Source organism: Lolium perenne, chromosome 5, assembly GCF_019359855.2.
Source record: "Lolium perenne isolate Kyuss_39 chromosome 5, Kyuss_2.0, whole genome shotgun sequence".
Lineage (NCBI taxonomy): Eukaryota > Viridiplantae > Streptophyta > Magnoliopsida > Poales > Poaceae > Lolium > Lolium perenne.
In genome coordinates this window covers 8,565,026-8,635,350 of record NC_067248.2, presented here as the reverse complement: position 1 = coordinate 8,635,350, position 70,325 = coordinate 8,565,026, and the positions used below count along the sequence as shown (strand labels likewise).

The following is a 70,325-nucleotide window of genomic DNA, read 5'->3' as shown; positions in this document are numbered from 1 at the left end:
TCAAGTACCCTGCACAACCATTCTCTCTCGGGGCCGTTTTCTGAAACTCAGATTATGCACAACATACCATATATGTTCGGGATGGGACAATGGGAATAAATAGATCACACTGTATATGTATAGGTGACAGCACCCAGGTAACTATAGACCGATTTCACTTTGAATTATTATATTAAGTGGATTACAATGGTATTGGCTGATTGTGGATGAGGGCCAATTCATTTACGCAACTGGATTCTTCCAACTTTGTTTAGAAAGTAATAGTTCTAAAGTGGACTTTAGTAATGTTTTGGACAGTGTTATAGGATGGTTTAATCGCAATAATGAAAATAAGGGAGTTCAGTGACAAATAGTGTTGGGTGAAAGGTTTCCTCCCTAGCAACGCACAGGCATTTGTCCTATCTATACCTATATTAATAAAGTGAAAAGAGATTCCGTCGTCCGTCGGCGGTTTTGCAATTTAGCCCCTCGCAAAGTTTGCCGCGAGAGACACGGGCTAGAGATTCAACGAGATCAATGACCCTTGGAAAGAAAAGAGAAGTCGATGGCACTAGCAGATAGCTAGGCAGGCGGCCATGGATGCACTGGTTGAGGTTGCGCGGGTGTTCAAAGTATCCGGCGTCAAGAATCATACCTCCTCTCCACGTGCAGGTCGTCTTGTCATGTACTATTTGTGCATTCTGCGTAGGGATGAAAATGGAGCGAAAAGTTCATGACTTTTTGTGAAAAAATGGACTGAAAAGACAGAAACGAAAACAAAAAAAAATTGGTGGAAATGGAAACAGAAACGGAACAACATTTTCCGCTAGAACAGAGACCTACGTCTAGGTTTAGCGTGCATGTCCCAGTCTAATAAATCTCACAGTATAATGACCCAATCCGTAAAAAACCGCCCGTTTAAGATTTTTGGTCAAAAAAAGTGCCAGAACAGGCTTCGTAAATTTGACCCAACCGTAAAAAAATTGTGGGGTCTGTAAACGCGGCCCCCCAGCCCGTAGAAAAACGGTTTCGATGGCCGAATTAGGGCGATACTCATCCCCGTGAAGCGTTGGCGCGAAAGCCACTTTAGCCGCACGGTGACATTTCAGCTCGCGCCCGCCCGCCCTTCCTCCTCCGTTGCAGTCGCGCACCACCTCATATCCTGGCCAAGTCTTTGCTCTCCATTCTGATTTTAGCTGGTAGAAACCCGCCTGCTGCGCCCCCGTACTGTTCCCCCACTCGCGGGAGGCCGTCGGCTTCCCAGTCGACCGAATCCTAGCCGCGGTCGTTGCCGCCATGGATTCCGGTCAGAGCTCAAGCGCGTCGGTGTGGTAGTCTCTCCACTGTGTCGCTCCATCACGAGAAGCCCGGTGCGCCGCCGTGAATCCTTGTGCCACACCGAATCAGCCCACCCCAAAACATTTTGACCGTGCCCAAGCCACCCCCGCAAATCTGCCTCCACCGCGAAGGTATGCATATCTCCTCCCTTTCGACCCATTTGACCGCAGTCGCGGCCCTAGATGCCATTGATCCCATGCGAGTTGTTTTTGATGGAGGATTCATCGGACTCCGATGACTCTAATTTGGATGAGCTACTCGACGGCGACATGGAGCAGATGGTTGTGCTGCTTGCAGCGAAGGAGCTCGAGGATAGAAAGAACAAGAGGCAGCAAGTGGGCAACATTTATGAAGACCATCAGGAATCCGGAAAACAAAGCTGAATCTGAATTTGCGAAGACACAAGAGGCACCCCGAAAAGATATCAAGAGAGCTTTCGATGTTTTGCAAGCTAGGTTTGCAATAGTTCGGGGTCCCTATCAGTTTTGGGACAACGAAATCCTCAATGACATCATGACCACTTGTGTGATTCTTCACAATATGATCATCGACGATGAGAGGGGTTTAAACTTGGTTCTTTTTTGACAATGTCGGTACTCGGGTGAAGCCAACAAGAAACTTGGACAATATCCAAGCAGTTCTTGAGACATACCACAACATTGGGAACGCCGAGTCACGCAAGAGCTTCAACTTGATCTCGATCAACACCATTGGCTCAGGCATGGCAGTCGATAGTGTGGCACTTCTATTCGTTGATGTGTGATTTGAACCATTATTTGTGATCCAAATTATTTGTTTAATTATTTGGATTTGAACTACTGTTGTGATTAATAAGGATTCTTGTTGTATTGTGTGAGGTTTACAACTATCAAATTTTATTTTATATTGCGATCATGTTTGCATTTTTGCAAAAATATGTCACACATATGGTGAAACAACGCAAAACCCTGCTATGTCGTTCAGTCTGCAGATTTAGGCAAGCGGCATAACCACGTATTCGGGAATATGCGGTTATGCCGTTTGCCTACGAGGGGTCTGGTTCGCGGTGGCATATTTTGGCCCGTAAATCGCAAATCATGCGGCCGTAAACGCCCTTCATACATTCTAGTAGGCTTTCATGGTTCGGCCTTCCCCTTTTTCCTCGTATTAGGGAACAAGTTTGTTGATTCACTTAAATGCTTGATATTTTTCATGATTCACTTAAATGCTTGATATTTTCATGATCCAATGGTTTTCTTGATTTTGGAGAACATCTGCATTGCTCCGTTCCCGCATCGTATTCAGTTTGTATATGTTTTCGACAATACCTAGTTCCCTTTTTGTTTCAAGTGTTTCTGTATTTGTTTTTGTTTCCGCAACATAATATGAAAACAAATATAGCACCACTCAGTTCCGTCCATATCCGAGCTCTATTTTCATCCCTAATTCTTCCATGACTTTAGCTTTGCTACTATTTTCAGGCCACACCGGGAGATGAACTATTTTGAAGTCATACTGCAATTAAATTGTTCGGCAACTGCAAAAGAAGAATTTTCTTCGCTTCAAGATGCTTGTCAGCTCACTTCACCCAGCAAACTTGCTGGATCTATACACAAAACTATAGCAAGCCAACATGTTCAGACAAGGGCTATGGTCCTGGAACGAAATTTGTCAACCCCAGAATTTTGAACAGTGAGCCAACAGAACTAGTGTAGTCCAACAGAACTCATGGTTGTAACACACATGTCATAACATGTTACTAATAACTATACTAGCATCATATTCACTGCAAACAAAACTGTCCAGTGGAATCATTCTCGGCACATCTAAATTGTTGCAAAAGAATGCTCACCCAAAAAAATTGTACTTTGTATGCATTGATGCTTTTGAGTAGCATGCCGCTAGTTCTGAAGAAAGGTTAATCAGCTAGAATTTGGTTTTAAAATTATTTGTCCTTGTCCAGATATGCTCTGTAGTCCTGATGATCCTCACCGATGGACCGGAATTTGAGTATCTTTTGAACGCTCGAGAGATGTTTCACTGCCTTGGATCGTGCTGGTGCTTCCTTGCTATTGCTGGCTTGCTTTCCCTTATTTTCTTTGGGAGGGGCCATCCCGTCGTGAATGGATTTTGGTGGAGCATCTGGCAAAGGAAATGAACACATATAAACAGAAATGAATCCCATTGTAAATTCATGTCAGGTGGCTGCAAGGAGTAACAAGCCTTACTGACAAGTTCGAATAAAACATATTTCTAGTTCAAACATAGCCTCAATGAAGGTTCATGAAAAACATCCGCAGGGTATCAAATCAATATATCAATATAGTAAACCAAACCAGTGTACGACAACTAACATGCTGAGAAAAAAAATGTTTCGTTGAAGCATTTACCACTTTCTGAAAATACATAGCACGTGCCAACCGTTTCTTTGTACTCACCAATCTGTCAATAAACGAGACGTCGGTTACCAGCTCAGTCACTAAGCAAGTCCACAGTTGATAGCTTAAACTACATATTCCAAAATTTAAGCAGCTGATGGTTATCACGTAGAAGGACAACGGATTAAGCTTAATGGGTACATGTGACATCAGAAAATCAGCAAATGCAATGGATGCTAGTGCTAAAGCTGGCTGAAATAGTATATGTTATTCAAATGCTCCTCCGTTCCATGTTGTCCTCTTAGAAAATACTTTTGGAGTAGTACCCTTAGAAATTATAAAGTTATAAAAATGTTCTCAATATTCTCCACGCATTGATGTGATAAATGGACATATCTGCATGTTGTTCTCACCTTTGATCTGATAAATGGATATGTCCACATATTGTTCTAACATTAGACCATGTAAAGTTGAAACAGTGAAACATTAGCTGTATATTTTTATCTTTATGAACATCCCGAGCAGTGTATGCAGCTAGTGCACAAAAATATCTACATCAGTATCAACAAATCGACACTCCACAACTCTGAAATATGGTTAAGACCATATTGCATCAAACATCAAAAGTACAAATTCAATAAGAAAAACTTGAACAACCATAGAACAGTGCCCCTTAAGCTGGCAAGTAAGCATTTTTAAAAGCAACATAACATGTACAAGACATACCATCTTCAGGCCATCACCAACTATCAAGGTAGGAGTCAATGTATCCAAACCCTGAAAAACATGATTACAAACAACTTAGAGATGTACACATACATAGTGATAGAGCATGTGAGCCAATCACTGATCATCTAACACTGACTTCTTCCCATGCATAGATCGTGTGGCATCAAAAAGCCAATAAGTAGAATACGCGATGAACAATTACCATGTTTTACATGGTGAAATACAGATTTCTTAGTGAACCATAAAGGCCTATACACACACCGACTATGATTTTGTATTTGACAACTGTATCAATTAACCATATAACAACCAAAAGAACTGAAGGGAAGTTGGTCAAAATACCAGAATAAACATATCTTATATTCCTTTCATGTGTTCTACTAGTAGGCCATAGTGCATACTATTTGCAGGAGAACTTTTAAATAATTAACAAGTAGGCTAGTCTACTTCTTCATCTTCATGTAAAATAATAAAAAACACTCTGGGGCCATTTAAACATCTCTGGAATAGTCAAATCTCAAGCAAGCTATTTCAATAATAAAGCGATAGCAAAAGTGCGTAAGGAAAATCCAGAGGTACATCATCTTGTCCTTATATCTACAACAGAGCCTCATATCCATCAGTACTAGTAAGCTGCAGACACATAGGAGGGCCAACTTACAGAGAGTATATATGGAGAATTTGGTTGGACGTTGGAATAAAAGCAATCATCCAACTCTAGCAACACATACTCTTCTTCTTCATTATCGTCATCACCACCTATTTGTTCGTATGTCTCTTGTCCATTTGCCATCTTGAACAAGAATTTGGTCTTATACAGGCGTAAATGCTAGCACAATTTACGAACCAGATCGCTTGGACAGATCAGAAGCAGGAAATCAATGCAGAGGCGATACATCATTTACGTCCCCTTGAGCTAAATGGCTACAGGAAATCTTCAGCCGTTGGTGAACACAGAACTTAGGATTCAATCAATTGCTAAAAAGTGTGCCATTTATGCCCCCTTAAACTTAGCATTCAATCATTTTTTTCAAACAATGGTTGAAGGGGGTGTATGTATTTATTTGGAGCAACGAGTACATCGTATAGAATTAGAACTAGAACTATATAGAATATGAGAAGGCAGCAAAATACATGTCAAATCTAGGTTTGTGTATTCAGAGTTACCAAGATTCATAATTGTTTCATCGTCACTTTTGTAAAGGAGAGGGGTATAAGGAATTTAAGGAACTCCCGCCGGGCGTAGCTCCCTCCTCTGGCCGCGTAACCCTAGACCCACTACAGTCGCTCTACAGTGTATAGAGATATGGTGACACAAGTACCTGGGGAGACCCTTATAAACCGGCGGAAATCCCTCCGAATTCCGAATGTGATACTAAACGGTTTGAGGTTGGATGCAGCTTACCGGTAATAAGTAGCAGCCGGCCGGCGTAATTCTTGGAATTTCACGGCGGCGCAGCAGCCGCACTCCGGCGTGGTGGGGAGAATATGCCGACTGACGAGAAGGGCTGGCTGGACAGTGGCGGTTATTACAGAGTCCATCGTGGGGTGGCCCAAACGGCCCTCTCAAAGCCGGCCCAGGTTATAGATATCGCGGACCAGAAAGCGTAAAACCGTGCACCTTCGCATCAGGGATTTACAGCTTACACTTTCAACATTTCTTTCCCCAGGGCTCCATTTGTATTTTTTCCTTTCCTAAATTGTATTATGTACTATCTTTTACATAAGCTTGTTGTATCCCAGCACAGTGCTTCACGGTTGAAACTCTCTTATGTATGAAACCGTCTCATCTACTTTTGTGTTTCTAAGACTTAAGCAGTATATCCATATCCCTGTCATTTTGATTAATTATGCATTTCCTTCTTGGATTCATGCAGCTGGCATGTTTGATGAAATGTTGGCACCAGCCTCCATTCACAGTGCTTCCAAGAGTGCGCTAGAAAACAGCAATGGTGTCGACAGGCTCAGCAGCCTGCCTGATGAGCTGCTGCACCATGTGATGTCCTTCTTACCAATGCCAGAGGTCGTGCGCACGAGTCTTCTCTCAGTCAGGTGGCGCAGTCTCTGGGCCTCTACACCATTCGTCCATATTGATTACCAGGACTTCAAGGATGAAAACAAGCCGAGGGGTGTGGATGACGAAAAACTGAAGGAGTTTGGAGACCACTTGCTGCTCTTGCGTGATGACGCTGTTTGCTTGGATGAGGCACGAATCTTTGTCACTCATGGCAGTAGTTGGAATAATTTTGCATGGGTTCGTCATGCCATCAAGCACAAAGTTCGTCTCCTCCAGGTTTCTGGATCGGTCCACTCTCCCTATTTGGATAGCACATCAATGTTTCCTTCTCAGCACCTCAAAATAATCAGGCTCCAATCTCTGTTTTTGTGTCACCGATTCTTTGCGATGCTGAACAATGAATGGTCTGTGGTTGAATATTTAGAGCTGGAGGAATGCAGTTTGATTCGCGTGAAAGAGATCTCATCGAGGTCACTCAAGGTTCTGCATATGATTCGCTGCTTTAACGGCGAGGGTCTCCTGATTTGTGCTAGAAGCCTTACCGATCTCTCTATCCTTGACCCCACCTGTCTTGGTGCTATAGTAACTAGGGATTTGTCTTCTCTAAGTTCCGAGAGTTTAAATTTTCCTATCGACACAATGGTGTATGGTCATCGTCTACTTCATGGTCTTTCACATGCCACAACACTGGAGTTGCACGCACCATTACACGAGGTACAAATGGGTTCCTTTTATTTTCTGTACCATTACAGGTTTAGGTGAATATATTTTCTTGGCTTGTTTGTATTATTGTAACAAGCTATGACGAGAACATCATATCATCAACTATCCAACTTTCTTTGTTCAAAATGAAGCTCGCATTTGAGAGAGGTATGCAAACATGCCCAATGTTCAATAACCTCACAAGCCTGCTGCTGGGGAATTGGTGCATGGTTGCCGACTTCTACCCACTTCTTCGCATTCTCCAGGGCTCGAGCAAGCTGAAGGAACTAAATGTGAAGCTCAAAATGGTATGCCCATTCCTCCTAGACATGACTATTATTTGTATTTGCCTGCCTAGAGAGGTTCTGCTGCATTATGTAAAAATAGGAATATCATTTAATGAAGAAGGTAAAGAAAAATATTTGTATGCCTGAACTAATCCTCTAAGTATTATGTTACCCTAATTTTGACACTACAGGAGGAATGTAGTATATGCAAGAAATCTGAATCTGCCTTGTCTTCATCAAGGGCCACATTGTCAGGCAGAGGAAACTATCCTTCCATTGAGAGGATCAAAATATGTTGTCTTGAAGAAGATCCAAGGGTCTATGCACTGGTTAATGCGTTGCAACCTACCATCAATCCAGATGGCAAGATCAGTATTGAGCGTTGCTAATCTATGTTAATTAAGATCTGACCTTGCTGTTTATGTTAAGACTTGTCACCTTTTGGAAATACTAAGTCTGTAGTCCTTCCAAATGATGCATGTTTGAGATTTTTCGGGTATGAGGCATTTCAACACGCAGTTCTGAATAGCATTGAGTGATCATCCGCCACGGATAGTTATTGCTAAGATTTTGCATGATGTTTGAGCATGCTTACTAAGTACTAATTGATCCACAAATACTTATGTTATGACCGGTTTATCTTATAGCAGGAGGAAGCCCATTAGTGGGCCTAAATTAGAGGCTTAGCCCATTTATCTTTAGGTCATTAGCCTATATATATCTCTGTAATAGCTACGTGAAAGGATAAGCAATAATCAATCTATTATTGCCAACTCCTCAGTTGGCGTTCCAAACCCTAGCCGCCACCTCTCCTCTGTGCGCCGCCCTCCCTCTCCCTCACGACGGAGGCTGGCGCCTTCATCCCCCGCGATCCTTGCACTTCCATCCCTATAACCTACGTCCCCGGCCTGGTAGACCCCGAGTCTCTACCAATTTGGTATCAGATTCCTCGGTTGCGATCATTTATTCGGGCCAACCCGCCGCCACCATTACGGCCACCTCTGAGACGCCACCGGCCTCCAACGCCGCCGCGCACGTGCCGCCGGGCGCCGAGCCGCCTCCCGTCCTCTCCCCGGTGGAGTTGTCTGCAGCCGTCCGCGACCTCACCATGGCGGTCGCCAACCTGCGGACGTACCTCCAGGGCCCCACCGCCCCACCACCGCAACCATCGGCCGCCGCCATCGCGACCGCTGCCACCCTCCCGACACCACCGCCGGCCTCCACCGGCTACCCGCAGGGGGTGCCGATAACTCAAACTCGGTTCCCACCCTCGTCGTCGCAGCGCCCGGCGTGGCTCGACGCGCCCGTCTTCACCACGGCGCCCACCCAACCCACGGTGCTGCAGCCGCCGGCGTCACCATCGACGACTTCCCTCGGGGGATTCACCGGCTACGCCAACCCCTACGCGGGGGTCCCTGATGCAGCACTACACCGCCGGGCCGCCCGCTGCACAGCCGCCTCATTTCTCCAAACTGGAGTTCGCCACATACGACGGCACCGTCGACCCCCTAAACTGGCTAAACCAGTGCGACCAGTTTTTCCGAGGCCAGCGGACACAGGCGTCCGACTGCACCTGGATCGCCTCCTACCACCTCCGCGGAGCCGCACAGACGTGGTACTACGCCCCCGAGCAGGACGCGGGCGGGATTCCTCCGTGGGAGCGCTTCCACGACCTCTGCCTCCTCCGTTTCGGTCCACCGATCCGCGGGAGCCGGCTGGCCGAGCTCGGCCGCCTCCCCTTCACCTCCTCGGTGCAGGACTTCGCCGACCACTTCCAGACATTGGCATGCCATGCGCCCGGCGTCACGGCTCGCCAACGCGCCAACCTATTCGTCAGCGGCCTGCCAGACCACATCCGCGTCGACGTGGAGATGTGTGAGCCACCGGACTTGCAGACGGCCATGTACTATGCGCGCGCTTACGAGCAGCGCGCCCTCGCCATGCAGCAGGTGTTCCAAGGACGGGGCGCGCGACCACCACCATGCGCCGCCCCGGCCCCGGCAGTCCCCGCTCAGCCACGCCCGACCCTGCCGGCCGCTCCTCCCGGAGCGCCTACTGCCCCGACACGCCCCTTCCGCCACTTGACGTCGGCCGAGCAGCTCGAGCGGCGCCGCAAGGGCTTGTGCTTCAATTGCGACGACATATACGCGCCGGGCCACGTGTGCGCCCGCCTCTTCTACTCGGAAACCGTCGACGATGGGGAAGTGGAGGCCCTCACCGCCGAGATCGCTGCTTCGACGCTCTCCGAGGCCGGTGTCACGACCTACGGGCCGGTCGACGCTACCTCCTTAGTCGTCTCCCTCCACGCGCTGGCAGGCATCAAGACGCCGAAGACCATGCTGCTCCCGGTGACTATCAACGGGGAGTGCCTCACCGCGCTCGTCGACACGGGCTCGACGCATAACTTCCTGTCCGGGGCCGCCATGCGTCGCCTCGCCTTACATCCCTCGGGCGCCGACACTCTCAACGTCACCGTCGCCAACGGGGACCGCCTAGCCTGCCAGGGTGTGGCACGCAGGTTCCCATCCTCATAGGCGAAGAGCACTTCTCCATCGACTGCGTCGGCATTGACTTGGGCTGCTACAATTTCATCCTCGGCGTCGACTTCATGTCCACACTCGGTCCTATACTTTGGGACTTCGACATGCTGATACGTCTCCAACGTATCTATAATTTCTGATGTTCCATGCTAGTTTTATGACAATACCTACACGTTTTGCTCACACTTTATAATGATTTTATGCATTTTCCGGAACTAACCTATTAACAAGATGTCAAGGTGTCAGTTCCTGTTTTCTGCTGTTTTTGGTTCCAGAAAGGCTGTTCGGGCAATATTCTCAGAATTCGACGAAACAAAAGCCAAACATCTTATTTTACCGGGACGGACCAGAACACCGAAGGAGAGACGGAGAGGAGGCCCTGGGCTTCCAGACCACAGGGCGGCGCGGCCTAGGAGGGGGGCACGCCCAGGTGTGGTGTGGGCCCCCAGGCACCCCTTGCGCCGCCTCTTCGCCTATAAAATCCCTCGCGACCTAAAAACCCGACATCAATCGACGAAACTCCAGAAAGACTCCAGGGGCGCCGCCGCCATCGCGAAACTCCGTTTCGGGGGACAGAAGTCTTTGTTCCGGCACGCCACCGGGACGGGGAATTGCCCCCGGGGTCATCTCCATCGACACCACCGCCATCTTCATCGCCGTTGCTGTCTCCCATGATGAGGAGGGAGTAGTTCTCCCCCGAGGCTAAGGGCTCTACCGGTAGCTATGTGGTTCATCTCTCTCTCCCATGGTGTGATCTTTATGTGATCATGAGCTTTGTCGTAAATCAGATGTTGCCGCCACCCTCATCGCCTTCTTCGCCTATGTCTCCACTCAGTTCGGTCGCCCCATCCACGCTTTACAAACTGACAACGGCAAGGAGTTCGACAACATCACCATTCGCTCACTTCTCGCCACCCACGATGTCGTCTACCGCCTCACGTGTCCATACACTTCCTCATAGAACGGCCATGCCGAACGGATGCTTCGTACCCTCAACGACTGCGTCCGCACCCTTCTGTTCCACGCCTCCATGCCCCCACGATTCTGGCCGGATGCCCTTGCCACGGCGACTCTCCTCGTCAACATCCGCCCGTGTCATGTGCGTTGGTCCTACACACCGCATCATCTCCTCTACGGTGTGCCGCCCGCCTATGATGACCTTCGCATCTTCGGTTGCCGGTGTTATCCTAACACTGCTGCCACCGCCGCGCATAAGCTTGCGCCGCGCTCTCTCCCTTGTGTGTTTCTCGGCTACCCCGCCAACACCAAGGGCTACCGTTGTTACGATCCGGTCTCCCATCGTGTCCTCACTTCCCGGCACGTATACTTTGACGAGTTGGTTTTTCCGTTTCAGCAGGGACTCATGGCAACACCTTCGACGACGCCCCCGGCGCCCGCTGGCCCTCTTGCGGCTGCGCGCCGACGACTGACCGCGCCGGCCCCCTCTACGCTGGCCCCGCCTGGTCCCTCGGTGTCCCCGTCGCCCGCGGCGCCCACGGGGCCCCGTCGCCCGCACCCGCGACGCCCGAGGCGCCATCGCCCGCAGCGTCCCCTCCGGCCGCGTCTTCGTCGTCTGCCTCATCGCCCGCCTCGCCACCCGTCGCTGCGGCTCCTGAGCCCATGCTCACCCGCGCCCGTGCGGGCGTGCGGCGGCCGTCTACACGCTACCCCGCCGACCAGATGCGTGCACGCGGCATCTCCGTCTACCGCGTCGCGCCACGGGCCAGCGGCAACGACATCTTGCCGCACGACGGCGACGCACCTTCCACCAGCCGACCCGGCCCAGCACCTGGTCCGACCGGCCCCCCGGCCGGCCAACCCGGCCTGCCGCCCGGCCCGCCGCCCGGTAAGACCGGGCCCCAGCCGGCCGGCCCGGCCTGCCACCTAGTCAGATCGGCCCACCGGCCGGCCGACCCGACCTGCTGCCCAGCCTGCCGCCCGGTCAGATGCAAACGCAAACGGGACGTATATTTGGGCCGGGTTTGCCTTTGGGTGGTCGCTGCACGGTCGTTGCGTTGGACCACTGGGCTTGGGTACAGACACATATATCGTGGACGTCCATTTGCGTGGCCCAGCTGGAGATGCCCTTACACGCTGACGGGTGAGCACCGGTGCCTGGATGATATCGTGGACGAGAGGTCAGGTGACGTGGAGGTGGTGGAGGCTACCGAAGCCGTCCTGTTGTACATCGTGGCGATGTCTACGCACGACATCCCATCGATGAGTTCCTCTAGGGTACTGCCGAGTACGAAACGACACCAGCCCATGAAAAAACATGCAAGAGCCAATAAAATACGTCAGCATTAATTTAGAATAGAGATATAAATGTAGTGCCGATATCTACAAGATTTTAATGTAGCTCTATCCAGCATCATCAATGTTAAACACCGTGCCATAACGATGGAATACATATATAATTTATTTGAAAAACAGATGCTATGGGGTTTGTGTAAAACTACTAGCAAGATATGCTAATATTTGTTGGGAGAGATGCATATAAATATGTTATTATGGTTCTATATACAATCACCTGTATTACACACCGAGCCATTGATGATATAAATGATATGGTGTTTATGTAGAAAGATATGTTCATATTAATTGGGAAACGTACATGTATAAATGCACTGCCAATATCTAGAGATTTTATTACGACTCTATGTATAATCAGCAATATTGTACACTGGGCCATAATAATGAGATACATAATTTCACTGCAAAATAAAAGCTCTGGTGTTTATGAAAAACTAGCAGGATATCCTAATATTAGACTACCCACAATAGGAGTATCATAGGTAGTATCATGCATCACATGCATGCAAAAAACTGATGTGGCAGTGTGATTAAAGATGAGAGAGATGATAGTAGTATCATAGGTAGATACCGTATCATAGCACGTAGTACTAGAAAATTTAATGCCAAACAAATCTTGTACATATATTTGCATTGAGATTCTACAAATTAATTAATATAGAAAAATTATGATACTAGCATATGATACCATGCATTGTGGACATAATAACATGTAGTAGTATCATACACATAATACTTCTATATGATACTATGCATTGTGACTAGTCTTAATTGGGAGATATACATATATAAATGCAGTACTGATATCTAAAGATTTTATTATGGCTCCATGTAATCACCAATATTGAACACCAGGCCATAATGAATTAATGATGAGATATATAATTTCATTGCAAAATAAAAGCTTTAGCCTTTATGCAAAACTCGCTTGATATCCTTATATTAATGTATCTAATACTGCAACGTGCCTATATATATAAACGCAGAACAATACAACGAGCAAAACTCATCTATTTTCCCATGGAGCTCATCAAAACCAAACCAAAATTGCTCAATATGGCTTTTATTTCTTTCATGCTCATGGCTATCGTGTGTCCAACATTTCCGTCCTGCCAAGCACGTAGGCATCAATGTTTTCTATTTCACAAATCTGTTTTCTTCTTCTTTGAACTATATTACTAAATTGTTTTTTCTGTGATATCTTGATTGTAGTTCCTCAAAAGTGGTGCAGAAATTTAGCGCACTGTGCTTCCAAGTCGTGCTTGCAAGACTGCATACAAAGAGGCTATAAATCACCTATAACAATATCATGTGAACCGATTAGTCGTCGTCATCATCTCCTTACGTGTTGTTGTAAACACTACCTCGCACCACCACCTTATATGCTAAAATAGCGAGAGCGGCGGAGATTCTCAGCATACAGAATTCAATAATTATGATGAACGATGTTCCGAGCATGTAATGTATCAGTATATTCATGCCATTAACTGAATAAAATTATATTTTCTATTTTCTGATAAACATACTATTAAAGGCATGAATGTCATCGGGTTAACATAGGAGATATAGACGGAGGAAGACTGGCCATGGAGGATGTGTTTTTACACCTATACACGTAGAATAGGGTGTATGCATATATCCATTTTTTATTTGGCGGGTCGAAAATATCCATGTGGAGTCTTAAAGCACTCTAGAACTGGTATGGCAAATCCATCAAAATGAGGGACGCCACCTCAATAGGTTTCCTTCCCTCAAGCCGAGGCGCGATCCAAAAAGGAGTCTTCCGCCCATTCCCAAGAGTTATTATTGTCCCAAGAGTTATTATTGTGGCAGCGTAGAAAATCTCCATATCCTCGTGGGTGCAAGGGTTCCCAGATCCCACCCAAATATTAGAGGGGCCTTTCCACTCTAACCATGGACAGCGGAGGCTCAATGCCCTGGAAAATTTATCCAAGTTGAGAACCCCAGGTCCCACAAGCTTCTTCTGGCGGCAAACCGTTTTCCAATTTACTTTGCATTTAGTTCCCGTGGTCGTATCCTTAGCGGACCAAAGAAAAGCATGCTCAAGCTTCTTGATGAAATTGAGGGTGTCCGAGGGATGGTGAGAGGAGTGAGGTATTAGATGGCTTGGGACTAGGGAGGCAATTACTGATTTGACCAAAGCGGTGCGGCCTGCCACGGTGACATATTTCCCGTTCCAGGTAGGCATTTTCCCCGCACACTTGACCTCAAGATGCTGGAAATCGACCCTCTTAGAGCACATCCAGCCGTTGGAGGCTCCCTAGGGGAATTCCGAACAAAATTAGTTCCGGATTGGATCAATTTTTGTCCTAGGGGGCAACAAACATCCAACCATGTGCACCCCACGCCGAGTTGCTCAGAACAGGTTCGACCTTTGACCATGCCAGCCACCACCTTGCCCGCGCCGGTCTCGCTCCGCCTCGACTTCTTGCGCCTCGCCTCCGCCGGCCAGGCTCGACCTTGCCCAGCCACGCCTCGCCCGTGTCCGCCTCGACCTACAGCGCCCCCGCGGGCTCGAGGGCGCCACGGTCTCGCCTCGCTCAGGACGTGGGTATGTGGATGCGCGCTCGCCAGTCCTCCCGCCCTACCTAGTCCACGATGCGTGGGCCATCGTCGCCGGACTGCGCGATGGTGAGCGAGACCGAGGAGAGCGGCGTCGACCGAGCGTGCGGCGGCTGGGGGCGCGGTGGCTTGCTGCGTGGCTTTCGGTTCGGATGACTGGCTTCGACACCTTGCAAGGGGTGCATACGTGTGGGGACTGGGCGTCCACCGCCGACGCTGATGGCGTGGACGGAGGCGGAGCGGCGGCGTGCCGGAAGGTCGGCGGGGTTGGCGTGGCCTGTGGCCAAAGTGGTAGCGCGCCCCTGTCGTGGTCAAGTTGGTTGCGTCGGGGAGATAGAAACGGTGGGAGAGAGAAGGTGGGTGGGGGCCGGCAATTATTTTGCTACTAGCCTCTGACGAGCCGGCCAGTCAACTCGTTTTCGTCCATCCGGAGTGCCGGGGAGACCCCGGAAACCTGGGGTTGCCGTGGGCAGTCCGGATGGTAATAAGCACGAGTCAGGGCCAAAAACGAGAATCTGGGGACGTGACTGGGCAGTTTAACGCCGTCCGGATGAAAAAAAAGCATGCTAGGGACCTTCTCAGGGGGAGGGCTTGAGGTGCTCTTAAGGCACCTAACCGAGAGCGGAAGCACTAGGTAACGCCACGGGAAGGAGGTGCGGGACGCCGGGATGCCCTGAAGGAAGTCATCAAGGCACAACTGAGAACATTTAATAGGAACAACGGAGCTTTTCTGAAAGTTTGTGTGCAGCCTGGTTGTTGAGTAACATATTGTATAGGTATAGGTCCCCGTGTTTTCTCAGGGTTGTACCTGTAATTATACATGTGTCCACCTATATATACATGAGCAGCCGGCCCTATTGGTGCCGTGCAATCTCCAATAACCCTTCTACATGGTATCAGAGACTCTTCGGGTCCTGACCTAGCCGCCGCCCTCCTCTCCCCTTGGGGCGCCGCCGGCCACCTCCTCCCAACCCTAGCCGCAACCCCCTCCTCCCTAGGGCGCCGCCGGCCACCACCTCCACCAACCCTAGCCGCCGCCCCCTCCTCTCTAGGGCGCCGCCAGCCTACACCTCCCCCAACCCTAGCCGCTGCCCTTCTCATCTAGGGCGCCGCCGGCCTTCACCACCACCACCACCGCTTCCGCCATGGCCGGTTTCTCCTCCTCCGGCTCCGACCCCTTCAACTCCTCCCGCTCTGGCAGCAGCAACCCCTTCGCCGGCCCCTCCATCACCGTCATCCGCGACATCCCCATCGCCGAGCGCGTGCCGGTGAAGCTCCCCACCACCGCTGCCAAGTTCTTCCTGTGAAGACGTACTTCGGGCTACTCTTCCGCGAGTATGATCTCCTCGATCACGTCGACGGCACCATCGACCTCCTCTCCATGCCGCACGACCCCGAGTGGCTCGCCATCGACGCCACCATCATCCGCTGGTTCTACCAGACCGACTCCAACGACATCTTCCGCACCGTCGTCCGCGACGGCGACTCTGCCCACACGGTCTGGGCCAAGATCCCCAGCCTCTTCACCGACAACAAAATCCAGCGGGTCACCTTCCTCCAGCAGGAGTTCTTTGGCACCCACCAGAACGACCTGTCTCTCGATGACTACGCCCTCAAGCTGAAGATCCTCTCCGACGAGCTCCGTGACTTGGAGTTCCCGATCGATGACAAGACCATGCTCTCCACCTATCGGCGGGTCTCGGCGAGGATCTCAGCAACGCCGCCACCAACCTCACGCTCCTCACCACGCCCACCTTCGAGCAGGCTGTGGCCTACCTACGCCTCGAGGAGCGCCGCCTCAAGCACCTTCGGGCTCGGGCGGCCCACACTGCCTTCGTCGCCGGCTTCTCCCGTGGTGCCCAGGCCCCCGCGCCCCTGCACCTCGTCCCACGGGTGATGTGGGCATAACCCTTCGGGTACTCAACATTGCCATACCCGATGCAAACTATGAAGCTGGACCAGCACAAGGACTCGATGAGCTGGACCTGCACGCGCCTCAACTTGGACTACAAGGAAAGAAGACTCCAACACGAATCCTACTAGGACTCTTGTAAACCCTAGCTTGACTGATATATAAAGCCAGGAAGGGGCACCCCTTAGGGACACATGCATATTCAGAAACATAATCATAGAGGCGACACGCCTAGAAACCGCAACCCGCGGATTAGAACTAGACTAGATCCAACAACTCCGCCTATGGCGGCCCCCTGTACACATATATTCATATACTGGATTGCTAGCAGGACGTAGCGATCCTCCACCGCGGGGACGTGAACCTGGGTACGTCGTGTACCGCCTCGCTCCCGGAACTTCCATCGTCGCCTTTCTCTAAAACCCAAGCCCCTCATGGTGGGCATTGCCGAGGTACCGCCTCGTCAATTGGTGCCGTCTGTGGGAATCGAACCCACCACCACCGGGCTTCTCCGCCACCGGGCTTCCCCGCCGCCGGCCAGCAGCCCGGTCCGACCGGGCCATGGACCGGCCAGCCCGGTCACCAGGCTGGTCCGACCGGACCATGGACCGGCCATGCCGGCGCCCAGGCCGGCCAGACCGGGCCCTGGACCGGCCAGACGGCGCCTTCCGGCAGTGGTCGCCGCGGCTGTTGTCGCCATGGCGGTGGTGGCAACGGCGGTGGCAATGCTGGTGCCAACGCCTCTGCACCTCGTCCACCTCAGCACACCCCCCCTCCGCCATGGACCGCCGGTCACAATCCGTGGACCGGGGTCGTTGATACGTCTCCGACGTATCGATAATTTCTTATGTTCCATGCCACATTATTGATGTTATCTACATGTTTTATGCACACTTTATGTCATATTCGTGCATTTTCTGGAACTAACCTATTAACAAGATGCCGAAGTGCCAGTTCCTGTTTTCTGCTGTTTTTGGTTTCAGAAATCCTAGTAACGAAATATTCTCGGAATCGGACGAAATCAACGCCCAGGTTCCTATTTTACCCGGAAGCATCCAGAACACACGAGAACCGCCAGAGAGGGGGCACAGGCCCACCAAACCCTAGGCCGGCGCGGCCAGGGGGGCCGCGCCACCCTATGGTGTGGGCACCCCTTCGACCCTCCTGCGCCGCCTCTTCGCCTATTTAAAGCCTCCGTCGCGAAAACCCTGATACGTTCGACGAAACCCACAGAAACCTTCCAGAGCCGCCGCCATCGCGAAGCCAAGATCTGGGGGACAGGAGTCTCTGTTCTGGCACGCCGCCGGAATGGGGAAGTGCCCCCGGAAGGCTTCTCCATCGACACCGCTGCCATCTCCACCGCCATCTTCATCACCGCTGCTGCTCCCATGAGGAGGGAGTAGTTCTCCATCGAGGCTCGGGGCTGTACCGGTAGCTATGTGGTTCATCTCTCTCCTATGTACTTCAATACAATAATCTCATGAGCTGCCTTACATGATTGAGATTCGTATGATGATGCTTGTAATCTAGATGTCATTATGCTAGTCAAGTGAGTTTTACTTATGTGATCTCCGGAGACTCCTTGTCCCACGTGTGTAAAGGTGACAGTGTGTGCACCGTGTGGGTCTCTTAGGCTATATTTCACAGAATACTTATTCACTGTTGAATGGCATAGTGAGGTGCTTATTTATATCTCTTTATGATTGCAATGTGTTTGTATCACAATTTATCTATGTGCTACTCTAGCAATGTTATTAAAGTAGTTTTATTCCTCCTACACGATGTAATGGTGACAGTGTGTGCATCCGTGTTAGTACTTGGTTTATGCTATGATTATGATCTCTTGTAGATTATGAAGTTAACTATTGCTATGATAGTATTGATGTGTACTATTCCTCCTACATAAGCATGAAGGTGACAGTGTGCATGCTATGCTAGTACTTGGTTTAGTCGAATTGATCTTTCATGCACTCTAAGGTTATTTAAATATGGACATTGAATTGTGGAGCTTGTTAACTCCGGCATTGAGGGTTCGTGTAATCCTACGCAATGTGTTCATCATCCAACAAGAGTGTAGAGTATGCATTTATCTATTCTGTTATGTGATCAATGTTGAGAGTGTCCACTAGTGAAAGTCTAATCCCTAGGCCTTGTTCCTAAATACTGCTATTACTGCTTGTTTACTGTTTTACTGTGTTACTACTGCTGCAATACTACCACCATCAACTACACGCCAGCAAGCTATTTTCTGGCACCGTTGCTACTGCTCATATATATTTATACCACCTGTATTTCACTATCTCTTCGCCGAACTAGTGCACCTATTTGGTGTGTTGGGGACACAAGAGACTTCTTGCTTTGTGGTTGCAGGGTTGCATGAGAGGGATATCTTTGATCTCTTCCTCCCTGAGTTCGATAAACCTTGGGTGATCCACTTAAGGGAAAACTTGCTGCTGTTCTACAAACCTCTGCTCTTGGAGGCCCAACAACTGTCTACAGGAAAAGGAGGGGGAAGTAGACATCAAGCTATTTTCTGGCGCCGTTGCCGGGGAGGAAAGGTAAAAGGTACTCACACTATGGATCTCGGCTACTAAGCTATTTTCCGGCGTCGTAAGTACTCAAAGCTATTTCCTTTAGATCCTGCAATTGCATCTTTTTGTTTCTTGTTTACACTAGTTTGGCATAATGGACAAGAATGATCTTCTTATTCTATTTCCTGATTTAAAACATGGATTGTTTGATGCGAAAATTAAAAAACCTATGGAATCTTATTTGCATGCTGGTAGTAATATTAGTATGAACGCTTTGAACACCATTGTTGATAATAATATAGAAAGTTCTAAGCTTGGGGAAGCTGGTTTGCATGATATTTTTAGTCCCCCAAGCATTGAGGAGAAAATTTTCTTTGATGATACTTTGCCTCCTATTTATGATAATGATATTGGTCTTTTAGTACCACCTGTTATGGAGGATAAATTTGATTATGATTACAATATGCCTCCTATATTTGATGATGAGAATAATAATGATAGCTACTTTGTTGAATTTGCTCCCGCTACAACTAATAAAATTGATTATGCTTATGTGGAGAGTAATAATTTTATGCATGAGACTCATGATAAGAATGCTTTGTGTGATAGTTATATTGTTGAGTTTGCTCATGTTGCTACTGAAAGTTATTATGAGAGAGGAAAATATGGTTGTAGAAATTTTCATGTTACTAAAACACCTCTCTATGTGCTGAAATTTTTGAAGCTATACTTGTTTTATCTTTCTATGCTTGTCACTTTGCTCTTCATGAACTTGTTTCTTTACAAGATTCCCTTTCATAGGAAGCATGTTAGGCTTAAATGTGTTTTGAACTTGCCTCTTGATGCTCTCTTTTGCTTCAAATACTATTTCTTGCGAGTGCATCATTAAAACTGCTGAGCCCATCTTAATGGCTATAAAGAAAGAACTTCTTGGGAGATAACACATGTGTTATTTTGGTACAGTACTTTGTTTTATATTTGTGTCTTGAAAGTTGTTTACTACTGTAGCAACCTCTCCTTATCTTAGTTTTGTGTTTTGTTGTGCCAAGTAAAGTCTTTGATAGCAAGGTTGATACTAGATTTGGATTACTGCGCAGTTTCAGATTTCTTTGCTGTCACGAATTCCGACCTACCTCCCTGTAGGTAGCTCAGAAAAATATGCCAATTTACGTGCTTGATCCTCAGATATGTACGCAACTTTCATTCAATTTGGGCATTTTCATTTGAGCAAGTCTGGTGCCATTTTAAAATTCGTCAATACGAACTGTTCTGTTTTGACAGATTCTGCCTTTTATTTCGCATTGCCTCTTTTGCTATGTTGGATGAATTTCTTTGATCCATTAATGTCCAGTAGCTTTATGCAATGTCCAGAAGTGTTAAGAATGATTGTGTCACCTCTGAACATGTTAATTTTTATTGTGCACTAACCCTCTAATGAGTTGTTTCGAGTTTGGTGTGGAGGAAGTTTTCAAGGGTCAAGAGAGGAGGATGATATACTATGATCAAGAAGAGTGAAGAGTCTAAGCTTGGGGATGCCCAGGTGGTTCATCCCTGCATATTTCAAGAAGACTCAAGCATCTAAGCTTGGGGATGCCCAAGGCATCCCCTTCTTCATCGACAACTTATCAGGTTTCTTCTCTTGAAACTATATTTTTATTCAGTCACATCTTATGTACTTTTCTTGGAGCGTCTGTGTGCTTTTGTTTTTGTTGGTGTTTGAATAAATTGGATTACATCATGCTTGTGTGGGAGAGAGACACGCTCCGCTGGTTCGTATGAACACATGTGTTCTTAGCTCATAATATTCATGGCGAAGTTTCTTCTTCGTTAAATTGTTATATGGTTGGAATTGCAAAATGATACATGTAGTAATTTGCTATAATGTCTTGGGTAATGTGATACTTGGCAATTGTTGTGCTCATTTTTTAAGCTCTTGCATCATATGCTTTGCACCCATTAATGAAGAAATACATAGAGCATGCTAAAATTTGGTTTGCATATTTGGTTTCTCTAAGGTCTAGATAATTTCTAGTATTGAGTTTGAACAACAAGGAAGACGGTGTAGAGTCTTATAATGTTTTCAATATGTCTTTTATGTGAGTTTTGCTGCACCGGTTCATCCTTGTATTTGTTTCAAATAAGCCTTGCTAGCCTAAACCTTGTATCGAGAGGGAATACTTCTCATGCATCCAAAATACTTGAGCCAACCACTATGCCATTTGTGTCCACCATACCTACCTACTACATGGTATTTCCTGCCATTCCAAAGTAAATTGCTTGAGTGCTACCTTTAAATTTCCATCATTCGCCTTTACAATATATAGCTCATGGGACAAATAGCTTAAAAACTATTGTGGTATTGAATATGTACTTATGCACTTTATCTCTTATTAAGTTGCTTGTTGTGCGATAACCATGTTCCTGGGGACGCCATCAACTATTCTTTGTTGAATATCATGTGAGTTGCTATGCATGTCCGTCTTGTCTGAAGTAAGAGAGATCTACCACCTTATGGTTAAGCATGCATATTGTTAGAGAAGAACGTTGGGCCGCTAACTAAAGCCATGATCCATGGTGGAAGTTTCAGTTTTGGACATATATCCTCAATCTCATATGAGAAAATTATTAATTGTTGTTACATGCTTATGCATAAAAGAGGAGTCCATTATCTGTTGTCTATGTTGTCCCGGTATGGATGTCTAAGTTGAGAATAATCAATAGCGAGAAATCCAATGCGAGCTTTCTCCTTAGACCTTTGTACAGGCGGCATAGAGGTACCCCATTGTGACACTTGGTTAAAACATGTGCATTGTGATGATCCGGTAGTCCAAGCTAATTAGGACAAGGTGCGGGCACTATTAGTATACTATGCATGAGGCTTGCAACTTGTAAGATATAATTTACATGATACATATGCTTTATTACTACCGTTGACAAAATTGTTTCATGTTTTCAAAATCAAAGCTCTAGCACAAATATAGCAATCGATGCTTTTCCTCTATGAGGACCATTCTTTTACCTTTATGTTGAGTCAGTTCACCTATTTCTCTCCACCTCAAGAAGCAAACACTTGTGTGAACTGTGCATTGATTCCTACATACTTGCTTATTGCACTTATTATATTACTCTATGTTGACAATATCCATGAGATATACATGTTATAAGTTGAAAGCAACCGCTGAAACTTAATCTTCTTTTGTGTTGCTTCAATGCCTTTACTTTGAATTATTGCTTTATGAGTTAACTCTTATGCAAGACTTATTGATGTTTGTCTTGAAGTACTATTTATGAAAAGTCTTTGCTTTATGATTCACTTGTTTACTCATGTCATATACATTGTTTTGATCGCTGCATTCACTACATATGCTTTACAAATAGTATGATCAAGGTTATGATGGCATGTCACTCCAGAAATTATCTGTGTTATCGTTTTACCTGCTCGGGACGAGCATAACTAAGCTTGGGGATGCTGATACGTCTCCGACGTATCGATAATTTCTTATGTTCCATGCCACATTATTGATGTTATCTACATGTTTTATGCACACTTTATGTCATATTCGTGCATTTTCTGGAACTAACCTATTAACAAGATGCCGAAGTGCCAGTTCCTGTTTTCTGCTGTTTTTGGTTTCAGAAATCCTAGTAACGAAATATTCTCGGAATCGGACGAAATCAACGCCCAGGTTCCTATTTTACCCGGAAGCATCCAGAACACACGAGAACCGCCAGAGAGGGGGCACAGGCCCACCAAACCCTAGGCCGGCGCGGCCAGGGGGGGCCCGCGCCACCCTATGGTGTGGGCACCCCTTCGACCCTCCTGCGCCGCCTCTTCGCCTATTTAAAGCCTCCGTCGCGAAAACCCTGATACGTTCGACGAAACCCACAGAAACCTTCCAGAGCCGCCGCCATCGCGAAGCCAAGATCTGGGGGACAGGAGTCTCTGTTCCGGCACGCCGCCGGAACGGGGAAGTGCCCCCGGAAGGCTTCTCCATCGACACCGCTGCCATCTCCACCGCCATCTTCATCACCGCTGCTGCTCCCATGAGGAGGGAGTAGTTCTCCATCGAGGCTCGGGGCTGTACCGGTAGCTATGTGGTTCATCTCTCTCCTATGTACTTCAATACAATAATCTCTTGAGCTGCCTTACATGATTGAGATTCATATGATGATGCTTGTAATCTAGATGTCATTATGCTAGTCAAGTGAGTTTTACTTATGTGATCTCCGGAGACTCCTTGTCCCACGTGTGTAAAGGTGACAGTGTGTGCACCGTGTGGGTCTCTTAGGCTATATTTCACAGAATACTTATTCACTGTTGAATGGCATAGTGAGGTGCTTATTTATATCTCTTTATGATTGCAATGTGTTTGTATCACAATTTATCTATGTGCTACTCTAGCAATGTTATTAAAGTAGTTTTATTCCTCCTACACGATGTAATGGTGACAGTGTGTGCATCCGTGTTAGTACTTGGTTTATGCTATGATTATGATCTCTTGTAGATTATGAAGTTAACTATTGCTATGATAGTATTGATGTGTACTATTCCTCCTACATAAGCATGAAGGTGACAGTGTGCATGCTATGCTAGTACTTGGTTTAGTCGAATTGATCTTTCATGCACTCTAAGGTTATTTAAATATGGACATTGAATTGTGGAGCTTGTTAACTCCGGCATTGAGGGTTCGTGTAATCCTACGCAATGTGTTCATCATCCAACAAGAGTGTAGAGTATGCATTTATCTATTCTGTTATGTGATCAATGTTGAGAGTGTCCACTAGTGAAAGTCTAATCCCTAGGCCTTGTTCCTAAATACTGCTATTACTGCTTGTTTACTGTTTTACTGTGTTACTACTGCTGCAATACTACCACCATCAACTACACGCCAGCAAGCTATTTTCTGGCACCGTTGCTACTGCTCATATATATTTATACCACCTGTATTTCACTATCTCTTCGCCGAACTAGTGCACCTATTTGGTGTGTTGGGGACACAAGAGACTTCTTGCTTTGTGGTTGTAGGGTTGCATGAGAGGGATATCTTTGATCTCTTCCTCCCTGAGTTCGATAAACCTTGGGTGATCCACTTAAGGGAAAACTTGCTGCTGTTCTACAAACCTCTGCTCTTGGAGGCCCAACACTGTCTACAGGAAAAGGAGGGGGAAGTAGACATCAGTCGTTCACGCCTACTCCATGCCCGTGTCGGGCGCCCCCTACCCGGGCATCATGGGGCCGCGCCCAGCCACTCACCAGGCGTTCTACGCGGCGCCCCAGCCCGCCCCGGCCTACGCCGCCCCACCGGGCGCGACCCCGTGGGATCCGGCGCTCTTGACCGCCCTCCAGAGCGCCCCCTCCGCCGGGGCATATGGTGGCAGTGGCGACTGGTTCATGGACACCGGTGCTTTCGCGCATATGGCTGCGCACCCCGGTAACCTCTCATTTTCTACACCCGCTTCCACTTCCTCTCGCATCATCGTTGGCAACGGTCATGCTCTTCCCATTACTTACACTGGTTGTGTCTCTTTTCCTTCCACTTCAACTCCTCTCTCTCTCTCTCCATAATGTTCTTGTTTCTCCTGACTTGATTAAAAATCTTGTTTCCGTTAAGTCTTTCTGTCGTGAAAACCCTGTGACTGTGGAATTTGACGCTTTTGGTTTCTTTGTCAAGGATGGTCGTACCCGGATGCTCCTCCACCGATGTGATAGCCCCGGCGATCTCTACCCTGTTGGCGCGGCCTCCACCACCACCGGCCGTCCACTCGCCCTCTCCGCCGGTGTCGACCTTTGGCACGCCCGTCTTGGCCATCCTAGCTCCGCCACTCTGCGTCAAATAATGCAAGGCTTCTCCTTTACTTGTAATAAAACGGATGCCCACTCTTGTGAAGCATGTCGTCTAGGCAAACTTGTTCGCCTTCCTTTTAGTTCCTCCTCCACAGTCGCGTCTTTTCCTTTTCAACTTATTCATAGTGATGTTTGGACCTTGCCGGTTCTGAGTAATTCTGGTTATAACTATTATCTTGTTATTCTTGATGATTAATCGGATTTTGTATGGACTTTTCCACTTTGCCGTAAATCAGATGTTGCCGCCACCCTCATCGCCTTCTTCGCCTATGTCTCCACTCAGTTCGGTCGCCCCATCCACGCCTTACAAACTGACAACGGCAAGGAGTTCGACAACATCACCATTCGCTCACTTCTCGCCACCCACGGTGTCGTCTTCCGCCTCACGTGTCCATACACTTCCTCACAGAACGGTCGTGCCGAACGGATGCTTCGTACCCTCAACGACTGCGTCTGCACCCTTCTGTTCCACGCCTCCATGCCCCCACGATTCTGGCCGGATGCCCTTGCCACGGCGACTCTCCTCGTCAACATCCGCCCGTGTTGTGTGCGTTGGTCCTACACACCGCATCATCTCCTCTATGGTGCGCCGCCCGCCTATGATGACCTTCGCATCTTCGGCTGCCGGTGTTATCCTAACACTGCTGCCACCGCCGCGCATAAGCTTGCTCCGCACTCTTTCCCTTGTGTGTTTCTCGGCTACCCCGCCAACACCAAGGGCTACCGCTGTTACGACCCGGTCTCCCATCGTGTCCTCTCTTCCCGGCACGTATACTTTGACGAGTTGGTTTTTCCGTTTCAGCAGGGACTCATGGCGACACCTCCGACGACGCCCCCGGCGCCCGCTGGCCCTCTTGCGGTTGCGCGCCGACGACTGACCGCGGCGGCCCCCTCTGCGCCGGCCCCACCTGGTCCCTCGGTGTCCCCGTCGCCCGCGGCGCCCACGATGCCCCCGGCGCCCCCGTCGCCCGCGACGCCCGAGGCGCCATCGCCCGCAGCGTCCCCTTCGGTCGCGTCTTCGTCGTCTGCCTCGTCGCCCGCCTCGCCACCCGTCGCTGCGGCTCCTGAGCCCATGCTCACCCGCGCCCGTGCGGGCGTGCAGGCGGCCATCGACACGCTACCCCGCCGACCAGTACGTCTGCGCGGCATCTCCGTCTACCGCGTCTGCCTTCTGGGCCAGCGGCAACAACATCTTGCCGCACGACAGCGGCGCACCTTCCACCAGCCGTCCCGGCCCAGCACCTGGTCCGACCGGCCCCTCGGCCGGCCAACCCGGCCTGCCGCCCGGCGCGCCGCCGGTTCTCCGCCCGGCCCGCCGCCCGGTAAGACCGGCCCTGCCGCCCGGTCAGACCAGCTCAGCGACCGGCCCGGAGACCGCTCCTTCGTCGGTGCCCACTTCGGCTCGCGCTGCCTTGCGCGACCCGCACTGGCGCGCCGCCATGCAGGAGAAGTACGACGCGCTGCAGCGCAATAGGACCTAGGAGCTCGTTCCCCGGCCCCCTCGCGCCAACGTCATCACCGGCAAATGGGTCTTCAAGCACAAGCTCGGCTCCGACGGTACTCTCGAGCGCTACAAGGCGCGCTGGGTTGTGCGCGGTTTTCGGCAGCGCGCTGGCGTCGACTTCACGGATACGTTTGCCCCGGTTGTCAAACCGGGCACGATCCGCACGGTGTTGCACCTCGCCGCGTCTCGCGCGTGGCCGGTGCATCAGATGGCGTCTCCAGCGCCTTCCTTCATGGCCATCTGCAGGAGGAGGTGTACTGTAAGCAGCCCATCGGCTTACCTAATAATAAAATCAAAAGTGTTTCCGTGGTTTTGTTTGGTTTGGTACGTCGCGAAATTGTATCCGTTCGTTCGTAAGTGGTCAAGAAATTGTGTCCGTCCGTTGGTAAGTGGTCAAGGGTGGCTCACGTCGTTTGGTTTCTTTCTCTATGGTCCGGTCCAGTCAAGGGCTAGCATCCCGCATGCGAGGCAACCGTGTCCAACTCGACCTATACAGGCTATACTTTGAATAAACACTTCTGAAACATGACGTGCAAAAACACTTAACCTTGCTCAAGCAGAGTTCCTGCCGGACCAAAACACGTACCCTTACCTGTATCATGTCTCTATATATGATCTTGATCGTCTCTGGTCAGCTTGTCGCGTTGCATCCATACTTCCAGAGGGTCGATTAATTAGGTCTCCAGGCAAGACAGCTCTCGGTCTGGTGACAATGGACACAACGGAGAAACAAACACAACGACGGTAGAGGCGACGATGGTGGCTCCCGTCGGCAGTCGCGCGCCCATGACTGCTCCTGGCTTGAGCTCCGCGTCAATGCGCCAGAAAGTGGGAGAGAACGTCTAGGCCATGGGTTCAGCGATCTTATCGTACTAAGGCGGTGTTGCCCTCAACCCTAGCACGATCTCACACACACGCACGGGACAGAGGAAGACGATGAACGCACGGTAGTTTTTTTTTTGTGCAGTGTTCTACTTCTGCTTTTCTCTTTCTCATTCCTTTTATTCTCAGGACTTACAAATCGTGCCGTGACTCTCGCCACAACCCCTACAGAGCCGCGCCATCCCACGACTCGGGCTGAGCGCACGACGATCCTACATGCGTGGAGGTGATCGCACTAAACACGAACCAAGCCCTCCTAAAGCTACGGACAGACCGTTACAAGCAACGACGCTGTCCACCTAAACCTAAAACACTGACGAAACTGTCAAGTGTCAAACTGAAGAATGTAAAACCTAAACACATCTAGTTCATTTTCCAACAGACTCCCCCTAAGCTAGATGTGATCTTTACTTGACGTTCACCATGCCAAGGCGAGTGCGAAGCTCCTGGAAACGAACACGCGCGAGGGGCTTGGTGAAAATGACAGCGAGTTGGTCGCCGGTGCTGATGTGCTCTGCACAGATCTTCCCAGCTTCAACACACTCACGGATGAAATGGTATCGCACCTCAATGTGTTTGCTCCGATCGTGAAACACTGGATTCTTGCACAGTTGGATGGCCGATTTGTTGTTGATGAAGATTGTCGTTGGCCCGCCTCCCTTGCCAGTCATGTCTGCAAGAAGACGGTGAAGCCAGACAGCTTGGCATGCCGCCGTGGCAGCGGCGATGTACTCCGCCTCGCACGTCGAGAGAGCGACGACCCTCTGCTTCGACGATTGCCAGGTGATCGGACTGTCCCCCAGCCTGAAGAAGACACCTGAGGTGCTTTTGCGGTCGTCGACATCGCCCGCCCAGTCAGAGTCGCTGAACCCAGTCAGGTGACGATCCCCACCACGCGTGTACCTGCAGCCAAGGTTGCGCGTGCCTGCGATGTAGCGCAGTAGGTGCTTGACGGCAGCCAGATGCTCCATTGTTGGGGACTCCATAAACCGGCTCACGTAGCCTACGGCGAAGGAGATGTCCGGGCGGGTGTGCACTAGATAGCGCAAACACCCGACGATGCTGCGGTAGAATGTCGCGTCGGCGTGCGGAGACTTGCTGTCCTTGCTCAATTTGAGCCGTGGTTCCATGGGCTCAAGTGCAGGATTGCACTCCGCCATGCCTGCGCGCTCCAGCAGCTTGGCAGCATACGCAGATTGAGAGAGCATGATGCCGTTCTCGTTCTGAAGCACTTCGATGCCGAGGTAGAAGTGCAGCAGTCTGAGGTCGCTCATCCGGAACTGCTCCATGATCTCCTTCTTGAATCTCCCGATCTCCTCCACACTGGCGCCGGTGACGATCAGATCGTCAACGTACACGCCAACCAGGAGTCGTGCACGCCCTTGTCCACGCGCGTACATGGCATGCTCTGAAGGTGAGTTGGTGAAGCCAAGTTGCTGCAGTGTCGCATTCAGCTTCGCGTTCCAGGCACGCGGTGCCTGGCGCAGGCCGTACAGGGCCTTGTGGAGGCGGAACACCTTTCCCTCCTCGCCGCTCCGCGCGAAGCTGGGCGGCTATGCCACGTACACTTCCTCCTGCAGGTCACCGTTGAGGAATGCTGACTTGACGTCGAGGTGATGTACTTGCCACCCTTCGTGTGCCGCGACGGCGACGAGCACACGGACAGAGTCCAGGCGAGCGACAGGTGCGAACACCTCGTCGAAGTCCACGCCTTCCTTCTGCACGTAACCCTTCGCGACCAACCGGGCCTTGTGCTTGACAACAGCGCCGGCGGCGTCGCGCTTTGTCTTGAACACCCACTTTACACCAATTGCACGATGTCCTGCAGGTAAGTTCGTGAGTGTCCAAGTGGCATTGTCCTCGATGGAGGCCAGCTCCTCCATCATCGCCTTGCGCCAGTACACATGTGGTTCGGCTTCGGCGAAGGTGTTCGGCTCGTCGGCGAAGAGGAGCTCCTCCTCCTCTTCCTCGTGTTCCCCTGCAGCCTCGTCCAGAAGATCGGAGACGAGGCGGAAACGATGCGGCAGTGCTGGGTCGTCTCCAGCATCCAGCGTGGCCGATGCAGAGCTTGGTGGCGTGACGAACTTGACGATGTCCGGGCCTGTCGAACCCGTCGTGACATGGTCCTGAGGAACAGCAGATCGCTCCCCAAGGCCCGCCGTCGGAACGGAGGCGGGCGTGCTTTCTGCTTCCCCCGTGTGCGCCGTCCGTGCGCAGCTGTGGTACTCCCCCGTACTGCATGTACTCAACGATGAGGGGATCGATGTTGCCACCGCCGTGCTCGCCGCTCCAGTCCCATGCCGCAGCCTCGTCGAAGGCCACGTCGCGGGAGATGATCACGCGATCGCCTACTGGATCGTATAGCATGTAGGCTTTGGATCCAGCTTCGTATCCGATGAAAACTGTTTTCACGCTGCGATCGTCGAGTTTCTTCAACCCTGGCTTGGTGATCTTGGCGTACGCGATGCAGCCGAAGGTCCGGAGGTGTTCGACGGCCGGCTTGCGACCGTACCACGCCTCGAACGGTGTCCTGCCCTCCAGCGCACGTGTGAGGGAGCGATTGAGGATGTACACAGCAGTGAGCACGGCCTCTCCCCAGAAGCGGTTCGGCATGCCCTTCGCCTTGAGCATGCTCCTGGCCATGCCGACGACGGCCTGATTCCGTCGCTCGACTACCCCGTTCTGCTGCGGGGAGTAGGGGGCCGTCAGATGGCGATGTACGCCGTGGTCCTGAAAGAACTTACCGAGCGCCGTGGACGTAAATTCTCCCCCTCGATCCGTGCGGAAGGTGCGGAGCGAGCGCTTCGACTCCAGTTCGGCCATGGCTTTGAAGCGCTTGATGGCGTCCGCGGCTACGTCCTTTGAGAGGAGCAGGACTGCTCACATGAACCTGCTTGCGTCATCGACGAGCAGCAGAAAGTGCCGCTTCCCGCCCGGTGTGGGCGGCGAGATGGGGCCGCACAGATCGGCATGCACCAGATCAAGCACCTCCGGGGCGCGATGCTTCGCTGCCTGAGGAAACGCTGATCGTCGCTGCTTGCCTGCGAGGCACGCCTCGCAGAGCTGTTCGACGTGCCCGATCGTGGGCAGGCCATGGACCATGCCCGTGCGCGCCATTTTCTGCAGCGCGCTGAAGTTCTGGTGGCCCATCCGCTCGTGCCACGTCCACGCAGTGTCGGTGCGGCACGCTGCCAGGCAGATTGGCTGCGCGATCTTGAGCACCACCTTGTACAGGCGGTTTCTGGTTCTGGGCACCTTGACGAGGAGACGTTCGTCGCGATCCCAGACAGACATGAACCCGCCACGTATGGCGGAGGGACAGCCGTTCTCGTCAAGCTGCCCCATGCTCACGATGCTTGTCTTCAATTTGGGGATGAAGTACACCTCCGTCAGTTCGCGGTGCTCGCCGCCGCGCACCAGCATCAGGACGACGCCTCTGCCCTTGATCTGCACGATGGAGTTGTCCCCGAATCGCACAGAGCCGGTCACCGACGTGTCGAGCTTGGCGAAGACAGCGCGATTCCCCATCATGTGATTGGAGGCCCCCGTGTCCAGGTACCAGGCCTCCTCCGCCGGCTCGGCCTCCTCACCGAGCCTGACGTGTGCGCGCTCCTCATTGAGGAACACACTCCCGCCAACGTGCTCAGGTTCGTCGTCAGCGGTGCAGATCTGCGCCATGTGAAGCGCGGGCTTCTCGTCGCCGTCCTCGCCCTCCTTGACGAGGTGGGCTTCCTCCCGCTTTTTCTTGCGACAATCTCGAGCCCAGTGGCCCAGCTTGCCGCAGTAGCGACATTCGTCGTCACGCGAGGCGCCGCCGGAGGTCTTGCCCTTGTCGCGGCTGTCCTTGCCGCGGCCCTTGTTTCGGCCGTTCTTGCCGGAGCCGCTTCCCCCGCTGCTACCGGAGGAGCCATCGCCCTTCATGCAGGCCCGCCACTGCTCCTCAGTGAGCAGCAGCTTGCCGCCGCCGGCCTCGCCAGCAGCGTCATCATCGCTGTCGTCCTCCTCGCACACCTTCAGGCGCCCGGTGAGTTCCTCGATCGACATGTTCTTGGTGTCGAGGAGACTCTCGATGGATCTCGCCATCTGCTTGTACATCTTTGGGACGGAGCGAAGGTATTTGTGAATTACTGTGGCGTCGTCGATCGGATCCCCCAGCACCTCCAGCTGGTGAATGATCTCCTGCAGGCGCATGGCGAACTCGTCGACGGTCTCCCCCGCCTTCAATCGGAGCGCCTCGTACTCCTTCCTGAGGTTCTGCGCCTTGGAGACGCGCACCCGAGCGGCCCCGACGCGGATCGTTGCGATCGCGTCCCAGGCCTCCTTCGCCGTCTTCTTGATGGCGAGCGAGGGAATCATCTCCGGTGGCACCGACCGGAGAATTCCCTCCATTGCAGAACGATCATCGCCGTACTCTCCTTCTCATGTCTCGATCACGTCCCACAGGTACCGAGCCTGCAGGATCACGCGCATGAGCAATGACCAAGAGTTGTAATTGGAACGGGTTAGCATCGGCCAGGCCGTGCCCGACCCACCACCCCCCTCACGCCCGGAGCGCGGGATGGCGAGCGCCCGCTCCTTCGACGCCGATTGCGGCGACCCGAGTTTGAGCTTCTCCGCGTCCGCATCCGACTGATCGCCGGCGCTCTTGGACGGGTCACCTCCATCTCTCGGCGTCCCTCCTTTCGGCATCGAGGATCACGAGGCTCTGATACCACGTGTTGCCCTCAACCCTAGCACGATCTCACACACACGCACGGGACAGAGGAAGACGATGAACGCACGGTAGTTTTTTTTTGTGCAGTGTTCTACTTCTGCTTTTCTCTTTCTCATTCCTTTTATTCTCAGGACTTACAAATCGTGCCGTGACTCTCGCCACAACCCCTACAGAGCCGCGCCATCCCACGACTCGGGCTGAACGCACGACGATCCTACATGCGTGGAGGTGATCGCACTAAACACGAACCAAGCCCTCCTAAAGCTACGGACAGACCGTTACAAGCAACGACGCTGTCCACCTAAACCTAAAACACTGACGAAACTGTCAAGTGTCAAACCGAAGAATGTAAAACCTAAACACATCTAGTTTATTTTCCAACAGGCGGTACTGGTATGGTCATCGCCGGCCTGCTGCAGAACCTTCCACGCTGTTGCCGAATCGCTAGACCTTGGTCAGCATGAGCAGAGTTCAGAGAAGTCTGTCGCATCGATGACCAGATGGCGATCGGCGCAACCGTTCAGGACTAAACCTGCGTGGCCGGTGCGGCGACGCTGACAGGGTCAGTGCTGATGACGTCGAACGCGACCGCCCGCGCGCTGCCACCTCCGTCTTGGACGACAGTTGCTGCCTTGCTGGAACTTCTCGGCGAGATTGCGTGGCAAGCAGTTCATGGAGGAGTCATGCAGCGACCGAGCGACGAGATGACAAAATCGTCGGGAGCCTACGGTAGCGAGACGAGACGCCATTGGTTCTTGGATGACCTGGTCCCGACGAGTGCAAAGACGGTGTTGCAGTAGGAGGAAGCTCCCCGCAGATGAGACACGCGGTTCGATAAACACTGCGTTTGTTGCGCCCATATAGAGAAGAAGGGAAAAAGGTGAGGGAACGCAACGCAAGAGCTAGGGAGTTGAGGAGACAAATATAGATGGGATCGTGGGAGAGCCAGGCGAACGCCGTCTTTGGGGCTGTTGATATAGTGGACGTTGAAGTGAGGACTACTCGCTGCTGGCCCTTTCGGTGCTAACCTGCTGCTGTTGTTAGGCTTGTGCACCTGCGGTGAAATCATATGATGTTAATGGCTTGATATCAGTATATCACATGCAAGGGAGTTATACAGGCTTTGGGGCCATCTACCAAGCTGGTGGCAGGGTTCTGGTGGTCGCCGGGTTGCGCACGAGGAGGAGTCATGGTGCTCGTGTACTTCTTTGTCGTTGCTTACTTGTCGAGCTCAACTCGCGGACTCAATCCCTGCCCTACGGAACTTAAATGCACCTGAATTTCAGTCGAGCAGCTTAGACTGTTGTCCAACAATTAAGCTCATGAAAAGAAATATTAACGAGTTGGAGAGGACGTTGAAGCCACACGTTTCCCGTTTGCCATTAACAAGTTCATTCTTTCCTTCATGGATTTGGGAAACGGCACTTGTCCGTTCTTGAATTCTTCTTCCGTTTTGTACTTCCGAAAATATTCAGACTTTGATTCGAAAGTTTGGTGTACAAACAGGTGAAGTATCAAGTACCCTGCACAACCATTCTCTCTCGGGGCCGTTTTCTGAAACTCAGATTATGCACAACATACCATATATGTTCGGGATGGGACAATGGGAATAAATAGATCACACTGTATATGTATAGGTGACAGTACCCAGGTAACTATAGACCGATTTCACTTTGAATTATTATATTAAGTGGATTACAATGGTATTGGCTGATTGTGGATGAGGGCCAATTCATTTACGCAACTGGATTCTTCCAACTTTGTTTAGAAAGTAATAGTTCTAAAGTGGACTTTAGTAAAGTTTTGGACAGTGTTATCGGATGGTTTAATCGCAATAATGAAAATAAGGGAGTTCAGTGACAAATAGTGTTGGGTGAAAGGTTTCCTCCCTAGCAACGCACAGGCATTTGTCCTATCTATACCTATTAATAAAGTGAAAAAAGATTCCGTCGTCCGTCGGCAGTTTTGCAATTTAGCCCCTCGCAAAGTTTGCCGCGAGAGACACGGGCTAGAGATTCAACGAGATCAATGACCCTTGGAAAGAAAAGAGAAGTCGATGGCACTAGCAGATAGCTAGGCAGGCGGCCATGGATGCACTGGTTGAGGTTGCGCGGGTGTTCAAAGTATCCGGCGTCAAGAATCATACCTCCCCTCCACGTGCAGGTCGTCTTGTCATGTACTATTTGTGCATTCTGCGTAGGGATGAAAATGGAGCGAAAAGTTCATGACTTTTTATGAAAAAATGGACTGAAAAGACAGAAACGAAAACAAAAAAAATTGGTGGAAATGGAAACAGAAACGGAACAACATTTTCCGCTAGAACAGAGACCTGCGTCTAGGTTTAGCGTGCATGTCCCAGTCTAATAAATCTCACAGTATAATGACCCAATCCGTAAAAAACCGCCCGTTTAAGATTTTTGGTCAAAAAAAAGTGCCAGAACAGGCTTCGTAAATTTGACCCAACCGGAAAAAAATTTGAGGGGTATGTAAACGCGGCCCCCCAGCCCGTAGAAAAACGGTTTCGATGGCCGAATTAGGGCGATACTCATCCCCGTGAAGCGTTGGCGCGAAAGCCACTTTAGCCGCACGGTGACATTTCAGCTCGCGCCCGCCCGCCCTTCCTCCTCCGTTGCAGTCGCGCACCACCTCATATCCTGGCCAAGTCTTTGCTCTCCATTCTGATTTTAGCTGGTAGAAACCTGCCTGCTGCGCCCCCGTACTGTTCCCCCACTCGCGGGAGGCCGTCGGCTGCCCAATCGACCGGATCCTAGCCACGGTCGTTGCCGCCATGGATTCCGGTCAGAGCTCAAGCGCGTTGGTGTGGTAGTCTCTCCACTGTGTCGCTCCATCACGAGAAGCCCGGTGCGCCGCCGTGAATCCTTGTGCCACACCGAATCAGCCCACCCCAAAACGTTTTGACCGTGCCCAAGCCACCCCCGCAAATCTGCCTCCACCGCGAAGGTATGCATATCTCCTCCCTTTCGACGCATTTGACCGCAGTCGCGGCCCTAGATGCCATTGATCCCATGCGAGTTGTTTTTGATGGAGAATTCATCGGACTCCGATGACTCCAATTTGGATGAGCTACTCGACGGCGACATGGAGCAGATGGTTGTGCTGCTTGCAGCGAAGGAGCTCGAGGATAGAAAGAACAAGAGGCAGCAAGTGGGCAACATTTATGAAGACCATCAGGAATCCGGACAACAAAGCTGAATCTGAATTTGCGAAGACACAAGAGGCACCCCGAAAAGATATCAAGAGAGCTTTCGATGTTTTGCAAGCTAGGTTTGCAATAGTTCGGGGTCCCTATCAGTTTTGGGACAAAGAAATCCTCAATGACATCATGACCACTTGTGTGATTCTTCACAATATGATCATCGACGATGAGAAGGGTTCAAACTTGGTTCTTTTTTGACAATGTCGGTACTCGGGTGAAGCCAAAAAGAAACTTGGACAATATCCAAGCAGTTCTTGAGACATACCACAACATTGGGAACGCCGAGTCACGCAAGAGCTTCAACTTGATCTCGATCAACACCATTGGCTCAGGCATGGCAGTCGATAGTGTGGCACTTCTATTCGTTGATGTGTGATTTGAACCATTATTTGTGATCCAAATTATTTGTTTAATTATTTGGATTTGAACTACTGTTGTGATTAATAAGGATTCTTGTTGTATTGTGTGAGGTTTACAACTATCAAATTTTATTTTATATTGCGATCATGTTTGCATTTTTGCAAAAATATGTCACACATATGGTGAAACAACGCAAAACCCTGCTATGTCGTTCAGTCTGCAGATTTAGGCAAGCGGCATAACCACGTATTCGGGAATATGCGGTTATGCCATTTGCCTACGAGGGGTCTGGTTCGCGGTGGCATATTTTGGCCCGTAAATCGCAAATCATGCGGCCGTAAACGCCCTTCATACATTCTAGTAGGCTTTCATGGTCGGCCTTCCCCTTTTTCCTCGTATTAGGGAACAAGTTTGTTGATTCACTTAAATGCTTGATATTTTTCATGATTCACTTAAATGCTTGATATTTTCATGATCCAATGGTTTTCTTGATTTTGGAGAACATCTGCATTGCTCCGTTCCCGCATCGTATTCAGTTTGTATATGTTTTCGACAATACCTAGTTCCCTTTTTGTTTCAAGTGTTTCTGTATTTGTTTTTGTTTCCGCAACATAATATGAAAACAAATATAGCACCACTCAGTTCCGTCCATATCCGAGCTCTATTTTCATCCCTAATTCTTCCATGACTTTAGCTTTGCTACTATTTTCAGGCCACACCGGGAGATGAACTATTTTGAAGTCATACTGCAATTAAATTGTTCGGCAACTGCAAAAGAAGAATTTTCTTCGCTTCAAGATGCTTGTCAGCTCACTTCACCCAGCAAATTTGCTGGATCTATACACAAAACTATAGCAAGCCAACATGTTCAGACAAGGGCTATGGTCCTGGAACGAAATTTGTCAACCCCAGAATTTTGAACAGTGAGCCAACAGAACTAGTGTAGTCCAACAGAACTCATGGTTGTAACACACATGTCATAACATGTTACTAATAACTATACTAGCATCATATTCACTGCAAACAAAACTGTCCAGTGGAATCATTCTCGGCACATCTAAATTGTTGCAAAAGAATGCTCACCCAAAAAAATTGTACTTTGTATGCATTGATGCTTTTGAGTAGCATGCCGCTAGTTCTGAAGAAAGGTTAATCAGCTAGAATTTGGTTTTAAAATTATTTGTCCTTGTCCAGATATGCTCTGTAGTCCTGATGATCCTCACCGATGGACCGGAATTTGAGTATCTTTTGAACGCTCGAGAGATGTTTCACTGCCTTGGATCGTGCTGGTGCTTCCTTGCTATTGCTGGCTTGCTTTCCCTTATTTTCTTTGGGAGGGGCCATCCCGTCGTGAATGGATTTTGGTGGAGCATCTGGCAAAGGAAATGAACACATATAAACAGAAATGAATCCCATTGTAAATTCACGTTAGGTGGCTGCAAGGAGTAACAAGCCTTACTGACAAGTTCGAATAAAACATATTTCTAGTTCAAACATAGCCTCAATGAAGGTTCATGAAAAACATCCGCAGGGTATATATCAAATCAATATATCAATATAGTAAACCAAACCAGTGTACGACAACTAACATGCTGAGAAAAAAAATGTTTCGTTGAAGCATTTACCACTTTCTGAAAATGCATAGCACGTGCCAACCGTTTCTTTGTACTCACCAATCTGTCAATAAACGAGACATCGGTTACCAGCTCAGTCACTAAGCAAGTCCACAGTTGATAGCTTAAACTACATATTCCAAAATTTAAGCAGCTGATGGTTATCACGTAGAAGGACAACGGATTAAGCTTAATGGGTACATGTGACATCAGAAAATCAGCAAATGCAATGGATGCTAGTGCTAAAGCTGGCTGAAATAGTATATGTTATTCAAATGCTCCTCCGTTCCATGTTGTCCTCTTAGAAAATACTTTTGGAGTAGTACCCTTAGAAATTATAAAGTTATAAAAATGTTCTCAATATTCTCCACGCATTGATGTGATAAATGGACATATCTGCATGTTGTTCTCACCTTTGATCTGATAAATGGATATGTCCACATATTGTTCTAACATTAGACCATGTAAAGTTGAAACAGTGAAACATTAGCTGTATATTTTTATCTTTATGAACATCCCGAGCAGTGTATGCAGCTAGTGCACAAAAATATCTACATCAGTATCAACAAATCGACACTCCACAACTCTGAAATATGGTTAAGACCATATTGCATCAAACATCAAAAGTACAAATTCAATAAGAAAAACTTGAACAACCATAGAACAGTGCCCCTTAAGCTGGCAAGTAAGCATTTTTAAAAGCAACATAACATGTACAAGACATACCATCTTCAGGCCATCACCAACTATCAAGGTAGGAGTCAATGTATCCAAACCCTGAAAAACATGATTACAAACAACTTAGAGATGTACACATACATAGTGATAGAGCATGTGAGCCAATCACTGATCATCTAACACTGACTTCTTCCCATGCATAGATCGTGTGGCATCAAAAAGCCAATAAGTAGAATACGCGATGAACAATTACCATGTTTTACATGGTGAAACACAGATTTCTTAGTGAACCATAAAGGCCTATACACACCGACCATGATTTTGTATTTGACAACTGTATCAATTAACCATATAACAACCAAAAGAACTGAAGGGAAGTTGGTCAAAATACCAGAATAAACATATCTTATATTCCTTTCATGTTCTACTAGTAGGCCATAGTGCATACTATTTGCAGGAGAACTCTTAAATAATTAACAAGTAGGCTAGTCTACTTCTTCATCTTCATGTAAAATAAGAAAAAACACTCTGGGGCCATTTAAACATCTCTGGAATAGTCAAATCTCAAGCAAGCTATTTCAATAATAAAGCGATAGCAAAAGTGCGTAAGGAAAATCCAGAGGTACATCATCTTGTCCTTATATCTACAACAGAGCCTCATATCCATTAGTACTAGTAAGCTGCAGACACATAGGAGGGCCAACTTACAGAGAGTATATATGGAGAATTTGGTTGGACGTTGGAATAAAAGCAATCATCCAACTCTAGCAACACATACTCTTCTTCTTCATTATCGTCATCACCACCTATTTGTTCGTATGTCTCTTGTCCATTTGCCATCTTGAACAAGAATTTGGTCTTATACAGGCGTAAATACTAGCACAATTTACGAACCAGATCGCTTGGACAGATCAGAAGCAGGAAATCAATGCAGAGGCGATACATCATTTACGTCCCCTTGAGCTAAATGGCTACAGGAAATCTTCAGCCGTTGGTGAACACAGAACTTAGGATTCAATCAATTGCTAAAAAGTGTGCCATTTATGCCCCCTTAAACTTAGCATTCAATCATTTTTTTCAAACAATGGTTGAAGGGGGTGTATGTATTTATTTGGAGCAACGAGTACATCGTATAGAATTAGAACTAGAACTATATAGAATATGAGAAGGCAGCAAAATACATGTCAAATCTAGGTTTGTGTATTCAGAGTTACCAAGATTCATAATTGTTTCATCGTCACTTTTGTAAAGGAGAGGGGTATAAGGAATTTAAGGAACTCCCGCCGGGCGTAGCTCCCTCCTCTGGCCGCGTAACCCTAGACCCACTACAGTCGCTCTACAGTGTATAGAGATATGGTGACACAGTACCTGGGGAGACCCTTATAAACCAGCGGAAATCCCTCCGAATTCCGAATGTGATACTAAACGGTTGAGGTTGGATGCAGCTTACCGGTAATAAGTAGCAGCCAGCCAGCGTAATTCTTGGAATTTCACGGCAGCGCAGCAGCCGCACTCCGGCGTGGGGACTGGGGTGGGGAGAATATGCCGACTGACGAGAAGGGCTGGCCGGACAGTGGCGGTTATTACAGAGTCCATCACGGACCAGGTTATAGATAGCGCGGACCAGAAAGCTGGACCTTCGCATCACGGACCGGACCATACCAGTGCCACGCGCCGCCGCCTCGCCGGTCGGATCCTCCTCGCCGGTCCAGCTTGGCCGCCGCCTCCGCGTCCCACCTCCCTCCGGAATTTCTACCAGGTCAGACTCGATTGGAATCCCTCCCTGGGAGTTGGGAGGGAAGGGGGCTAACCCGGTTCTGATTTTTTTTTTTTTTTGCTTACCAGTTAAGTTAGCTCTGAAGCAATATATGTAGACCCGCCTTCTCTAGAAGGATGCATTTACAGCTTACACTTTCAACATTTCTTTCCCCAGGGCTCCATTTGTATTTTTTCCTTTCCTAAATTGTATTATGTACTATCTTTTACATAAGCTTGTTGTATCCCAGCACAGTGCTTCACGGTTGAAACTCTCTTATGTATGAAACCGTCTCATCTACTTTTTTGTTTCTAAGACTTAAGCAGTATATCCATATCCCTGTCATTTTGATTATTTATGCATTTCCTTCTTGGATTCATGCAGCTGGCATGTTTGATGAAATGTTGGCACCAGCCTCCATTCACAGTGCTTCCAAGAGTGCGCTAGAAAACAGCAATGGTGTCGACAGGCTCAGCAGCCTGCCTGATGAGCTGCTGCACCATGTGATGTCCTTCTTACCAATGCCAGAGGTCGTGCGCACGAGTCTTCTCTCAGTCAGGTGGCGCAGTCTCTGGGCCTCTACACCATTCGTCCATATTGATTACCAGGACTTCAAGGATGAAAACAAGCCGAGGGGTGTGGATGACGAAAAGCTGAAGGAGTTTGGAGACCACTTGCTGCTCTTGCGTGATGACGCTGTTTGCTTGGATGAGGCACGAATCTTTGTCACTCATGGCAGTAGTTGGAATAATTTTGCATGGGTTCGTCATGCCATCAAGCACAAAGTTCGTCTCCTCCAGGTTTCTGGATCGGTCCACTCTCCCTATTTGGATAGCACATCAATGTTTCCTTCTCAGCACCTCAAAATAATCAGGCTCCAATCTCTGTTTTTGTGTCACCGATTCTTTGAGATGCTGAACAATGAATGGTCTGTGGTTGAATATTTAGAGCTGAAGGAATGCAGTTTGATTCGCGTGAAAGAGATCTCATCGAGGTCACTCAAGGTTCTGCATATGATTCGCTGCTTTAACGGCGAGGGTCTCCTGATTTGTGCTAGAAGCCTTACCGATCTCTCTATCCTTGACCCCACCTGTCTTGGTGCTATAGTAACTAGGGATTTGTCTTCTCTAGTAAAAGCTTCAGTTACTCTAAGTTCCGAGAGTTTAAATTTTCCTATCGACACCATGGTGTATGGTCATCGTCTACTTGATGGTCTTTCACATGCCACAACACTGGAGTTGCACGCACCATTACACGAGGTACAAATGGGTTCCTTTTATTTTCTGTACCATTACAGGTTTAGGTGAATATATTTTTCTTGGCTTGTTTGTATTATTGTAACAAGCTATGACGAGAACATCATATCATCAACTATCCAACTTTCTTTGTTCAAAATGAAGCTCGCATTTGAGAGAGGTATGCAAACATGCCCAATGTTCAATAACCTCACAAGCCTGCTGCTGGGGGATTGGTGCATGGGTGCCGACTTCTACCCACTTCTTCGCATTCTCCAGCGCTCAAGCAAGCTGAAGGAACTAAATGTGAAGCTCAAAATGGTATGCCCATTCCTCCTAGACATGACTATTATTTGTATTTGCCTGCCTAGAGAGGTTCTGCTGCATTATGTAAAAATAGGAATATCATTTAATGAAGAAGGTAAAGAAAAATATTTGTATGCCTGAACTAATCCTCTAAGTATTATGTTACCCTAATTTTGACACTACAGGAGGAATGTAGTATATGCAAGAAATCTGAATCTGCCTTGTCTTCATCAAGGGCCACATTGTCGGGCAGAGGAAGCTATCCTTCCATTGAGAGGATCAAAATCTGTTGTCTTGAAGAAGATCCAAGGGTCTATGCGCTGGTTAATGCGTTGCTACCTACCATCAATCCAGATGGCAAGATCAGTATTGAGCGTTGCTGATCTATGTTAATTAAGATCTGACCTTGCTGTTTATGTTAAGACTTGTCACCTTTTGGTAATACTAAGTCTGTAGTCCTTCCAAATGATGCATGTTTGAGATTTTTCGGGTATGAGGCATTTCAACACGCAGTTCTGAATAGCATTGAGTGATCATCCTCCACGGATAGTTATTGCTAAGATTTTGCATGATGTTTGAACATGCTTACTAAGTACTAATTGATCCACAAATGCTTAACCCATCTTACAGACCACTGTTGGATTTGCAGCTCTTAAGATTCCGATCTGAAAGAATACGAGTACTTTACATGCAGCAATTACTTGGCCTCCGGCCAGGCCATGGCCCATCAGAAACTTTAACTGCGGAACACTCAGAGTAGTGGCCAAGCTCACATGCCTGTTTACTCGAATAGATGTCTCCTGTTCTGCCGCGAGCTGAGGGTGATGTTTTCAAACACACTCAGAACTATGTCACTAACAACACAACCTTTTGTTTTCAAATATACAAAAACTGCCCCTCAATGTCTTGGAACATCAGCCGACAGTATGTGCATACTCCGTAGTATTCTATGGAAACAGCACGCGCCTTAACAAACAATCTACAAGAAAGGTGTAGTGCGACGGCACGCCTCGCCCCTGAGACAAGGTCGATGTTTTTGCATGGGATCCGTAGCAGTGCTGTTATATCTCATTTGATAGCGACGGAAATATTTACGTTCCGACACATGTACAAAGTACAAACCACCATCTCATGGTAAGATTTTGCGAAAAGAGGTGATATTAGAATTTAACCCTAAATCATCTCGTCTCCCCTTAGAAGAGATTCCATGGTAGATAAGGAAGAGTCGATCGATGCCCCTCATACTTTGTCGTCTCCATGATCTTCCATTACAGCCGTTCCTAACTAGTGGTCAATTGTCTTGTGGGCATTGTTGTTGACCAAATACAATGTAGTTAGTGTGAGTACAAGTATTGGGCGTCGTGTTTGACATATGAAGGGAGGTGCGTGGGTGTTATATAACCTTCGCCGGCGATTTAGACAGCATGGACAATATGCTGATAAGACTGAACCTACAGCCATCGCAGGCATTATCCTATAGATCATGCAACTGAAATTGTAACCTGCTAACATTTTTCCATTCACGGTAACAGAAAATTCATAATCATAACGAATTACTACAATAGTTAATCCTGTTGCAATCACTGCTGGCCTGTGAGGCCTTTGCCGGCTACTCCCGCGCGCACCTTCCTGGACCGTAGGATCGTGGGTGGGAGCCAGAACCGGTCCACCGAACACGCGACCAGTCATCCTTTTTTTAGATCTCTCCCACCCATTCTATCCATCCGCTCACCCATCTTCTTCCCTAGAGGCAGGCTAGGGTCCACGGTGGCCGCCCCGACTACTCCCGTCTTTGCCTTCATCCACCAACCTAGTCAACCCTGGAGGAGTCCGACATAGTGGGAGCGGCTGGTGGGCATGGAGGCTGTGTCGTTGTGGCAGACGTCGGCGTCGGGCAGAGGTAGTAGGGGCGGCCACGTCGCAGATCTTCTGCGTGAAGGAGAGGGGAGGAGGCCAGGCCCTGGAGGAGGCATTGATAGCGCGGCTGCCAGGTTGTACAAGCCCTAGCCGTCGTATCCGCCCTCACCTTGCTGGTCTCCTCTTCCCTGTCTGTCACCTCAGTCCTTGGCCTGGACCTCTATCCGACACCCTCGCCAGAGCATGGGGTGGCGCCATTGCGGCAGCTGTTAAACTATAAGTGAACTGCCTAGCTCTTTCCATCAGTTCAGACTTTTGGTTCAATTGGCTTGTGCAGCAATCTAACATGGTATCAGAGCCAAGGTTTCGAGTTCGAGTCCTGGTTTTCACAATTTATTCTATAAATTGCTGTTACTCCCCTCACTATAAGTGAACTGCCTAGCTCTTTCCATCAGATCGGTCTTTTGGAATAGTTGGTTAGTGCATGAAGCGCCTCACACGTGAGGGGGGATGTTAAACTATAAGTGAACTGCCTAGCTCTTTCCATCACATCGGTCTTTTGAAATAGTTGGTTAGTGCATGAAGCTTAACGGAGGCAACGACAGTCACTCTCCCCTCCGCTAAGACCAGTGACGGAGGGGCTCGAGTTGTGGCACGGGGATGCCGTTTCCTGCAGTTTCCAAGATCCCCAAAATCGTGCACCTGGCTGTGGAGAAAGAGTTGTGGAAGAGCAGCCGATGGCCTGAGTACACCAGGGATGCTCCGTGGCTTGCTACCTGCAGGCTGAGAAAAAAGAAATCGTGGTTACGATCACACCAGCGGCCACCACCCAGAGCAACCGCAGGATGACCAAGAATCTAATAGTGCTCCTCTTCCACCAGCGTGCACCATTTGTTGCTGCCCCTGCCGCCGCTCTCGGACTCGTCCCATCATGCACATGCCTGATGCATCTCCACAGTGGTTTGCCTCCTTTCTCATTTTGCTTTGTTCCACCTTCATTTACTATGTACGCATTTGCCTCTTTGTTTCATTTCCGATCTTCCAGAGGTGTGACAGTGTAGATTTTGCCAAGTTCTAGCTGTATCAGTGCATCATATTAACCACATTATCTTCCCTGTTGCTTGGTTGATGGTAGTACGTTTTTCTTGATTTGGTGAAAAACTAAGTTCTCAAATGGCATGCAAGTTGAGGTTTGTGCAAAGCTAGCAAGAAATGATCTCTGTTCCATACAGGTTGTACTAAAAAAAAGGCCTGGATGATATATATCTACATGCCTATGTATAGATGGATGTTTATTTCCATGTTTTTAGAAATCTATTTGTGAATTAATATTTGCATGGATCTGTAAGTTGTAGGTTGTAGCATAATAAATTAATCTTTACTTAGAAAAGCATTAATCTAAAGTTTTTTTTTTTTGATATGTAACTTAGCCTGAAGACTGTTGTAAAACTAGCAGCCCTTTAAACTTTGTGTTTGAGTTAACATTAGTAGTATCAATTTGCCTAACTGTCTAATTTGATTATCATTGCTGAGCCCATCACATTATAGTATGTAAGTTTGCATTTGTGTTTTCTTCAGTTGTCGTGTTATTACTAATCGTCAGTCTGCTCATACATTTATTGGAGGTTTATCTGATCTGGACATGCTGTTACACTGCTAAAACTGTTGTAACTAGACCTCCAGAAGCAGAATTAAACTCATGGAGGTCCACCCTAGAGGAACTTCTCAGCTTGTTTAGTTACTTGTCTTCTGCTTGCTTTCTCTTCTTAGTTTAAAAGTTGGTTCAGACTCAATAAGTTCTCTTTCTGACATCATGCCCTGTCAATGGTACTAACTTCTCCGCAGTTGAATTTTTTTGGTTGTTTTCCTTTGTTTCAGAATGCAGCTAGACATGTCCTTTACTAAATTAGAGGTTACTAAATACCGATCCCTATCTGGAGTGTCAAACCTTATTGGTTCGTTGATTTATTCAGGTGCGAACCCTTGGTTTATATCTCTTTGGCTTCTAGGATTTTGTAAAAGCAATCAAACACCAACTACTTTGTTACAATGTTGGTGGGACTTACATAAAAAAATTCCACGAGACGAAGTTGTGTTTTCATTCACATAATATTTGTGTCCCTTAAAGTTTTGGTCAAATTTGTAGCTTAGAGAAATTCATCATTGCACAACCCTTTTATATTCCCCCATTTATATATAAAATACTAAGCTGAGCATTTTTATGCAAGTTAGAGATGTCAATCATTATGATTAGAAAATTTAGGTTAGAGAGGTAGATCATTATGATAAGTTGCCCCCATTTCAGCAAGTCGGATGTGCAAAACTTTATGATTAGAAAAATACCCACCTTTAGCGTTGACAGTTATGTGAAGCAATTTGTTTTGAAAAAATTAACATATTGGTTATTGTTTTACAAGTTGTTACTTTGTGAGAGTTCTCTAGAACTTAGTTAAAATGTTGCCCATGGTACTTATCTCTTTCAGTTAGGCCTTTCTTTGTTGTGTGTTGTCTCTGATATTTCTTTCACTAGATGTTTTTTTTCTTTTTTGGTGAGCCGTTTGCAGTTATATTAGCATGATAGCATATATTTTCCATGTAAACAACGTGGAAACTTGAAAGAGCCAATATTAGTTTTGTATTACGAAAATAGTTCACCCGTATGTATTCCACTGAAGTACTAAACACATGAGTATTGCATGGGTTGGTTTCTTTCCTTCTATGAGAACTCTATTTTTTCATCGCTTATGCATCTTCTATCTTCTGATTAGGTGACAATCCCTGTAATTTTTGAGGTTTGTGTCAACCACCTGGATGGGCAATACTCAGTCTGAACTTCAAACGTAGCTGTTTCTCTCTTTCTCTTTTTTAATGAGGTTGAGCTCTTTACCTTACCTCTTGCTATATACTTTTAGGTTTCAGATACGTTGATAAGGACGAAACTATGGTTAGTCATAGCACGTGTGACTTGGTTTCAAACAGAAAGTTGGTGCAGAAATTACTGTATAAAAATTGGTGAATCTTGCTTAGAAGGAAACCCTCTAGGTTGTGATAGTCTTAGCAAGCAAATGAAACAAGACATGAGACCAATATTCACGAACAGATCTTGCCCAACTACTCATCAAGATTGCGATGGTCATCGCCAGTTAGTAGTATTTTCAAGAATCTTATTTATTTGCTTATTAAATCTGTTAGCCAACGCAAGAAACTGGGGTTGTTACTTTGAAGACCTATTTTCTGTTCCTGCTTCTGTACATGACTTTATTTCAAAATTCTGCAAATTAGCAGCTGTACTTCAAAGTCTTGATAAATTTATATGCTCAATGAGATTAACCATGAAAAATAAGGTTTGGAATACAAATACATATAGTAATAATTATATTGCAGGATATCATAGAAACTATTGGGTGGCAAGTTATGAATTTACTGGTTTCTAGATATTATTTATCCTCGACACTATCGGAAAAATATGGCTTTATGCATACCATATAAAAGCAGCCAAGGCTCAGTAAAAAATAAATTTTAATTCACCATCTGTTATTAAATGTAAGGCAAAACACAACATCCCATTTCGGACGTCGCCCCAATGGAGCTCTCCCGCACCCACCCGCTCCCCCACCTAGCCTAGCCTAGTCGCCGCCGCCCCCAGCCCGCCGTCGACGCCCCTCCGGCCGCTCCTCCGCGCCATGACGGCCTCCGACGCCCGCTCCGACTCCGGCGTCAGCCGCTGGCTTGGATCTGACGGCTACTCCGGCTCCTCCTCGCGCTCCTACCGCGAAGTCTTGAGCTGCGCCTCGACCTCTCCGCGCCGCCCAACCCCCTCTCCCACGCCACCGCCGCCGCCGCCGGCGTCCTCCCCTGCTCCGCGCGTGCCTGCCCAGGCCCGCCTCGGGCCTCGCTCGGTGGTTCTCCGCGTCGAGAACGGGGTCCAGGTGGATGCGGATGGCTTCCAGCGCCCTCGCCGCCGGCATCGACAGCGCCGCCCGCGCCGCGCCACTGCGCAGCCCCGGGTCGCGCGCCCTCGGAGCCCCACGCCTGAGGAAGAAGATGGCCTCTGCTTCCGCTGCCTCTCGCCGCACCACCGGGTCAGAAGCTGCACCAACGACGTCAGATGCCGCCTGTGCTTCATCTCCGGGCACGCGTCCAAGAACTGCGAGACCAACCGCTCCGACGCCGACCGCGCCCCCGCTCGCGTGCTCGTGCGCGCCGCTGCTGCTGCTCCACCTAGCACGGCCGCACGCAGGCCGGCGACGCCGCCCCCACCTCCCGCTCTCCCCGCTCTGCCCACGGCAGCGACTAGACCCGCCGTCGATTCTCCGGATCCGGTGTGTGTCATAGTCTCGCGCTCCGTCGAGATGGAGCAGGCGGAGGACACCCTGCGCCGCGCCATGGTCGCCAGCATCACCGGCACGCGGCCCGCAGTTTCCGCCGACGCCGTCGCCACCGCTCTGTACGAGCAGTTTGAGCTCCGCCCTGGCGACTTCTCCGTTCACCTCCACCATCCTGAGGACTTCCTCCTCATCTTCCGCTCAATCGAGCTAAAGGAGAGGCTTTCCGGCGACCACTACCTGGGCGGAGCCAGATTCGGCTTCACGCTCTCTCTACGGCCATGGTGCAAACTTGCTCATGCGGGCTCGGGTTCGTTTGCGTTCAATGTTCAGCTGGAGCTTCGCGGCATCCCGCCGCAGGCATGGAACCTCTCCACCGCGGAGCACCTCCTGGACTCCAGCTGTTGGATTGAGCGTCTCCACCCTGCCACCCGCTCCCGGACGGACATGGCCGTCTTTCGGCTGGACGCACGCACCAACGACCCACGCGCCATTCGCCCTCGCGCCATCCTGGAAGTCGTCGAGGTCTCCTCCGCCCGCATCCCATCCCAGGCTCCGGTCATCACGCGCCTGACCTACCCCGTGTCCATCGAGCTGGTGCACGTCGAGAGCGCCGGCGACCTTCCGCCCGCGCCACATGGCGGCCCCGCTCGACAAGAAGGAGGCCACGATGGCCATGGCAGCGACGGCGGCAACCACGGCAGAAACCCCACCCGCCGCCGAGGCCGCAAGCGCCGCCGCCCCAACCACTCCCCTCCAGCCAGAAGGGCTGACGGCATGGCGCTCGACGCGCTCGACTGGCCCATCACCGGTCGCTGCACCCGTGCGGATGGCCTGGCCGTCGACGGCACCTGGAGCTCCGCCGCCGCACGCCGGCGTCGCGCACCGCCGCGCCCGGCCAGTGCCGTGGTCGAGAGGACGGTGGCGCCGTGGCCCCACCTGCATGGGCCCTCGCTTCCTCATCGGGGAGCCAAAAGAGGAAGCCAATCCTGGCGTCGCAAAAGCGTCCAAGGCTGCAGCTCGGGCCCCACCACGACCCCTCCCCCGACAGGACCTGGTCAAGAGCCGCGTGGCTCTGCCCCAGTGGCCAACTCCCCATCGGATCCCGCCCCTGGGCCCACTGGAAGCAATCCCGAGCTGGCGCCCGCTCTTGCTGACCACGGTCTCCCTGTGCAAAGCGTCCTGGACCTGGCCAACTCTTCGTCGCCTTCCGCTGCGCACGACCTGGCCGCCACAGAGCCTGCCGCCCCAGTCCAAGCTCCGCTTCTGGAATCCACAGAGCAAAGCGACTTTGCAGAGAGCGAGGTCCCCGATTCGCTGCCAGCCAGCCCTTGTGGGGCGCCCGAGGAGGATCTCCTGTCGGGGCAAGCCGCTTCCCCGCCATCTCCAACGGCCGTCGCGGGTCCCACCCAGGAGACGCTTCTGGAGGATGCCACCAGGCTCGACAGTGGAATTCAATCCCCACTCTCCCTCCAACCCACCTGGGCCTCCGAAGTGCCCCCTACCGGCCCAGGGCCCAACATCGTGGACGCCACCATTCTGGCCCAACCTGGGGCTGCCCAACCCACGCCGACGCTGACCGCTTCGCCTACCGCCTCCACCTTCCGCTCCCCTGGCCGGTTCGCTTCGCCGCCGATCACGCTCCGCTGCAGGGCGCGCGTCGCTGCCTCTCAGGAAGCCCCGCTCCGCACTCTCGGTGACTTCCTCAAAGCCGCCACCAAGAGCATCAGCGCCTCTCTGCCCTGCCCAGGTCGCCGCCCCCGCCGTCACGCCCTCAACTTCTCGCCACGCCGCAGCCGTCCTGCCAGGCAAGCACCCCTCACCGCAGCACCACCAACTGCCGAGCGGCGGGCGCGCGTCCAGATCCTGCGCACCCTCGAGATCATCGGCGTCGACCAGACGATCACCGCCGCCGAGATGCGTGCCTCCGACAACATCTTCGCCGCACCCCTCTCCCGCCCGGTGCTTGCTGCCATTGCCGCGCTCGTCGATCGCCAGCTCCCCGCGGACAGCATCATGCCGCGCCAAGTCGATGTCGTTGCCAATGCTTAGCAACCTCAAGTTTCTCATTTGGAACGTGCGAGGCCTTAACGCACGTGCACGCCGCACCGCCATCCGATCGCTTGTGCTCTCCTCGGGAGCATCTGTAGTTTGTCTCCAGGAAACTAAAATGGAATTGATTCTATCCTACATCGTGTTGGAGGCTTTGGGTGCTGAGTTCGATGACTATGTATACCTTCCCGCTGCGGGTACGCGCGGCGGCATCCTCCTAGTGTGGAAGAACAGGGAGGTGTCCATCACCGACCCACTGTGCACCACTAATGCGCTCACGGCAAAAGTCTCCTCGCCCGCCTCCCCCTCTTGGTGGATCAGCGTTGTTTACGGACCACAAGACGACGATGACAAGGTTGCTTTCCTGGAAGAGCTCCGCACCGTGCGTGCGGACTGCCCCGGCCCCTGGATGATTTGCGGCGACTTCAACCTCATCTACCGAGACGAGGACAAAAACAACAACAATGTCAACCGGCGCCTAATGGGCAAGTTCCATCGCTGCATCAACGATCTGGCGCTCAAAGAGATATACCTCAACGGCCGACGATACACATGGTCCAATGGCCAGGATCCTCCCACGCTCGTGCTGCTCGATCGCGTGCTCTGCACCTCGGATTGGGAGGACCTTGTCGGCGAATGTCACCTGCACTGCCTGGCTTCCGTGACCTCCGACCACATCCCCTTGATGTTGGACTGCACGCCTTCGCCCGCCAGTCACCGGCGCTTCCGGTTCGAGGAATTCTGGCTGCGCATGGACGGCTTCCATGACGCCGTAAACGAGGCCTGGCACTCCATTCACGATGCCGATCCCTTCCGCCGCATCTGGCTGCGTCTGCAAGCTACCGCTAGAAAACTCACCAGCTGGAGCTCCCGCATGGTGGGCAGCGTTCGGGACAAGATGGCCATCTGCCGTGAGCTCATCCTGAGGTTCGACAAAGCACGTGAGGACCGCCAGCTCTCCTCCGAGGAGACATGGCTACACAAGAACCTGAAAGTCTCCTACCTTGGCCTCGCCTCGCTCGAGCGCACGATCGCCAGGAAGCGTTCTCGACTCACCTCCCTCCAGGACGGCGACGCCAATACGGCGTTCTTCCACCTACAGTGTTCCTACCGCCGCCAGAAGAACAAGGTGCGTAGCATCAGCTCTGACGGTCGCTTCCTGACCAACCACGCGGACATGGCCGAAGCCGCCTTCGCGCACTTTGATGCCCTTCTCGGCACCGACGCGCCACGCGACATCACCCTCGAGCTGCAGCACCTGATCACTCCCTCTGAGGCCCTCTCCGACCTCGACGCCCCTTTCGAAGAGGAGGAGATTTGGAACGCCATCAAGCGCTTGCCAGCGAGGAAGGCTCCCGGCCCAGACGGCTTCACCGCCGAGTTCCTCCGAGCTTCCTGGAGCACTGTGAAGGGCGATTTCGTCGAGGCTTTTGCTCAGCTCCACGCTCTGCGTGGTCGAGGCTTTCATAGGCTGAACCAGGCGCTGCTCACCCTGCTCCCCAAGAAGCCCAATGCCACCACCCTTGGAGACTACATGCCCATCAGCTTGATTCATCTCGTGGCCAAACTCTTCACCAAGATGCTATCGCTGCGCCTTGCTCCCAAGCTGGACGACCTGGTGAGCAAGAACCAAAACGCCTTCATCCCCGGGCGCAGCCTGCACGACAACTTCGTCCTCGCTCGACAATCTGCTCGGCTGCTCCACCAACTCAAGGAACCCAGGGTGCTCCTGAAGCTCGACCTAGCTCGCGCCTTCGACTCCATCTCCTGGCCTTTCCTCTTCGAGGTCCTTCGTCGCTATGGCTTCGGCGACAAGTTCTTGGATTGGCTCGCCATTTTGCTCAGCTCGGCTAGCACTCGGGTGTTGATCAACGGAGAACCAGGCCCTCCCATCTGGCATCGACGCGGGCTACGTCAGGGGGACCCACTGTCCCCGCAGCTCTTCGTGCTCGCGGTGGATGTGCTAGGCCGCCTGATCAACCACGCTGCGGCGCTTGGCGTCCTACAACGGCTTCACCCTCATCGTCACGTCCCCGTCATGTCCCTCTACGCCGACGACATGGTGCTCTTTTGCCACCCATCCCACGACGACACTGCCGCCGTCCGCGAGCTCCTACATATCTTTGGATTGGCGTCAGGCCTACGCGTCAACTACAGCAAAAGCTCGGCGGCCCTCATCAACTGCACGGACGACGACGTGGCGGCGGTATCTGTGGGCCTGGGCTGCCCCGTTGTCGAGATGCCCATCACATATCTGGGCATTCCCCTAACCATCCGGCGCCCCGCCAGAGCCCAGATGCAGCCCACGATCGACCGCGTCGCGGCGAAGCTACCCACCTGGAAAGCACACCTGATGGATAAGGCTGGGCGCCTCAAGCTGGTCAAGTCCGTGCTCAGCGCGATCCCCATTCACCAGCTCCTCGTCCACGCCCCAGACAAGCAAACGCTGCACCTCATTGAGAAGATCGAGCGCGGCTTCCTCTGGGCTGGCCGCAAGGAAGCGCATGGTGGCAACTGCCACGTGAACTGGGGAACAGTCTGTCGCCCCATCGATCGCGGCGGCCTCGGCGTCCTAAACCTGGACAAAGCCGGCATCGCCCTGCGCCTGCGCTGGCTTTGGCTCAGCCGCACGGACCCATCCAGGGCCTGGCAGGGCCTCGACCTGCAGTTCTCCCCCATGGAACGCGCGCTGTTCTTTGCCTCGACGACTATGGTCCTCGGCGACGGACGCACGGCATTGTTTTGGGAAGACCGCTGGCTCGACGGGCGATCCATCAGCGAGATTGCGCCCCTCTTATATGCGTGCATCCCCAAGCGCAGACGGCGCATCAGAATGGTCGCCGACGGCCTGCTCAACCACTCCTGGGCGCGCGACATCCACGGCACCATTGGGATCCCGGAGATCGGCGAGTACTTGCTGCTTTGGCGCCGGCTCGAAAGCGTGCAGCTGACAGACCAGGCCGATGCCATGACCTGGAAGTGGAACGACAGCGGAGTCTACTCCGCCAAATCCTGCTATAACGCCATGTTCCTAGGCTCAACTAGCTGCAGCACCTGGAGATTGACCTGGCGCACTTGGGCACCGCAAAGCGTCAAGTTCTTCACATGGCTCGCCAACCTGGACCGCTGCTGGATGGCCGCACGCCTACAACACCGGGGTCTCCAACACCACCCCCGCTGCTTGCTCTGCGACCAGGAGATGGAAACCATGCATCACCTCTTGACAGGCTGCTGCTTCTCCCAGCAGGTTTGGTTCGAGGTCCTTGCCTGGCTGCGTGCCACCTGCAACCCTCCTGAACGCGACGACTCGATCCACTCCTGGTGGCACAAGGCACGGCAAAGCTCCCCAGCTCCTACCCATAAGGGCCTGGCATCCATCACCTTGCTCGTCCCCTGGATGCTCTGGAAGCACCGCAATGACTGCGTGTTCAATGGAGCCCGACCCTCCGTCAGCACCGTCGTCAACAACATCAAGGAGGAAGCCGCTCTTTGGGCAAGGGCAGGAGCCCAGGGGCTACGCGTGATCCTACCCCAGACCTGGGATGTACACTAGCCCTCCCCTGTTTTGTTTTCCTTTCACCCCTTAGGGGGCTTGTAACCGCAAACCTTCTCTCTATTCAATGAAATGAAACGCAAAGGCTTTTTGCGTTTTCTCGAAAAAATTAAATGTAAGGCGTAGTTTGATCTTGAGCTTTTAGGGACAATTAATGTTCTGATAGCATAATGTTATATTACTAAAAAAAATTGCCGTTCATATTCAAATTTCAGAAGCAATTCTTAATTGTGAAATGATACTTGGTACAGTTGGTTACCACTATCATCTGTTTTCCATTACTTACTGTAGTCTTTACCAAGTAAGAAAGAATAAACTAGCTGCAATGATATATTCCTCTGTTCTTTCTACTGTTTCCCCAAATGATTTCTTAACGTTGAGAATTAATACAACAGGTAACAGGTACCATGATATGTATGCCACTCAGGTGTGCTGGACTGCTGGCTGATGGTCCAAAAGCAAGAGTTTATTTTCTGAACCCGCAAGGTCAAAAGGACCAGCAACATGTGAGAGTGTTTCTGTATTACTATGCGTGATTGCAATAATGTTCTGTAGTAGCAAACAAAGACTTATAAATTTGATGCTTTTTTAGAAAACTATAAGATTGATGTTAGCAACATGTTGTGGAGAGTAGTTTCACATGATATGTATGCCACTCAGGTGTAAAGCTGTAAACGTTGGTCAGCTCTAAGTCTTCTGAGGGCATGAGGTTATCTGCCACTGCCCTGTGTCTGCGTCCTTGGCTGCAGGCCCTGCGACTATTTTGCTGCTCGACGGTGGGCTTGTTCGACCCAGTGATATTCTCGAAGAACGCGCACAGAGCTAAAGAGAGCACCTTGGAGGCCCAACCACATCGTTTACCTTACAACGGAGCAACCCTCCTGGCCTCATCTTGCTCCATGCGGGATTTGGATGGGCCGTGGCCGTGAAGGGGTTGCTCAGGCAGACAGCCAACGGTCGTCGAAGCGCCGTGGGAGGAACTCGAGGCAGGGGTCGTGGAGTTAGCCACAGGGATGGACGGCGCTGCGGCAGCTCTGAGGAGCATTGACTGGGTGAAAAAGATACGGGCCAACAGAGGAGGCACATATCTTCGACAGAGTGCGCAAGGAAAAGAGAATAGGGCGTCGCTACTGCATGTGAGTTGCTGCGCTGCTGGGAAGAGAAGGATGGGTAGCAATGAGAGGTACTTCATCGTTGTCACTGGGCAGATAAGTTTCTCTCCCAATTTTCCCATTGTCGCTACTGATTTGGGCACCGATGGCTAGGACTGTGTCATTCCATATTGAGGAAGGCTTCATCGATGCCGCTGGGCAGATAAGTTTCTCTCGCAATTTTCCCATTGTCGCTACTGATTTGGGCACCGATGGCTAGAACTGTCTCATTGCTCATTGAGGAAGGCTGCATATCAATATCCAAAAGCTAAGCTTGATTAGTCTTCATGTTTGTTTGATACAGCTTTTCTGAGCAGTACCAGAAACTATGCATCAAATACATGTAAATTATTTCTTTCCTCTGGCTCATGTTGTAAATTGGCTCAAACGCATCAACTCTTGCATTTGCCCTGGCTGCCTTATATTATGGATCTGTCTGGCAGCTATTCCATCGGATGTAGTTTGCCACTTCAGTAGTAAATGCAAAATTATGCATTAAAACTGGTAGATATTTGTCACTTGTGTTATATATTATGTAAATGCACGCTAAAAATATATTTTCTTTCTGAGTAAACACATTTTTTAATGTTCTGCTTGGATTCAGCCGAATATGAAGCTTTCCCATTACATGTGGATTGATCATTATACTACTACAAATCTCTTTATATGTGGCCTGGTATTGAATTAAACTATTATCAGCAGTTGGGTACATTAAAATATTGTACAACCGAAGGTGTAACTGATAATCATTGCATCAAATTTCTGGCGTACGACAACATATATCACTTTGAATTAAGGGTCTACTTAGAGGGCAAAGAAAGTTAAATGTGTTATGATGGTAGTGCAACCGAACAAAGATGCAAGTTATGTCAGGAAATGTCCAAACAAATTGTAGGCAGGGCGGCGAAGCGCGCTTGGCATCTAGTATTAATGAAAGGGCTGAGAATTTCATCTATTTTGTAAAGTAACTTCTGAGAAGATCAATGCGAATCCCAATGTTCTGAGAGACAAAAGGTTAAGTGTCTCCTTTTAAGCATAGGTTAGATAAATTAACCTAGGAGAGTCAGACGATTACTGATTTGCTGATTTCAAGGAGAGCCAACAGTAACGAAAAGTTAGAGTGAAACCAAATTCAGCTGCATTGAATTTCAGACTTCAGAGTATTGAATTTCTAATGTGCAGCAGCTCTGGACGTGTAGTGCCATTTCAGTAAAAGAAACAGTAACTCCAAATCATCTGAGTAGTTATCATACAAATCTAGTGGCCAGCTGACCATTCTGATTCAGTCAATGAACACAAATTTCAGCGGAACTCTATTTCACTGACAACTGCATTTCAGACTGTAACACATCCGCTCAATCCACAAACTAATCACCAATTCAAGCAGCTGCATGTGAACGGTGCTGCTAGAATGCCACCCCAGAAGGCCAGAACTACAAAAATGCTGCTAGCGTTGTTTGACATTGCAGCTTTAGCATCGCAACGTACAGTCGTACACGGCAACAAGAAACTTGAGACAACTGGCCATAGGTACCCGAAATAGCTGAAGCAAACAACCGGGCCATGGCTTTGCTGCATCTCATAATGATCAGACAGTGCTGCCATGAGGTTCATGACCAGGTTCCTTACGTCTCACCTGCCAGTGAACTGATACCCTAGTTCAAGGCCATTACATCTCTCAATGTCTCGAGCAGGTAAACATTAGGCAGGTTTTGCTGATTAATACCAGAATAAAAATCTGAAAAACATGCTTTACTTCAGTATAGGATGTCTAATAGAAACGATCTTACAGAGTACTACAGTATAGATAGGAATGAAGAGAAAAATGAATAATTTGATGCAGAGCAAACTCAAAGATCTTACTTCCGCCAATCCAAATTACTTGTCGCGGATTCAATGAACCTAGACAGGTTTTAGGCAACATTTTGCCTAAATCCACGACAAGTAATTTTGGTTGGAGGGGGTAGCAAGTTTACGGAACGGAACAGGCATCAGGTCAGGTGCATGTATATTTTGAAGTGTTCTTTATAAAACAAATACAAGACTCGGATCACTCCACAAAAAAAGATATAACTATGCAGGTTGCTAATGACCATGACGATGAAATGCTAGAATTGTATATATAATTGATCCATGGTATCAATTATATAATTTGGTGTAAACTGACCAGATTTTTTAAGAAATTAGCATGGCTTTATCAGCGAATGAAATCAACTTAACATGTAGCTGATAGGATAGTAGAGAAATAATAATCGATAAATCAAGTAGCAATTGTTCCCAAGTTGCACAGTTCATTCCGAAACATTGTCAAAAAAACATTTTGATCAAAAAGTGCTGAAAACTTTAACCTTTTTACGCCTTACAGATGTAAGTACACTGAAAAATCAGCAAACTTCACACGCTATCATTTGTAAGATCAAAAGAAGTTAGGATAAATGTAAGGCAACAAATTCCAGTTATGAGTAAAGGAACACTTCTATAAACCAAAAATGCATTATTCACTGAAACTAGCAGAAACAAGGTTGCAAGCATTCTGTCATGAATTGCAGAGAAATAAATTTGAGACAAAAGGCATGAAGGACAACCTTTTTCACTAAAGCAAGTTATATGATACATAAATGTAGTAACTGCTGGCGTCAGCAGCTTACAATACAGGACCAAACAGCAAAGAAATGACAACAACCAAATACACACAAAAGATTTAAACTAGCATTAAAGCGCTATAGAACAGACAATTAACAACTGATGAACCCCTTGAAAACAGCAAGTTCAGATTTGAAGCTTGAGCCTAGATACTACCTCCTCAGCCCAGTATAATCCTGAGTAGGTAACAAAACATTCCATCACTAAATGAAGATACTTTCTTGGAGCAGCATCAGAAGTCTGCAAGCTGGGACAACATTTGGCCAGAAACAAAAGTAGCGACACTACCTACCTCCTCAGCAATTTATGCAATCAACCAGTAATTCCAGTAGCTCGTTTTGAAATTTCATTTGATTACATCTACATATACACGCTACTCGTAATTTGTGTCTAAATTATCATTGATTTGACCAACAAAATATACATTACATGTCATTAGAAGTATTATATCAATGGATCCATATATGTGGAAGAAGTCTATAAGAATATATATCAGGAGTAACAAACCGGACAGGGCATCAGCAAGCAGACTGATAACTTTGACTTCAGCAAAATCCATAAGTATAGACAGATATAGCACCAACAACTTAGCAAATCAAAGATAAAATCTGCACTTCTCCTATGCCTGTATCATCAGCGCATCAACTGGTTATAGTCAATGCTTATTCTATATATCTCATTTGATAGCGATGTGACAATATTCATGTTGACACATATACTGATTTTGCAGTACGATAAGAGGGGCGCTTAGAATTTAAGCCTAAATCATCTCATCTCCCCTTGGAAGAGATCTCACAATAAGGAACAGCCTGTCGATGACCCCTTATACTTTGTCATCATGGAACCACCATCTGGTTTCTTTCGGGGACCTTCCATTGCGACAGTTCCTAACATAGCGGTCATTGTCTTCTGGGCGTTGCTGTTGACCAAATACAACGTAGTTAGTATGAGTACAAGTAATGAGCATCATGTTTGACATGCAAAGGGAACTGGGTGGGTGTTATATAACCTTTGATGGCGAGCTAGACAGCATGGACAATATGCTGATACAGACTGAACTTACAGTCATGGCAGGCGACCACGAGTCATACAGTATATCTGCGCATAAAAGAACCAGCCCTTTTATGTTATAGATCATGCAAAAGAAACTCTGGCCCTACTAACATTTTTACATTTGGTCACAGAATATTCATATGCAATACTAATGAAAGGCCCGAGAAGTAACTTCTAATAAGGTTACAAAGAATCCAAATGTTGAAAGATGAAAGAAAAGGTTAAGTTGCTCCTTTTAGGTATAGAAGTAGGATAATTTAACCTAGGTGAGTCAGACGATTACTAGTTTTCTGATTTCAAGGAGGTCCAACAATGATGGATAATCAAGACTGGGAGCATGTTTCAGCCGCATTGAATTTCAGATTCAGTGTCTTTGGTTAACTAAACCAACATACATGGTATTATTAGAATTACCAGTATACGGTCTTCATAACTGTTCAGCTACCTATTCACTTTGTATTTGGTGACAAAACAGCCAAATAGCATCAGATGGATTATCTGGGGTCTATAGCCAACTATACATGGGATAATTTAAAACCTCGCAAAAAAAGTTTCAATGGTTGTCTCCTCAATTTGGACAGAAAGATTGGGGTATTTCATAAATACAAGCAAATGGTTACAAGGAACACACACAATTGCAGATCAATAAATCAAGAAACATGACTCATTGCCTTTGAAGTCCTAGATTCAGTATTGGTAGTGGTCTATAGCCAACTATACATCGGAAACTCAATTCGGCTCCCGGGTGCATATGCTCCCTCTACCAAAAAAATCATATTTCGAAGTGTCAAAAAATTTGGATAAAAAATTATACATGTACATCTCCATAATATATGTGCATTTGCCAAGTTTCACGAAAAAACAATATTTTTGTGGTCTACGTAAAAAAGAGCAAGTTTATCTTGTGAAAAGCATTATTTTAGCACTAAATTTTGTCTTTTTACACACGTCACATGATAAGTCGATTTTTTATGAAACGACTTTGTGAGCGCGTAGCACGTGAAGATGTATGTGTGAATTTTTTGTTCCAAATTTTTTAAAAATTCAAAATATGTGTAAGATGCATTTCAAAATATAGGGAACATATGCTCCCATGTTCCAAAACACCACTCTCACTATACATGGGATAATTTAAAACCTCCTAAAAAAAGTTTCAATGGTTGTCTCATCAATTTGGACAGAAAGATTGGTGTATTTCACAAATACGAGCAAATGTTTACAAGGAACACACAAAATTGCAGATCAATAAATCAAGAAACGTGACTCATTGCCTTTGAAGTCCGAGATTCAGTATTGGTAGTGGTTACATTACTTGAATGTATGTCCCTTTTATCCATGTTGCAAGGTTCAAACTGTAGGCACTCTTTTCAATGCAATGAAACACAAAATTATTGCGTTTTCTCAAAAAAAAACGTAAATCTCTTCAACTCACATCCATCACCAAGTTCAAATGTTACCGAATTACGATGACTCTGTTTGTTTGCTTAGCAAGCAGCCACAATGAACCAAGGGAAGGTGCTTGCTTGATTCACATAGGTGTATTTTTATAATTCAGACCTTAGGTAAGGGCCACCCTATCCAACTTTCAAGCATTAGGATACGTTTAAGGCGCGGATGATTATCATAAGATATTCCCACCATATCATAAGATTCGCGTTCTTGAAAATCGGCACTGCTCCAAATCCAGAAGACAGACGGAATTCTAGGATTATCCTTTTGGGCAAAGACTTTTATGCAGACTTCTTCTGGATTATCTATGCCATACTGTAGATCAGAGGGGTGGCCTTAGGAGTTCTCTGGAGAGGACTAGATATGTTCAAATAAAAAAAATAGGACTAGCTCCAATTAGCAAGCTGATAATCCTAACAAGAGGAAAAAAACAAAGGAAAGAGCATATTTTAGCTTAATTAATTGCGATGGTCAATGGTGGGGTGCCTCCCTCAATTTCTTCATCACAAACTACTTGTCACCCACTAGCTGGGGTACCTTTACTAGAATGATGACAGGATAGGGAGATACAAAGTGGAACTACTTCGAATATTAATCAAAATTACAGTGGCAACATGCCGATGTTACCACACTGGGTTGTGCAACATGTAGACTGGAATGAACAGAATGGATGAACAATTTCTTTGATGATTGCGATTATAAGCAAGAGAAGAAAAAGGTGTGTTGGAGATACCATAGCACTGATATGGAAAGTGACTAGTCCTTCTACTTGTGGTTGCGAATGGCCAATTTTATTATAAGATTTAGTGGTTTGAGCTCGATGTACTTACAAAACCAGATGGTAAATGTCACATTTAACAATGGGCAAACTGCATGTCAAGTTAGCTATGTCCTGCTTAAAGATGAAGAAGTTCATCAGAAGCCGTTCAAATATGTAGTTTCGAAGACAGCGTATCTACTTTGAGTGGTTATGCTTTGTAGATGCACACAGCATATGTGCAAATATCTTGTCAGATCGCCACATGGGAGGTGCATTTCACGGGGTCTCTTTTCAAATTGAGGGCCAGAACAGCAATGGTTGAATAGCTTGGGAGTAATTCAGCAGAGCATGAGACATAGAAACCCCAATAATTAACAATTATCGAAACATAACAAGAATTTTCGCAATCACAAAAAAAATACATTTAAGATTTAACAAGGCCAAACACTTGGTAATCCCATCTAGTGGTAGAACAGAAAAGGTGAAATAAAGCCACCACAACTGCGCAGCTACTCTAGAAACCGCAAAAGCCCACTTGACCAAGGTGGCGTGACGAATGGAATCTTAGCACCTAACCGACAGCTAAACGTTGGATCAGGTTAGGCAAAGAACATAGCTATTATCATTCAATTAAAATCAAAAGCACCAACATGGAGGCATAAAAAAAATCTTCCCCCATTAGAGGAGAGGCATAGTGGACAACTTTACCTAAGCATATGTGCCCGTTGCTGTAAATGTGCGGGTGCATCGGCGCCGGGTTGAGGAAGATGACCTGGAACAAAACACGACCATGATTACGTTAGAGTTGTGGATCAATATTAGTTGTGAAGAAAAGACACCTGAGGCGCGATATTAGTTCTGAAGAAAGAGGATGAAAAAATCACCTGGGGCGCTTCCATGGGGTAATGCTCGGGGAAGTCCACCTGCAGCTGGTACGTCTCGCCGGCGTAGAGCGTGCCCGCCGCTCCGCCCACCTCGATCACCCACCTGCTCATCGAAATTCCTTCTGTTAGCCCAGAACTCTAAATTCAGGAACCCCAGCCCCCACGGAGATTTTATGATCCAAAATCAACAGCGCGCGGGAAGTGGTAAAAACAGAGGAATCGCAATTCATCCACACGAATCGGTCGCGCGCGGGGGTGGATTGCGCAGGGGAGCGGCGCGCGCGCGGCTCACCTCTGGAGGTTATCGGAGACCCTGTAGCTGAAGCCGGCGGGCGGGCCGACCTGCCACTCGGCGAGCTCCTTCTGCAGCCGGCCGGAGGCGATCTTGCTCAGCGCCTGCCCACGCCAAGCAAAGAACAGAATTTTCAGCCCAAATCGCACACGGGAACATCCAATCCGCCGCCTGTTTCCAGATGGATTGGAGGAGAAGGAGAGTTAGGGTTTGATACCTTCCGGGATGGAGTCGAGGAGCTCGTCATGGTGCGTCCGTCCGGGCTGCAGGGGAAGGGGGGAGAAGGAGACAGAGGAGAGGTCGGCTCCTAGGGAGGTCTTTTTATTTCTACTATATATCTTTTCGGTTCCTTTTTTCCTTTTAAGTACTCCATCCGATTTGTATTATTTTATCAGTAACTAGTAGAGATTTGTCTGATACTAAAATATATATCTAGATACATTTTTTATTATGGACAATTAATATGAATAGGACGGAGTACCTATTTTTCTTCCAACCTGAATAAAATACTACTCCGTATCTCTAAATACCTTTTAAAATTAAAAAAGTGTTACCGTATTTAAAAAAATGACTATCAAGATGATCTCACAACCTAAGTGATAGAGAACATCATGCAAAAGTACCTAATTTCCCTTTTAACTTGAAACGTATCATGTACAAGATGAAAATACTATCGAGATAGCCTTAGCTTCTAAGGGATAGAGTATTGTGCAAAAGATCATTTTTTACGTAGGTAGAGAAGTATGCAAGATAAATAGCATGTGAACAAACATCTTATGTGGCACCACGAAGAACAAATCATCATGACACAACTTGATTTTTAGGACTGAGCTCAGCCTAATTTGCCGTGGTTCCGGATCTATGGAGACCACCTGTTTTGCATATGTTCGTTGTGCATTTTTCTTTAAAGATTTTTATAGGTTGTGAGCACGGGTACCATTATAATCATGCATGGGTAACTATCACAAGGACTTACACCAATCAGTGATCAAGTAAAGTGTAGACAGGGCCAGATCCCAATACGGCCAATGGGGTGCATACTTCATAGGATACAAGAAAATTTAGTTTTCTTTTTATCTATACTAGTATTATATTGGAGTCTGTACATTTTAAAAAATCTGATATCGAATATTATGAGCATCCAGACTATCTCATTATAATAAACAGCTCCAGATTGATATCTAGCTATCCGTGAGATTTAGTCGATCACTTTTCATACTGTAATCAACATTAGGAGCATTAAAACCGGCGTTCTAGATAAGGAAAGCAAATAGGAAATTTAATCACGGGATCAGGCTGGAATAAGCGATCACAAAATCGACAGAATTAATTAAGAGACGCCAATTGGTAATAGTACATGAAAAGTATATAACGAAGCACCAATCACGAGAATTGGTAATACATGGAAAGTATACAATGAAACACCAACCACTGGAGACCAACAAGGCTTTGCACCGCTTGAAATTGGGCACCTGCAATCTTTGTTTGTGCCAATATGCATGAACGAGGCGGTTTTGCATTTTTTATTTGAGAAACAAAGTACAAACGCAGGCGCTCACATACATGCACATACACACACCCTAACTCTATGAGCACCTCCGAAAGACTGATCCGGCAGATTAGATCTTGAAATGGACGAAGTCACCACAGGGGCCTCGCTGTCGACGGTTTTGCACTTGGGAGCATATGCTCCAGGTTTTTAAAATGACGTTTAAAGTTAGTTTAAAATCTCAAATAATTGCAAACAAAAAAAATTGTGTGCACGTCCTGACATATTATATGTTCATAAAGTTGTTTCGCGAAAAAATGGCATTTTGTACGTTGTCTGCAAAAAAACACAAATTTTGGTGTTTTAAAAAAGCTTTTCACGATGCATTTTTTTATCTGTTTGACACAGAGTATAAAAATTTAAGTTTTTCGCGAAACTTAGCATGCACACATGTGATGTCGAAACATACGCGCCAAATTTTTGTTCATATTTTTTCACGTTTTAAAATATTTTTCTCAGGTAGGAGGATCATATGCTTCCAAACTCAAATGTGGATTTCCAAGCATGCATGCAATACTTGAAACAAAATTAGTACTAGTACCCAAGCATTACTTGAAACAAAATTAGTAGAGGCAACTACAAGTACTGTTTCCTAGCTAGTTGAACTAATAGTACTGTAAGTACATGAGTCAAGCTCTCAAACCTTGAAGAAACAATCCCAGCTAAATCAGAAATAAGAATTAGGCCATACACAGAGTCAACATCAAGAGAAAGCAGTATCAACGGACCCAATTGTATTGTATGCAAGGGGGGCAGAATGGCATCTCCTTCATCTCAATTATCACTGACTTTTTCTAAATTCCTGTCGGGGGGGTGTGGTACACATCATCAATTAGCTATTTTTGCTCCAAAGCACACAGCTATTTTCGTCGACTCCTATCTAACAATTCCCATACAATTCTCATACAACAATGTTAACTTTTTTCACAACAAATAGGCTCACGGGATCTCACTAAAGAATTTCAAGAACCATGTTGTTCTGCCAGTAGCATACCACATGCTTCTACTCTAGAAAATACTGCCCGTTGGTCAAGGTGAAACATATATTACCCGCCAAAAGAAAAGGTGAAACATACATAAGAACATTTCCAGTCGCATCCCTCAAACCATCCATTAAAGGGATTTGGAGCGCGCTGGACGTTTGACCTCCCCCAGCCATGTGCACCAAAGCCTTTTTTTTGTCCGACGCGGCCCAATACGGTGTTTGGCGTCCCGAGCCCGTCTCCGCTACACAGGGGATGCTTCGGGGACGCCTGACAGAACGAAAACCAGCGTCACGAGTGATCTAGTTTTCCAGATATTAGGGAAGGTCATGTGGAATTTTCATGCTAATGAACTAGTATATTTTTATAAAGAATAAAAATACTCTATATATGTTTAATCTTAGTAATACATTCGTGTAAGGTCATTTGGTAGGAGAGCCAGATTTGCTGCGCTCATTTGGACGAGAAAGCAAGAGTTTGTCAGGATTCAAATATCGTATCTTCTTGCGCGGCAAGTCAGCATATCTTCTTGCACGGCAAGGCAGTAGCAGCTAGCTACGCACATATATCAAAGAGATCTTCTCCTCGGCCAAATCCTCCGCCCTCAGCTCTGACCAATCCGGCATTTCCACCACAGCTCTCCAGCCTCTCCACCACGCGCTCGAATCCTCTCCGGCGACGGTGACGGCGACCTTTCCTTGGCGCTCCTCAGGTGAGCCCTGCTGTTCCCACGCTCATCATATTCATATGAGTAGTAGTTGCTTAGAGCATCTCTAGCTAGACGATGCCTAAAATTTTAAAGGAGTAAGCGGTGGACTAATATAGGGGAGAATAATTTTGCTCCTCTAAACGATTGTCACCAGATTGGAACCCCCAAATTTTAAAGGACTAAATTTTTTTGACATCATTTTGCAAACATCTCAAACATACAAAGTTCAAACATGCATACATATTATCCAAAAAAAAAATAGATTGATCAAGTCTGATCCAAAAACACAACATAGCATGTATATGTTGTCGAGGAACCACCACCTCGGCAACCTCAAACACAACCGCCACCTCGAGGTCGATGCCGTCGTGGCCTTCCTCTTCTTCTCCGCCACCGACTGTGAGTGGCCTTGCACCACCGCCGTCGGCTTCTGCGATCGCAGACCGGTCAACACCGGCGCAAGGGATGACTTGCCCACGGTGGTCGCTACCGACGGCCGCACCGAACCGGTATTGCCCAACCGCTTCCGTGGCATCGGCATCGGCGGCATCGCGGGGTCAAATGGGGCGATGAATCGCCGGCGGGCATGCGGGCATGAGAGCCGGTGCCATTCTATCCGGGGGAGGGGAGAACGGTGGCGTCGGCAACACCGGGCGGTGGTATTGTGCGGGAGGAGTAGCCGGTCGGAGGGAGCTCAATCTTTTGGGACCGAGTTGGACGGGAAGAAAATATGAGAGAGTAGCCTCTCGATTTAGGGATCACTCTTTTTTTTTTTTGTTCCTTTAACCGTTTTTAGGCATCGGCTAGAGTCGATCCTGGCTGTTAGCGGCGCATTTTTGCTCCTCTAAAACCGTTTTGAGCTTCGGCTAGAGATGCTCTTAGCTAGTATTCACACGGCGTGATTGTTGGTATCTCTTCTTCCCACGCCCATCATATTCACATGACTATAGTAAGTTCGTTAACTGCATTGGTTTCCTCGTGCCAAGAGTATTTCAAAGTTAGTGGTAGGCTAAACGAGTAAATAGCAGGTTGGAATTCGTTCGTAAGCGACAAAAATTCAGTACTAGGTCTATCTTAGTTAGAAAACTGAATCAGCCCGTGAACTAGATTAGATTCCCCCTTTTTTTCTAATTAGAAAATTGAATCAGACTGTGAAGTAGATTCCGCCCTTTTTCTTTGCGTGTAAATGTCCCCTTCGTGGTTACAGTACAGTTCATGAAAACATTGATCTAGTGAAGCTATCAGCTCGATGCAAAAAAAATGACTAGTGGGAGCTAAGCAACATGTACAACTATGCGGCATGCACAATTTTGCATTGCTGAAATGGTTTCTTCTTCTTAAGCTGTTACAACTCGCTTTTCTTTGTTTTCATCGATCTGACCATATTAGTTTCTCCTTTCTTATTCTTTTGTTTTTCTTGGTCTTTTGTTGTGATGTTTGCTCCAATGGTGGTCTTAATTTTTTATCGGTTGGTTGCTGTATTAATATAGCGAGACGAAAGCATATTTCGAGCATCTAGGACAGAAGCTCGCGTCCATCACTTTACCATTACAATTTTTTTCCAAATCTTATATCACTACTAGTCGGTGCGTTCAGACTAAATCAGGGGCTCACGCGTTTATGAACTAAAACTTTACAAGAAATGTGGAGCACTAGACATATCTAATGTTGATGCTTTTAAGTGTGCCACATCCTCAAGAAGTGTGTTGCATCGTTGTAGTTTAGTAAAAGTTTCATGAGCATGTATTGCCACAGTTTCCAGCTTTTGTACTGGCACTTTCTATCAAGTTTTAATTAACAACGATAATGCAATGACGTTTCAACTTATATGAATAAATTTTCTGCTAATTATGTTCTGGTGGTAAGTATGGTAGTAGTAGTTATACTTTTCATGGTCAATTGGTATGAGTTAATTTCTAGACTAACTCTGGTTACAAGGGCTGTAATCCTGAACATGTGCTTTCTGTTGTTCCTATTGTCAAAGCGGAGGTTGTGATTTTTTATCAAACAATTCCCCAAAAATGGCATGTTTCAACTACCGTATAGCATACTATACCATTGTCGTTTCTCACAGGTTTCTTCCATAAGTAGAGCCTAACTTCATAATATCTAATTTGTCTGGTTACTAGGTATATATGAAGCCACCACCGCTCACCCGTTGTGATTTGGAGAAAGCAGCGTCCGAAGCAGCTGTCAGGCATCACGTGGCCAATGGCGGGTGCATCGATGAGTTCAGGAAGGCGATCCATGACTGTAACATCCAATGGGTACCCACCGAGGGAGGGCGAAGAGAACTGGTCAAACCCGATGTTGAGGTGTGCATCAAGGCCACGGCAGCGCTGCGCCAGTGCTTTGCCAGCAATCCTGAGATGTTCAAGCATCAGTATCTACGCCGCTTGGACGAGGGACTCAATCAGGACCCTCAGTGGTCGCATGAGAGGGAGGAGAGGTGGAACGAGTTTAGGTGGTGGCATGGTATGAGGAGAGAATAATTATATTAAGAGGCGCAGCTAGGTCTCACGCGAATGATAATTAGTGTCCTATCACCCGCTCGATTAAATGCTAATCCTTTGTTAGTTTGCACACATGTTATTTGTATTTGCCTACCGGGTTAATTGGCTAGCAGCCCGTCGTTATGTTAGTCATATACTTGTAATCTTATTTTATTTAGACTAGAAAACATGTCCATACATTACGATAGGACAGCATTTTCTATTGCATCGAGGACTTTTAGAGTTAGTTTTCGTCGCCATATCAGCATATCGCAGAGACCAACCAGCTTTCGCAAAAACAGAAAGAGACCAACATAGGTCGGCAACTGATCATGAAAAAGATGAATTGATACCTCTTGGAATAATATTCCAAAGCGTTTGATGAGAGGGAAAAATTCAATCCGGACCTTTGCCCAATCAACTCAACGCCTCGACAACGAGCAGCAGAGTCTACAATATACGGCATGCGCGCTATGGTAGAAAGGAAACGGAGCATGAAGCCACGATGATTTAATTCATTTCTATTTTCCCTTGCCCCGGCTATGTCGACGTGCCGCTCCGTCCTCCGGCAGACCTGCACGGTGTAATTCTCCTCGCTTGACGGAGTGGACTTTCCACGAGCGGAGCGATGTCAGTCGGAGGCTTGGAATGAAGCGGAGGTATGCATCATTGTCACCGTCTATATATACCTCTTATAAGCCGTTAGCTAGAATTTATCGTATAATCTACGGGTAATTGTAAATATCTTCGATATAGTTAAGTTTTGATGGTTGGTGCCCGTTATTTTTACCTCTTTTTGTGGTGATTTTTACGGTACCCAGTAAATCTGGCCGTTAGTTTTTTAGGGTAGTTTGGGCATTTTATCTGATCTCTTAATGGCTATTTCTTCCGCACCGGCTGAGGCTCTAACAGGCACCTCCACCATCGTCTCCGCCCCCACCTCCACCTCCACCTCCCGCGGCCTACCCTGCCCCCGAGTTCAACGAGTACGCCGATGAAGAAGAAGTCGAGGAGGACCCGGAGCTCGCGGCGCTGAACACACGGTTCGCCGTTGACGTGCAGTGGGAGGCGGCGACCCACGTGGCGTTCGAGCGGAACGGCAGGAGCGGCGGCCCCAGAGGAGGAGGCGGAGGACGACGATAACCTAGAGGGCTGGAGCGACGACATGCCTAACCCGATGGAGAAGGTGACGGAGCAGAGGTCTATCCTCGCGTCGTAAGAGACGTAAAAGAAGCTCAAGTTCGACACCCGTATCTTCATTTTGAGCAGCAGTACAACTGAGTATATTCCGCTCTTTCAGAACAGATGAACCAACTGTTTTCCCTAGCTCTGATTTTCAGTCAGGTCAGCTGACTTGGCTTGGAGGATACGTGCAAGGCAGGTGACATGAAGAACTGCATTCGGTAGAGTAGGTACCAAAAAAATAATTAGTACCACATCGCTAGTTCAACGCTACCAACACCAGGATATATGGGCACCAGGCCGCAACGTGCATCGGCCAGGCGCGGTGGTGCGAGCCTGTTACTCCAGCTTAGCTTTGGAGGGCTAAAGGGTTGGCATGGTAAAGGTGGGCATCGGGTCAAGTTAAGACCGGCTACGTTACGTGGGCTTTGGCTGATTTGGGGTTTACGCTCCCAGCCGTAACTCTGAACCTACGTTGACGTCGGTGCCTTGGGTTCGCTCACCTGCCGTGCCAACTCTTTTTTGCCTTACCTTTTTTTTTTCTCTCTTAGCAATATCTTGATTAGATGTATTTTTTATTTTTTATGATGTATTTTCCCTCCGTACTGGATAAGTCAAACTTTTCAAATTTGACCAACTTTTTACCAAAATTTATACACATATGTGACATTAGATTACTATATTATGAAACTAAATTTCAAGATGGGTCTAGTGACTAATCTACTATCATAAATGTTGCTACTTTTTCCTAAAAAGATGATCAAATTTAATAATGTTTATCAATTTTGACCAACTTCCTAGTAGTAAAACATAGCAGCATTTATGACACTAAATTAATATCGGTAGGTTTATCGACATGTCATGTATGTTGCTAATTTTGTGTACAAGTTTGATCAAATTCCAAATTGTTTGACTTTCAAAAAATAAAAGCGTACACTTATTCCAGTTGGTGTCTTTACAAAGTCCGCCCGACAGGGAGATGCAGGGAAGCGGACGAGAGAGAGAAAAAACGAAATCTAGACCCTGAAATTCACATGAGGAAAAAAATATCTTAGATGCAGATAGTGATGTACTCTGCCAACATATGAAATCTAGATCCCGAAATACCTTTTATTCTAGGATTAACAAAAACGATAAAATTTGATAGAATTTGGAGGTTAGAAAATTTGGGCTATTCACTAGTTTAGATGTAGGATTTTGTCTTTTTTGCTCTCTTTACAAATATAAGATATTTTAGATATTTCAAAGTAACTAGATTGACACCATAATTAGGAAATGTACAAACTAAAATTAGACTAGATACATACCAAAATAGATGAATTTACAAAAGTCTAATACATATTACATTAGTGAACGGAGGGAGTATGTATTGGGAGTTGATATTTTTCTACATCTCGAGTTTTTTCTCTGAATTTTTTGATACTTCAAAACGCAGTTTTTGAACTTTTAAATAAACAGGCTACATCCACACTCGGTTTTTTTTACATAAAACAAAATATATTAAGCAAGCAAACCGCCTCGATTCGTAGTATGCTTTATGTGCAAAAGGCAGTTATACATCGTGCGCTGGTTTACCTCTGATGCCTGAACTGCTCCAGTTCCAAACGGCTCTACATTTTCAGCTGTGCTGGTATGTCTCCGATGTCTGAATTGTTCCAATATGACTTATACTAGAAGTATAGTTTGCTAAGTTATGCTGGGATTTCTATGGATCCGACGTGCGTATGTACATAAAAGAAGCGTAGAGCATGAGCAGTAAGGAGACATGCAAGTACAGCCCGGCAATAGGGCGTTGCGGAAACACATTCACTTCCAACAGTTCCATGCTAATATGAAGTTTGTCATAAGAGGAATCCAGAAAAATACAACACAGTAGCAATTCTTACAAACCAGTTTCCACAGACTTCTCAATGTAAACAGTAAACTGTCGTGCGTCGCAGACTTATTGTTCCTGCTCTGCCATGCCACTTAATCGGAAAAAAACACAGGTTGC

General features: G+C 48.1%; 6 protein-coding genes and 1 long non-coding RNA gene across 9 annotated transcripts in view; 3 read left to right on the top strand and 4 right to left on the bottom strand.

The window, feature by feature from the left end:
- Positions 1-3,000: 3,000 nt before the first annotated feature.
- On the bottom strand, positions 3,001-5,741 carry LOC127299025 (uncharacterized). Its single transcript, XM_051328888.2, has 4 exons — positions 5,065-5,741; positions 4,401-4,451; positions 3,687-3,738; positions 3,001-3,438 (listed from the first exon to the last, which is right to left on the bottom strand). The coding sequence occupies exons 1-4, from the start codon at positions 5,194-5,196 to the stop codon at positions 3,242-3,244; spliced, it is 432 nt and encodes a 143-aa protein (XP_051184848.1). The 5' UTR covers positions 5,197-5,741; the 3' UTR covers positions 3,001-3,241.
- Positions 5,742-6,286: 545 nt separating this feature from the next.
- On the top strand, positions 6,287-7,798 carry LOC127298736 (F-box/FBD/LRR-repeat protein At5g22660-like). Its single transcript, XM_051328594.2, has 3 exons — positions 6,287-7,134; positions 7,275-7,430; positions 7,601-7,798. Exons 1-3 carry the CDS (start codon positions 6,298-6,300, stop codon positions 7,796-7,798), a joined length of 1,191 nt encoding a protein of 396 aa, XP_051184554.2. The 5' UTR covers positions 6,287-6,297.
- A 28,947-nt stretch (positions 7,799-36,745) lies between these two features.
- On the bottom strand, positions 36,746-39,922 carry LOC127299026 (uncharacterized). 2 transcript variants are annotated; one of them, XM_071819733.1, is made up of 4 exons: positions 39,552-39,922; positions 38,150-38,200; positions 37,436-37,487; positions 36,746-37,183 (listed from the first exon to the last, which is right to left on the bottom strand). In XM_071819733.1, the coding sequence occupies exons 1-4, from the start codon at positions 39,759-39,761 to the stop codon at positions 36,987-36,989; spliced, it is 510 nt and encodes a 169-aa protein (XP_071675834.1). In that variant the 5' UTR covers positions 39,762-39,922; the 3' UTR covers positions 36,746-36,986. The 2 variants fall into 2 exon arrangements, with proteins under 2 accessions (XP_071675834.1, XP_051184849.1); XM_051328889.2 differs by lacking the exon at positions 39,552-39,922 and adding an exon at positions 38,810-39,532.
- Positions 39,687-41,862, top strand: LOC127304586 (F-box/FBD/LRR-repeat protein At5g22660-like). The gene is made up of 3 exons (XM_051335227.2): positions 39,687-39,860; positions 40,242-41,413; positions 41,584-41,862. The coding sequence occupies exon 2, from the start codon at positions 40,247-40,249 to the stop codon at positions 41,162-41,164; it is 918 nt and encodes a 305-aa protein (XP_051191187.2). The 5' UTR covers positions 39,687-39,860; positions 40,242-40,246; the 3' UTR covers positions 41,165-41,413; positions 41,584-41,862.
- Positions 41,863-54,194: 12,332 nt separating this feature from the next.
- On the top strand, positions 54,195-54,691 carry LOC127299028 (uncharacterized). The gene is made up of 2 exons (XR_007850283.2): positions 54,195-54,368; positions 54,451-54,691. It is a non-coding gene; the product is annotated as an uncharacterized lncRNA (long non-coding RNA).
- Positions 54,692-57,497: 2,806 nt separating this feature from the next.
- Positions 57,498-61,746, bottom strand: LOC127299029 (probable ubiquitin-conjugating enzyme E2 18). Its single transcript, XM_051328890.2, has 6 exons — positions 61,635-61,746; positions 61,418-61,521; positions 61,126-61,228; positions 60,950-61,013; positions 57,989-58,077; positions 57,498-57,898 (listed from the first exon to the last, which is right to left on the bottom strand). The coding sequence occupies exons 1-6, from the start codon at positions 61,662-61,664 to the stop codon at positions 57,803-57,805; spliced, it is 486 nt and encodes a 161-aa protein (XP_051184850.1). The 5' UTR covers positions 61,665-61,746; the 3' UTR covers positions 57,498-57,802.
- Positions 61,747-70,104: 8,358 nt separating this feature from the next.
- LOC127299030 (methionine aminopeptidase 2B) overlaps positions 70,105-70,325 on the bottom strand; it is a 4,197-nt gene continuing 3,976 nt past the window's right edge. For both annotated transcript variants that reach the window (XM_051328891.2, XM_051328892.2), the window contains exon 13: positions 70,105-70,325. This exon is cut by the window's right edge and continues 167 nt beyond it. The gene's annotated coding sequence lies outside the window, so the exon portion shown is untranslated.

Excerpts from the sequence above, each read along its gene's own strand:
- LOC127299025 (XM_051328888.2), bottom strand. The coding sequence starts at position 5,196 with ATGGCAAATGGACAAGAGACATACGAACAAATAGGTGGTGATGACGAT. Across the intron at positions 3,739-4,400 it reads TTGGTGATGGCCTGAAGATG|ATTGGTGAGTACAAAGAAAC; the intron begins GTATGTCTTGTA and ends GTTTATTGACAG. Across the intron at positions 3,439-3,686 it reads CTATGTATTTTCAGAAAGTG|ATGCTCCACCAAAATCCATT; the intron begins GTAAATGCTTCA and ends TTCCTTTGCCAG.
- LOC127298736 (XM_051328594.2), top strand. The coding sequence starts at position 6,298 with ATGTTGGCACCAGCCTCCATTCACAGTGCTTCCAAGAGTGCGCTAGAA. Across the intron at positions 7,135-7,274 it reads TGCACGCACCATTACACGAG|CTCGCATTTGAGAGAGGTAT; the intron begins GTACAAATGGGT and ends TTCAAAATGAAG. Across the intron at positions 7,431-7,600 it reads TAAATGTGAAGCTCAAAATG|GAGGAATGTAGTATATGCAA; the intron begins GTATGCCCATTC and ends TTGACACTACAG.
- LOC127299026 (XM_071819733.1), bottom strand. The coding sequence starts at position 39,761 with ATGGTCCGGTCCGTGATGCGAAGGTCCAGCTTTCTGGTCCGCGCTATC. Across the intron at positions 37,488-38,149 it reads TTGGTGATGGCCTGAAGATG|ATTGGTGAGTACAAAGAAAC; the intron begins GTATGTCTTGTA and ends GTTTATTGACAG. Across the intron at positions 37,184-37,435 it reads CTATGCATTTTCAGAAAGTG|ATGCTCCACCAAAATCCATT; the intron begins GTAAATGCTTCA and ends TTCCTTTGCCAG.
- LOC127304586 (XM_051335227.2), top strand. The coding sequence starts at position 40,247 with ATGTTTGATGAAATGTTGGCACCAGCCTCCATTCACAGTGCTTCCAAG.
- LOC127299029 (XM_051328890.2), bottom strand. The coding sequence starts at position 61,664 with ATGACGAGCTCCTCGACTCCATCCCGGAAG. Across the intron at positions 61,229-61,417 it reads GTCTCCGATAACCTCCAGAG|GTGGGTGATCGAGGTGGGCG; the intron begins GTGAGCCGCGCG and ends TTCGATGAGCAG. Across the intron at positions 57,899-57,988 it reads TGTCTAGCTCGCCATCAAAG|CAACGCCCAGAAGACAATGA; the intron begins GTTATATAACAC and ends TTTGGTCAACAG.